Here is a 63,058-nt window from a genome sequence, read left to right as displayed (position 1 = left end):
TTTGATAATGGAGTTAATGACTATATTAGTGGCTTTGAGTTTTTAACTTTTGTAACTGTAACTCTTATGGTTAGAGTTGATGGTCTTAGTTAATGGCATTTGATGGCCCTCATGATCTTCTTTAGTTCTTGTTAATGAGAGAGTGCTGCTATTGTCAAGTTTACCGAAGTTATTCAAAAGGTACTTCTGCAGTAGTTGGTTTCAACCGTCATATCTTGGGAAACAAAAGTCAACATTCCACCAGTACCTATTGGTGAGGCGGCGAATCCGTTTTAAGAAAACTATATATACCACAGGTTTCGATTTGCATTCCTTATCTTTTGTTATTTAAACTTTTAGATTTAATTTATTTCTTTTATATTATTTTTGTATGTCTATGTGAATCCATCTTGTAATACATTCTAATATTATAATCTATTTTCCAATCTTGTGTTTTCTTTAAGAATTAAAAATAAGATCATTTTATCTTTATTGGTATTTTTCCATAATAATATAAGAAATATATATATAATAAAATAAATAGAAATGACAAAATAATTTTTTATTTATTTATTAAAGAATAAAAAACAAAATAAACAACAGAACTAAAAATACATAAATAAACTAGATTACATCATGGAATATATTGCAAGATAGATTCCCATGAATATATAAAATAATATGTAAGAAATAGTTCAAATCTAAAAGTTTAAAGAACAAAAGATAAGAGATACAAACCGAAATCTGTGTAATACCGCAGTTTCCTTAAAACATATTCACCACCTTCCGATGGATGCTAGAGGTACACCGACGTCTGTCTCCCAAGATATGACGGTCGAAACCAACTAATGCAGAAGCATCTTCTGAATAGTTTCAGCGAACTTGACAATAGCAGCACTCTCTCTAATAAGAACCAAAAAATGGGGCTAGGAGAAAGAAGATAGAAAAAAAAAATTAATATAAAAATCTTATTCAACTTTATTTAAAGAAAATTACAAATTTTTCATCTCAAAAATATTTCTATCTCATTCATTTAAGTTGGAGAGGAAAGACCATTTTTATACTTGTAGGGAACGAGTCTTAACTATGAAGGCTACCATAAAACCTAGCATCAATAGCCATCAACTCTAGCCATTAGGATTAAAGTTACAAACGTGCAAAACTCCCATGTGCATAATATGATCATCAACTCTACTATCAAAATATGAGAATTACAAAAGTTGAAAACCTCCCTTGCATTATATATATATATATATATATATATACATATAACGCTATTTAAATAACCTAACAAGATAGGTCGCAAAATAGATACAGGTGTTAGGTCACAACCTGATCCAAACCCAATCTAAAATATATACACAAGACAAGTCCAGTCTAGCATAGCACAATCTGGCCATGCCCAAGACTAAGTCCAACACATGCACATACACAAGCCTACGCCAGTCCAAACCAAGACTAAGACTAAGTCCAAGTCCAAGCCCAAGTCCAAGCTTAGGTTCAAACCCAACTTCTATGGATGTCCACTTTATGAGACAATTCTCATTTATAATTTAATGGTTTCAGTTCATTATTTCTGTGTTGTAACATTCTCACTTAAGAGAATACAAAACCACTCAAACCTACTTCAACCAGCGGTTGAGTCTCACTTTAATTCCAAATTAAAATTGTCAAAAAATTATTATTTTCTAACAATCTTTACTATTTTATTTTATATAATTTAATTTTCTACTATCGAGAAAAATACCAACAACAATACCATCAACAACTCTCCCCTTCAAGTCACGAACAACTGCAAGAGAAGTTTTTGAACTAGTCTTAGAAAAACCATCATCACAATTTGCTTTCAGCTTTCCTTGGGGCGGGGGAGTCCAAATAGAAAGATCCACCGTACTTGTTCATTCATAATAATTTTCTTGACAAATTTTCATGATAAGTAGAGTTTTCTTTTAATTAATGCATTTTACTAACTCAGGTTGTACGTGTAATGTTGGTCCATGCAAGATCTCGTAATTACACGTACAAAATAATCAGACAGTAATAAAGAGAAGAATGATAAACAGCAAATTTGGGCATATTTCAATTAAAAATTAAATCTCCCTTGAATATAAATAAAAACATGCAAAACATTAATTGATATTTACCCCACCAGGAAAAGAACATTAAACTAGATATATCTTGAAGAGATTACGAATATAAAATAACAAAATTAAGTAAAATAAAATTCCTAAAATCTCATCTACATCACCAACACAGGAGATTCTATGTTGCAATTCCACACATGGGTTATTCTAACTTTACTATGCAAAGTTGATTCCAATTTCTAAATGCAAAACCCATAGAATCATATATTTTTGACAAAATAAAGACCATTACCTGGAAATGTCAATAACCAAAGAAAAGAAAAGACTCCAAAACTGAGTAACACACGTAACAGACGACCACCAAAAGACAATAAAAAAGACTCTTCCTACTACAGGAAAGTGGAGTTTTAGCAGTGTTTTTAAAACGTCTCTAAAAGCTTGAAAAATGCCATAAAAAGTTACAGCGACGTTTAATATGTTCGTCGCTGATACAGCCACCGCAATAGCTTTGCAACGTTTGAAAAACGTCGCTAAAAGTATTAGACAACGTTTTTTAAAACGCCGCAAAATCTTTGACATTTGTTCAACTTCCGTCACAAACTAACGGATGACGTCATAATGACCCCATTTAGTTGCGTTTTTTAAAAAACGTCACTTTTTCTTTTCCTTTCTTTTCTTTTCTTTTTTTTTCAAAACCAGAATACCATACATAAATGAAGAGCAGTTTGGCCTCCTAAAGAATTTCTGTAATTTGAATGTCATCTTCCAATCAAAGAACATAAAACTAAAGGCTACATTCCTGTTCTCAAAATTTCATCATGCAGAAAAATAAAATATGTCAGGTCACATGTAAGAGTAGTGTGCATCAAATACACACATATAAGAAGCACCTTTTCCAATAGTCATGTGCTTGGCGAGGCTCCCTCTTAGGGGTTGTTTGGGATAACCTAAATAAGTGTATTTTTTTTCTTTTTATGAAAAAATGTGCAGAAAAGTAGAGAGGTGATGTGATGGAAAAAAATAAAAAGATAAAAATATAGATTATTTGAGGTATGCCAAACTTGGCCTTATTAGCCATCAATAGAGATGCAACTACATCAACCTGTCACTAATATGGGACCCAAACATAAGTTTTCCATCTCATCCCCTCCCCCAGCTTTCAATCTTTTCCCAAAACAACTCAAAAACTCCTAAGACAATGCTTTAATTGTTGCTCCAAAAGAGAATTTCTCCAGTGGCCTTTTTTCATTGAGTTTGTCATATCTACTTCTTCTTCTTTCCTTTCTTTGATATGTGAACCTGCATTTGACAAGAACAAATAACATGAATAAGCCCAAATAATCATATAGCAGGTTCACTCATTAAGCCCAAATAATCACCCGCCTCCAGACCCTCACATCTGAGATTCGAGAGAGAGAGAGAGACAGAGAGAAAGAGAGGTACAAAAATTCTTAATAACTTCAATTATACCAAAATCTAATAAAATTCATACACCAACACTATGTATATATAAGGCTAACGAATAAAAATAAATAGATATACTCAAAATAACTCATGAACAGATTTAAACTCCTAAATAACTCAAACTCCCAATTATTGCTGCCTTATCGATCTTCATCAATTCTCCCCACTAAGAAGAACTCCCATCTGGAGATTAAAGAGAAAGATAACACCCAAATTATTCAGAATTAAAGTATCAAAGTTTGTCCTTAAAAATTGGAGTGGCATCAGTAATGAACCCAGAGCATATTATTCTTATATTTCAAATCAATAATGAACGCAACACCATTCCAATTAGAAAAACTTCAATCACTTCCAATTCCTTTGAAACCAAAAATAAATAAATAAACTAAAATAAAATAAACTTGAATTTTAAATTTTTCTTCTAAAAAAAAAAAAACCCACTCAAAACGCCCTAAACTCCTTGACATAAACTTAAACCAAATTGAATTTTACTCAAATATTTACAAAATCAAGAAATTCTCAAATCTATATTCAAACTTAAATTCTAAACTAAGGCCTCAAATTTTCCACTCTGCCATTAGTTAAGTTTTTACAATACAGATTCAAGTAGCTCCCTTCTTTTTATGATTGAAAATAAAGAGCAAATCCCAAGTAATATTGCAATTCTAACAGCATATATATATATAACAGTACAAACAAAAAACAGAGAGAGAGAGAGATTTAGCAACCACAGCTAAAATATATATAATGTGTAGTAAAAATTCAGAAACCACTTTAAATTTGTGTCTATGAGCATCATTACTCAAAATAAACTAGAGGTCTTTTGCCAAAACACATCAGGAAGTGGAACCAAAACCACAAGGACCATAATATGACCAATGTTAGTCAGGCTAAATCTAGTGTTCTAGAGTAAAGATTGAATTCATTAATAGTGCAATTTTTATCACTGTTATATGTACTTCAAATTAGACTAGTCGCACTAATGGACAATAAACACATAAGCTTTACAAGGAAGTGTAAATCATGATATATGATTCCATCTAGGCACGATAAGTATTTATACTGTCTTTAGATCATTGATTCCTTTCTTGTTCAACCTTAGTCAAGAATTGAATTATGTCTTATCTTAAAAATTTCACGTGGATGTAAACAAGCCATAAAACACAGATTGCAGAACAGAAATGATATAGCAATATACATGTACCAGTTTCTGCAATTAGAACAAGTGCCTCTTTTGTAGGAAACCCACAAACTGCTGGAGTTGGATGAAGGGAAGACAATACCTCAAACTGGTAACAAAGCAAACTCGTGCAAGAGAAACTAAGCAACTAGACATTCATTATCAACATATGAGTCAAATAATTATATATATACACACCCACATATAAAACAACATGAATGTTCACAATATATTAGTTCAGGAAGACAATTTTAGGTGGTTACGTAACAAGTTTCCGATACAGAAGAATGTACAGATAGAATTCTGAACTGGAAATCTTATTTATTAAAATAAAAGCTAAACTTAATTACTTGACATGTTGAACTTTACCAAGATCATAAACAGTAAATTTTCACATTATTGCTACAACTTTTGAGCTTCACTAAATTCTCTTGGAGAATTGCAGTGTTTCCCAAAACATACACAAGAGATTCAGAAAAATCTAAATAATATTTTCATTGAGTTAGGTAATCCCCATAAGCAAACAAAATCAGAATTTGAATAGTAATTACCTTCTCAATATAGGACCGAACCATATTCTCAATGTCTTGCACAATGCTTTCAGATTGGCCATCTACAATGATCAAAACAATCAGAATAATAACAAGAAAAGATGTGCAAACATTGAGATTTGCTATCTCACCAATAGCTACTTTTGTAAGCCCAAGAAGATCAATCAGTGTCAGGTTCACAACTGCAAAGCCACACAAACATAATAATGAAATGAAGAAATTACAGATACCACATTTAGCAACTAAAAGAAAATCCAAGGTAAATGCCACATTCTGTGCAAGAGAATAAGGGAAAGAAGAGCAAAGCAAAAGGGAGGTTTTGATGCGCACACTGCACAGTCATTTGATAACTATGAAAGGAGAGATAATAGCTTAGAAGTGCATAACAATTTGTTAAAGCCCTAACTTCAATATCAAACAAATTTAGTAAGTGGAGCACAACTTTTAATAACCAACTATTTATTTAGTCCAAATTGTGAATCAGAAAACAGGGTTGACAAAAGCTTAATACCAAAATCAAGCTAAGTCTTGTGTGCCAGTCAGGTGTGATTGACCAACATGTAAACAAACTTCATTTTAATAAATCAAGGGGAAAAAGTCAAGTGCAGAAAGAGTAAGATAGTGTGGCAAGCAATGCTCTTTCTCACCATTGGGGGAATATAAACTAAGATAAATTGGAACAGTTGAAATTTGTTTTGAACGGCTAGTCGCTTGATCAGTCTCATCAGCAATCTCCTTCCTCACAGCAGCAGCACAAGATACAACCAAGGATTTAGCATCTGAGATCTAAAAGATAGAAAATCAATGGTACATATACAAGATCAGAACTACCAGATAAATGCATATCAATCATTAGGACTAAATCTAGACAAAGATGATATACTGACTGGCATTAGCTTGAAATCCCTCTTGCTAAAATCAAGGTAAACACTAAATACAAGGCTATGTAACAAGAGAAAAAGAATAGTCATGACTGGGTAGCAACAACACAAGTCATTTTCCAAAAAAATATCACTTCTGCGACAAGAAATATACCAAAATCAGTAAACTTCTTTTTTGCAAGGTGAATGAATTCTGCATATTCTCTTCCTTCATCAATCCTATGAAGTTGTAGGACAAGAGGACATCTGGTAACAATTCCTACATATAATAGTTTCAAATTATTTCTAGAGTTCAAAGGATTTTATAAGTTAATGAAAATCTTAAATTATATATACTACAACCATGTTATAACATTAGAAAAAATGTGGAAGCATTATTACCAGATCCACGAGGCAAAAAGTCCTTTCCAATAACACTCTTCAACACTGAAGATTTCCCAGAGCTCTACAAATCATTAAAGAGATGGGATGATAAATGTACAACATATGAAAGACAAGATGAAATAATAATTAATGTGCAAGAACCCTCTATTGGCATCTTGAGGCCATTTGTCAAAGAAAAATGCTAGGGACCCCAAATATTTTATTAAATGTTCTACCAAGGCAAATCTCAAACTTTTCAGATCCAAGGCCACAAGCACTGCAACCAAAAAATTCACTAAAAGCAGCAACAAAACCCTAACATCTTCTCACCAATAAGTCCATATCAATGAAGAACATCAAACGAATCACTCATACATGACAAGAGAAGAGTTAGAACATAGCAGATCTGATAAAACAGAGCAAAGAAGAAGAAGCGCAAAAAAAAAAGCTTAATCTTGCCATGTAGAGAGAATGAAAACAGAGGCAAAAAGGACTCTCTCGAGGATCTTGGTCCTTCTTCCCTCCTCGGTCTCGTAACCCCGTCGATTTGTGCAACTCAACTGAACCATCTTCCTCTGCAAAATCATCAAAATTAGAATCAAGAAAAACAAAAAACCGTCAAGAAATTTCAACCAAATCGATGCAAGAATCGATGGATTTAGAGTTAGATCTGAACAAGTAGTCAGAATCAACCCAGGTGAATCTCTCAAGGAGCATGAGGAGACAGAGAAAACCCTAGATCTAGGAAGGAGAGAGAAAACGATAGACAGAAAGAGAAATTGAGGATAACGCTGTGGAACACGTGTTCATAAGAGGATAACGCGTGTCTTTTAATCTTACTTTACCTCTTCCATAGCGTTTTTCAGAAAAACGTTGTCTAAAAAACGTGGTTATAACCAGTTTTTGTTGTAGTGTCCAGAGTGGTCATTAGAAATTAGTCAATGCTCAAGTACATGAAAATAACTGATCACACAAAAAAAAATGCAGTTAGTTACCTACTAAGTGAAAAGAGCACGCCAATGTGGTGGTCAAGAATGGAAAGGCTGTATCTTACAGCACAGGAGGGCGCAAAGTTAAATTATTGTACTAGCCCAAAGAAGCACAATGTTTTTCAGTGCCAGAGTACCTCAACGAACAACTATTGCCCATGAAAAGCAAAACCATCAAAATGTCAAGCTTCTTTTCAACACAACTCCCAAACAAAATTCAGAGGTGGCAGCAACAACATTAAGATCTATTTGACCTTACAAATGTGTCAAAGAGATGCTTCAAGATTGAATGTGATCCACAAATTTGAAGAAAAGCAGCAAAACTGAAGGGTCATCAGCATCTCTATGGTCAATGGGTATTCTAATCAGATGAGAGCTGGATGAGGATTCTACCCTGTTCATTCTCCATCAAGTTTCAGTGCCCATTCACTAGCAGACTCAGAGAGAGAACGCCCAATTATCATCAGTTACACAAAGGTGACATGGAAAAGCTAGACATAAACAAGATTTTCATTATAAACCAAACCAAACCAAACCAAGCCTTAAGATTTTCATGTGTCACATAAAACCTCAACAAATGATGTGTGGTGCACATTAAATTTGGATTAAACAGAATTATAGAAACAAAAGGAATGTCAAAAAAACAAAATAATAACAGATTAATTAACTTTCACAGTTTAGGAATGCAACAGCAACTATTAGTCTTTGTTATACTTACAATATGCTGCAAACAATCAAACAAGAAAGAAATACATGATTCCACACAATGGCCTCAACAGACGCTGGCATAGATCAAGTATAATGAACATTTTCTCACATCACCGGGACAATATCTTAAAACACCATAAAAAATAAACAAATCACAATCATTCTACCTCATCCTAATGATTACAATCACTTCAACTAACCATTAAGGAACCAAAATAATGCCAGTAAAATTCAATAACAAACTTTCCAGTAAAGTTCAATAACACATGTAATGAACTAGTGATAGATATGCGATCAATGCTAACCATTCATTGTAATTAACTTTGTGCTAAATATGGGGTCAATGCTTACTTCCAATTTCAACCATTCATTCAGGTTTCTATGTCCTTTCTTCGAAATATATTTTAACCCTTCCCTTTTTCTTTTTCTTTATTTTTTTTTTGCTTTATTTTGCAAAAAGAAACAAAATATGCAACTAAAAATGCATTCAAATGCAAAAGTTGCACATTAACACAATGTCCAAAACAGGTACAATAAACCCAGCAGGAAAGATTTAATTATCATGCCATGTGGTTTCCTGGGCCAATTTCCTCATATCTGCTACATATGCAAGGGGTAATTTGGGATGTACAATACAAAAAATATCAATCCATATGGTCTTCCGATAGCAAGAAATGAAGGTAACAACAAAACCAAAATTATACTGCTAGAAACTAAGCATAAATGGGGAATAGAGATGCAACTGAATTTTACTTAGAACATTAAAGTCTTAAAAATATTCTTTCGAGTCTCTTAGGACCACAATGAATAATATAACATGACTCGATGAGTATCTCATATGGTACAGGAGCTTCTTTAGTACCTTTTTCCCTCAATCTTCCAGGGAAAAAAAAAAAAATTGATGCCTTCATGCAGTGAACTGTTTAAAAACTATTTGTCAAGTTCAACCGAAGTTCCCAAGAATCAAGGTCATCAGCTCCATGAAAGCCAATTCTGATTCAGGACAGGGATATCTTCATGATACATTTACAAGCTTTGCGCGTCGAGTTTTCTCATCCACCTCTACTCTGAGACCAAGTCCAGAAATTTCAGGAACATCAACAGACCCCTGAAGCTGCAATTCAGCAACCAACTGTTGGTTTTCTTCATTCCCTTCCAATAAATTTCTCACTGACCAAATGCCCCACTCTCTCAAGAATGGGTTATCTTCATCAGTAACGCACTGTTGCAATAGCAAAAGCACAGCATTTCTCTGTCTAATTTCATCTTGAACATGCCTTCTCTGATATGCACAGTTACCGATGATTCCAACAATATCACACCGAAATCCTTTGTAAGGACAGGGCTTTGATGAATTTGAAGTTGTTCCTTCTTGGCCCTCGCTTTGTTTCATTGCTTTTTTAATTATTGTTGGAGGCTCAAGATCACGAAGCAAACATAAAAGCAATTCCAAAAGTCCCGACGACAATAATGAATTAACAACATCCACAGACCCATCCTCCCTAGAGCCTCCTCCTACACCATCATGGGCACATATATCTCTCAAAATGGTGAGTGAATATCCAATAACATCAACAACAACAGATCCTGTTGGTAGACCAGACTTCCCTCTAGACACACGATCAACAGCCCCAACAACTCGTTTCAATATTCCAAGAACAGACAAAGCAAAATCATTGGAAATGGATATTTCGCCAAGTCGCTCATTCAAGATTTCTGATACGATATTCAACAGAAACGCTTGTTCCGACACAACAGCATCATCCCTAAAGTTGACATCTTGAATGTTTTCAAAAGTGCCAACTGGGGATAATCTACGGAACAATGGGGGAAATTGATTTTCTTCTAAGCAGATTCTTGATAAAAGTAATTTAATCCAATCTTCTCCAAAGCCAACTAGCAAGAACAAAAACAGAAAATTAAAATGGACTACAGTTAGTAAGGCCCCCAAACTAGAAACATGAAAATCAAATTTGGGGTCTGAATAAAGACTATGCAAAAGTGTACACAAATTCAAAATTTACCTATTGAAGCAGCCCGTACAATTTCCACCATGATAGGCAAACCTTGATCTCCACAAACCTCATCAATCAGTCCATTACTTCCATCACAACATGTATAAATAACCATACACAAAGGATCACAAGTCTCCCTTCTCCGCATACTAGCAATCTCAACAAACTTAAGTGGAAAGAGCTTATACCAAATAGCACGCTGATGTTTTTCTCCGGCCAATGAAACATTTGCTAGAACTTGCAACCCCATACGAATCAACCCATAATCTAAATCCAATTCTCTAACTGAATCCAATACAGTCAATACAATTCCTACTCCATTATATTCAACAAACGAGTTCTGGTTGGTTAATTCACCCGCACATAGGTTTCTTAATAGCTTCAGACACAACAAGAGAATGCGACTAGAAGAAGGGTAAGACAGAATTTGACAGAGCTGTAGGACCGTAGGGAGGATGTTTTTTGAAGCAAGGTCCAAGCGACCATCTGGGTTTCTAGAAGCTTCTATTAAAATTTCTAAAGCTTTCTCTGGGGTTGATGAGTTTGAAGCAATCAACAATGGCTGAAAAATATTTTCCGGTACGGAGTGTACTGATGATGAATTACCATCCATTAAAAAAGCAGGAAAAATGAAGACCAACCTAACAAACAGAAAGCAGAATAGAAATGCAGCAACAGTTAGTTCAATTCAAAACCAGTTTTGGCATTGAAAATTTTCCAGAGCAAGGATAGTTCTGACAATCAAGTTCCAAAATTTAAGCAGCCATAACATAAGAAATCATAAAACAATTAAAAGAAAAGAAATGGCAATCATTCAAATTCAGATTAACACAAGATTCATGTACATTCATAATTATACTATCTTATCATGAAATATGATCTGAAAATGTACCCCCATGCTTTTCATTTTTTGCTGGCTAAAGTACAAAAATAGTACACTCTTTATTTTATCTAATTGTTTTAGCTATTGTATTCTCCAACCACACTCTTTATTTCCGCTAATTATTCAAACTAACTTAACCAATTTTTAAAACAAAAAATACTGATTGCTGATATTTTACTAATATAAATTTGCAATAAAATTTCTTTAACATGTTTTAAAGTATACATGTTTAAGAAATAATATTTTTTTTTTTTTTAACAAATTCAACCATTAATAAGTGGCTGCCCACGACCCAAAGCATATCCACAAGAGATGACATTTTACTTGAAATAAAAATTTCACAATTGAGATTTTCCTTATATATTGTGCTAAACCGATACATGAAATTCTTGATGATATTGAGAATCAATAACATTTTTGTGCTCAAAGTCTCTAAACTCCAACGGATTCTATTGATGTTTTGTTTCTCTTCTTTTAGTTGTGATGAATAAAAGACTTCCACAACAGAACAAGAAGTCCAAGGATTAGTGCACACAAAGGACAATGGCCTTTCAAGGCTCAAGAAGATTAAAAGATTTGGAGAGCTTCAGAAAGGAACACCTGCTATTTATACATCTCAAGGAAGACATCACACACTAAACTCAAAGTCAACCAATGGAGACTGGCAACAAACAATAGAAAACCCAAAACCAACTAATGAGTACCTAGCAATTGGACGGTATCGAGTTCTACATTAATATTAGCAATATGGCAGCAATCAAGAAGCTAATAGGTTGAACACCAAAGCATATTTTAAAATTTGCAAGAAAGGATTTAACACTACCAGCAAGGATGTTAGAATTTACCATCACCTACCACCACTACCACCTCACCTACTCCACTAAACCTAACCCACTACACCACTACCACCTCACCTACTCCACTAAACCTAACCCACTACACCACTATCACCATCCACTACACACCATCCACTACACCTACATCTATATAAGGAACCATTTGTAATAGATAGAAAATGTATCAATAAATCAATCAATATATCAATCAATAATAATACATACAATTTATTCTCTCTCTTTCTCTATACATTATTTCTTACATGGTATCAGAGCTGGTTTAAAACCTAGTATTTTCGCTTCCCCGGCGGGCGACAACCTCACCTTAGCCGCCCGCCGGGCCTCAACCTATTCCGCTGATAAAATCAACAAAGATTTGTGCAACTGTAGTCATGTGTGAGGCTGATGGAGAAGAATTCTTCACCTCATATGACGAGACAGTCTGGAACTGGAAACACTGCAACATTCTGCTCTGGAATTCTGCAGCAGCTAGATTATAGCTTGGTTGAGTGCCAAGCTTTGGTTCTTCCACCCACTCTTGAACTTGCCCAGCAAAGTGTGAAGGTTCATGCTTGTGTTGGAGGGACTAGTGTGCGCGAAGATCAGCGCATTCTCTCCAGTGGGGTTCATGTTGTTCTTGGTACTCCTGGTCGTGTGTTTGACATGTTGCGGAGACAATCACTTCGCCCTGTTTACATCAAAATGTTTGTCTTGGATGAAGCTGATGAAATGCTGTCACGAGGTTTTTAAAAATCAGATCTATGATATTTTCCAGTTGCTGCCACCCAAAATCCAGGTTGGGGTGTTCTCAGTTGCTGCCACCCAAAATCCAGGTTGGGGTGTTCTCTGCCACAATGCCACCAGAGGCTCTTGAAATCACCAGGAAATTCATGAATAAGCCTGGAAAGAGAAAAAGCTCATGCTAGGATTTGCGAAGTGATTCGCTGCAGGAATTTTGGCTTTGGATGAAACCCTTACCATACTCCACTCATTCTCTCCAACTGTTCTAACTTTTTATTTTTATTATTATTATTATTATATCAAATAATCAATGCACTCATGTTCCCCACTAACAGTGTCCACTTTTGACGCAAACCATTTTCAATCCATCATTTCTCCTTCACCTTTTGCACCCCACTCACCGACTCTCTCTCCACTTTATCACATGGGTTTGTCCCTCTCTCTCCTCCATTTGATTTCAAAAATCACTTATTTTTATTTATTTTTTCCAAGTCACTTTTCCTCTTTTTTAAATACCCCACTTTATTTTGAAACAATCGCACTGATGTTTTTCATATAATCCATCTATAAATATTTTTTATCTATTTTCTTTCTCCCTTGTTTTCTTTCATTTTATTTTTATTTTTTCAACAAAACACTCCAAAAAGAAAAAAAAAAAAAAAAAAAAAAAAAAAAAAAAAAAAAAAAACAACAACAACAACAACAACAACAACAACAACAACAACATTTTACAAACTTGTCATTTCTTCATGCCGGGGATCAACCCCGATCAGCATTTTACACCATAAAAAAATAAAAATAAAAATAAAAAATAAAAATAAAAAAACACAAAACACAACCAACACAAATCGGAACAGTGGGATTTTTCTTCTCGCCTATTCCGCCGGTCTTTTCTTCTTGCCTCCGTCCTGGGCGGCCCTTGCCGGTGTTGCCTCCGTGTTTCCCACTCCACTGGGCATGATCACTACTCCCTGCTCCTCCACTGCAGCATATGGCAGCCCTCCAAATCGGAACATCACGGTGGCCTTCCGCTTCAGCTCCTTATTTTCTGCTTTCAGCACACTTATCTCTGCTCGCGCATCCTTATACATGCGTTGGAGCAGAGCCAGCTGGGAGTTTAACTGTTGCACCTCATTTGTCCTGCTCTGCAGCCGGTGCGACAAGTTTGTGACTGCCGTCATCGTCTCCACACAGGACTTCAAAGTATACTGATTGGCTTCAATGTCCGTTTGCACTGCCATTTTTTGCTCCACCGACCGCATCGGAAAGTTCAACGGAGCAAACACAGAGGTGTTTGGTTGAGGTTCACTGGCCACCGCACCAGTTACTTCTCTTGTGGGCTCGTTCAGTTCTGGAAAGAGCGTGAGCAGACCACGGGACGAGGAGGCCATGTTTTGGGTAGCTGGACGGGAAGAAGAGGCCATGTTGCTGAGTGTTTCAGAGACGGGTTGGTTACAGAATATTACAGAGTTTCTCTCTCAGGCAAGGTTAAGCGTTTTTCAGAAGATTTTAGCAGGTTTTCTGCCTCAGCCTCCGCATTGATTTATATAAAACATGACGACGAGGCCGACACGCGCACTGTCGATCACGTGCATCACCGCGTGTCTGGCGCGCCTTTTGATGGCACGTCTTTTGATGGCACGCCTTTTTATGGATTGGGCACGCCTTTTTGATGGCACGCCTTTTGATAGATTGGGCACACCTTTTGAGGGTGCGACTTTACAAGGGTCCGACAAGACTCTGTAAACTGTCCCGACATTGATTCCGGTTAGCTCCTTCATGGGTCCGACAAGACTCTGTAAACTGTCCCGACATAGATTCCGGTTAGTTTCTACAAGGGTCCGACAAGACTCTGTAAACTGTCCCGACATTGATTCCGGTTAGCTCATTTATGGGTCCGACAAGACTCTGTAAACTGTCCCGACATAGATTCTGGTTAGTTTCTACAAGGGTCCGACAAGACTCTGTAAACTGTCCCGACATTGATTCCGGTTAGCTCCTTTATGGGTCCGACAAGACTCTGTAAACTGTCCCGACATTGATTCCGGTTAGTTTCTACAAGGGTCCAGCAAGACTCCGTAAACTGTCACAACAACTGTCACAACATTGTCTGCTACAACGGTCCGACATGACCCCATAAACTGTCTTCTACAACGGTCCAACATGACCCCCTAAACTGTCTTCTACATCGGTCTGACACCGCCATCCAGTGTCCTCTACAACGTTATGACACCCCCATACAGTGTCCTCTACAACGTTATGACACCACCATCCAGTGTCTTCACCAACGGTCTGACACGACCATACAGTGTCTCCTATTCTTTTTTTTATGTATTTTCTTGTTTTGTTCCTCTCTTCAAACTCAAGTTGGTTAGTTTCTATCCTCCTTGAGTTTGCGGGGGGCTGTTAGAATTTACCATCACCTACCACCACTACCACCTCACCTACTCCACTAAACCTAACCCACTACACCACTACCACCTCACCTACTCCACTAAACCTAACCCACTACACCACTATCACCATCCACTACACACCATCCACTACACCTACATCTATATAAGGAACCATTTGTAATAGACAGAAAATGTATCAATAAATCAATCAATATATCAATCAATAATAATACATACAATTTATTCTCTCTCTTTCTCTATACATTATTTCTTACAATATATTACTACATTTTTTCAATTATTAGAATTGCAAATTGAAACATTATGGTAGTGTTGATATGCATGTGACTTTATTATATTAAAAAATATCAGATTTGATATAACTATCACAGCTAATGAGAGTATAACTAACTAATGAGAGTATATGTGTACATATAACTACCACAGCAACTTACATAGCTTTCCAGATGTAATATGAGGACTAATCATAATGTAGTTAAGTCTTAGTTGGTTTCTAATCTAGTCACTAGTAGCAGGGGAGAAGAGTTTATTGTACTAGTATGGTGGCAGGAGATGGAAATTGAACATGTTTCTAGTTATGATCATTGGAAGCAACAGTTCAATTGTATTTTACACCTTTGCTGTATTTGTTTATCTATATTTATGTTATGTGCTGGAAATTGAACCATTTTAGTATTACCTTGCAGATAATTTTTTTAATATGTAAATGATGGATATTTGGTCCTTCTAATTCAAACAAACTTGAAGTACCTGCATTTTGCAATTTTACTTGGTATTTTATATGGCAAATGCTACAAATTCTGATAGTCTCATAAACACTCACAAGGTTAGGCCTAAACTAAATATGCAAATTGTTTTCTCTCTGAAGATCATTGAGAAGTGTCATGCACAAAAAATTAAAGGTTAGAAAAATGGTTGCTGACTATATAATGCAAATCTTTGTTTCTGTGGCATTTAAGCAAACACCATATGCTCAATTTTATCACCACCACCCAGAACAAACAAGCTCTTTAAACATATTAGCATCCTTTTTCTCTATACTAGTCATCTTCAATCTCCAAAGATTAACCAACTTGTGTATATATCCCAATAATAGCATACGATTCAGAGGCTCTAACAGGTTTTGGCTCTATGAAACCTACAAGGAAAGTTTGATTATACAGATGGCCCTAAATCCTTCTCCAGGATAAACAGCAATCATATTGGAGGGTGACACCACAAGCTCCAACAGCTCCATATATAACACTGATTTGTTACAAATTCCATATCTCAGATCTCTCACACTAATTTCTATTAGCTTATTTCAAACATATCAATTAGTTGTGGCAAAAATTGTGTAACCTCCCCAGACAAAAAACAAAGAGACCAAGGAGATTTGAGAGAGACAGAGAGATTGATCTGAGAGACAGAGAGAGATTGATCTGAGAGAGAGCGAGAGTACCTGAGATGGAAGACGGCAACGGAACGCAGGGAGTCGGCGACGGAAGGCGGTGACGCGAGGAGGCGAAAGGCCGGCGACGCAATATGCTGGTAATGGGCTGTGGAGGCTACGGGAAGCAGAATTTGTGGGAAATGATTTCGCGGGTTTCAATACAATTTGCAGAGGGCTCAGTCCGTGCTCTTCATATGTAGCCAGCGGAGCGGGGAAGACTGATGGTAAGAGCGTCTCCAAAGGGGTAGTTAGAGGAGGATTGTCAGGTATTTTAGTTCATATGGTCATGTTTTGATTCACTGATCTTAATAATTTTATTAAATTAATATGGTATTAACTATCTCACTCTTATCTTATTATTAATAATTTTATAAATTTGTTGGATTAATTATTCATTAGATTAATAATTCTAAATTAAAATGTCAAAACAAACCTAGGATGATTGGGTCCATAAATTAATAATCTCAATCCATGCTTTAATCTTTCCAATCAAACATAATTTCGAGTTTCAATGCATTAGTTATTGGGTTAGTTACTTTAATATTTTTTTTTTTTTTGGTTGGTTACAATCGAAAAGTCTCCACGCTCTCTAAAATAATTATGTAGGTATATATTTTAAATTTTTATATATTTATATTTTAGATTTGAGATTTTATATATTATATATATACATATGTGTATGTAACAATTTTATATGTTCTTTCAATTTTATTTGATAAATTACGGAATAACTTATTTTGTATTTTGTATTTTTTTCTCTCTTCATTATCCAGGTTTTGTATGTTTGTATGGGCAAATTTATTATTATTGTAAATTTATATTAGTAAAATATCGACAATTAATATTTTTTTATTTTAAAAATTAATTAAGTTAGTTTAAAGGGCGAATTATACTAATAGTCCTTATAGTTTAGGGTTTGTGTCACTTTGGTCCCTGATTTTTTAATTGTGACACATTTAACCTTAAATTTTGAATCTTGTTCCAAATAAGAACAACTTTGAATCTTGTCCCAAGTAGCTAGTCATGTGAGGGTTGAAATAGCCTTGATGGCAACTTTGACAAATTACACTTATATACCATGGTCCCTAAGAAACCTCTCAATCCTTCTCTCTCTCTATATATATATATATGCACACTTCTCTCCCCTCAATTTACACATTTTCAGCCATGCACTAGAGGAGTGAGAGAGAGTGATCTTGGAAAACAGAGAGAGAGAGAGAGAAAGAAGAGAAGAAGAAAAAGAAAAAGAAGAATTGTGTTGAGTCTTGTACAACAAAAGTAAACATACATCATCTCTTCTCTAATCTCTCAAGTTATTTTACCACTTGTTTTTCCCCTCCTAATACATGCTCTTTGTATATATATATGTTGTAGTCTAGGCCTACACTCTTGTATAAATGTGTATTAATTAAGAAATTGTATGCTTCTCTTTCTTTCTTAAATTTCCAGCAGCAAATCTTTTCCATCTCTTAAATTTATTTTCCTATCAAAACTCCATAAACTCAAAATCTGTTTTTATGGTGTAATATTTGGTATGTCTAGAATATGTGATAATTTTGGTAGGACCTAAGGATGTATTTTTATAACCTAAACAATTTTCTAAGTTTGTTACTTACAGAATCAGAAAAACAGTCAACTTTCTCTATTTTTATAAAATTTCAGAAAAATAATCTTGAGTCCAATTTTATGTCAAAATGTTAATCTTGGTGTTATATTTTAACTAAAATTTGTTTGAACTCAAGAGAGTGACGGGTTTGAAAGAAAAACCGATTTGTGTAACGGTCAACGAATCTAGACAGATCTTGGTAATTCTGAATTATCTTAAAATCTAAAATACTATCCTACTTTCGTAAATTGAGTTTGAAACTAGACTTGTTTATCTACAAACTCACATGAGGCCAGGTACTTAGGGCCAATAAAAGTATTTTTTTTATAATTATTTTCAAACTGGTTCAAATCTGGAAATTTAGAAACTTGTGTTAATATGCTCTTATTTGGTTTGCAAGTCTTATATTCTATGTTTTTTGAATGTTTAAGTCTTGATATGCAATCTATGATAAATTGTGAATTTGCATTATCATAAATAAATTACTTGTTTTTTACTTTGGATTCATAATTATACTGACCATGCTTTGCTATAACTGAGAACATAATGCACTTAATAAATGAGAAATCAAATGAGATGGTAATGGGTTGCGATCATTGTATTAAATTTTATAAGATAATGAACGGTAGATTCAAGAGTATGATATAGTGGAATGTGTTCCATTTTTGTAAAGTCTTGCACAAGTGTGCTTTCGAGCCCTAACATGACACGGGAGGTATTCTGGCTGCTTAACGGAAATGGGAGACATAAGAGTGGCAATGAGGATCTCACACAGAGAGAGTATCCCTGGAAGCCCATTCCTTTGGGGCAGACCGTGATGTCACTACTCAGATATGTAACCAAGATGCGTGGGCATCATTGGTAATTGTGCGGTAAGCGACGCACTGGTGGATATGCAGTAAGCGACGCATTGGTATTGTATTAATCAAGGGGGAGTCATAATTGCCCGTGGCCAGTGTTAGTGGTTGGGTAGGAATGACATTCCGTAGAGAGTTGCCTGGAGCTAACTAAAATTGACTATTATTCATGAGAACTGAAATTTAATTATAAGTTCTGCTTAATTATTGCTTTTGTTGTATGTTATGATCGTACCGTTATGTTACTTGTGTATTTGGAATGAGAAAAAGGTCGGGGTGTGTATGTTTACTGGACATTCCAAGCTCATGGCGTTTTATGCCAGGTGAAGGCAAGTTTTACACCGAGAACAAAATCCCTAAAAGTTTTGCAAAACCATGGATGTCTTAGAGATTAGATTTTATATTTCCTGTATTTTGGATGAACTTTTTGTATCAAGAAACTGATCTGTATTTAAAGACTTGAAGAATTTTATTTGTAACTATTATTAATATTTTCTTTTAGTGTAATTATTTGTATTTTGTGCTTAAAATGATGTGTATCCGCTAATTAAACCCCGGTGTATTGTTATATTATATTATATTTGGGGCGTCATAAAGAGTTTATTAATTTTAGAGAGTGAATAGTGGTGTAATGGATGTGTTAAGGTATAATGGAGGTATTAAAGTGTGTTAAGAATCTATATATGTATATATAATAAGTAAAATAACTAAATAAGTTAATTTAATCAAAAATTTTAAGTCCAAAATTAAATTTCAAGTCCAAAAAAAAATCCCAACAAGTAAAAAAAATAAAAAATAAAAAAATCAGTTGATCGCCCGGATGTCTGGCCGATCAACCGGTCAGACCCAATTTTTTTTTATTTTTTTTTCCCCTTTTCTTGAAGGGTCTGGACATCCGAGGGACTTCCAGCCAGACATCGGGGAGGACTTCCCCAGGTACACATCTCTCTCTTCCTTCGCTAGCTAAAATGCTGACCACAGTTAACACAAATTAACAGCTGACACTAACACACTCACTAACACACCCATTGCAGCACCCAATAGTGTTTTTGGCTGACCAAAAACTAACACCTGGCACTAACACACTCACTAACGGATCCATTGTGAATGCTCTAAAGTGGCTAGCCTTTTAACCAGCTCGTTAGAGGGCCTAAAATGTATTATGGTTGGCTAAAATACCTAATAAGCCTATTTTAGCCAAATAATTTATTTCTAAGTCAATAACTAGTATTTACAACTGTGGTAAATTCAATTGGGTGTTTTCATCTCATTTTTGTGTTTGGTTGAAATCCAAGAAAATATTTTCTAGGAAAAAATATCAATTTGATTATCAAAAACATTGCAAGTGTTTCAGTACTTTCAGAGCAGAGACATGAAGGAGGAGGAGAGGAGGTAAGGAAGATAACCTGGAGAAGAGAGACGGGCCAGAACGAACCGAAATTAGGGTTTCAATGACGTGAAGGTGGTAGAGGAAGAGGGTTCTTGAAATTAGGGTTCACACACTCCCTCTTGATTTTGCACTCTATTTGACAACTTTGGCGGCCTGTCAATGAATCGGGTCTCACTCGAATTTGACTTGAATGATTTGATTAGTTTATTTTTAACTGAATTCGATTATCCGTCTTGGTTGAAACCCATATAACCCGATTTCAAATAGATTGGATTTTTCAATCCGATTGTATACCCGAATCAGATTTATTTTGTTGTATTAATTTTTAAGGCAAATTACACTAACAGTCCCCATAATTTGAGACTTGTGTCACTCTAGTCCTTGACTTTTCAATTGTGACACATTTGATCCTGAATGTTAAATCTTGTTCCAAATAAGAACAATTAAAGACTATTGTTCAATTTCAATAACAAAATCGTCAATTTGATAAAATATAAACTAATTTGACAAAAATAAATGTCAAAAAAAATATTTTTTAATTTTAAAAAATTATTTCTACTCACCAAAAATAAAATTATGGAAAATTGATAAACATTTTATGTATTTATTTATTTTACCAAATTAATTTTTATTATGTGTTTAGATGATGATCATGTTTAATTATTAACCTATTTTATTACTAAAAATACTACTAAAATAAATCTAAATGAACTTCATGGTTGTGAGGGTCAGAGGCTACACGTTAGGTCTGGTTTCAAACTAATAATTTAACCAACAATGTCCCAAATGCACAATCTGGGTAGTGAAAGAACAAGTTGAACCAATGAAGAATTTAGATCATTCACATTTGGATCATAAATTTGGATAAAAAGGGCAAAAAAGAAATATAAAAAAAAATAAACTTCTATTGCGTCAAATTTACCTCATATTTTTCTCGTCTTTCCAAATTTCTATCCAAAAACTATAATGACTAATTGAATATGCCCAAACATGGGAGAAGCAAGCCGGCACTTTAAAATGCTGCCTCCCCAATATAGGCACCGGAGCGAGTCTCACAAAACGCCAATAAAAATTTGGCTAAAAGTCTCGCAATAAAAAATTTTAATGAAAAAATAACACTCCAATAATTTATTATATAGTAAAGTCATTCAAACTAAATTTTTATATAACAACAAAAAAATCATGTATCTTTATTTTTTTTAGATGGAGAGTTTGAAGTTTTTGCCTTGTTCAGTGTTCTGTTGCAAACACCAGAAATTCAAATTAACCAAACATGATTTTTATTTTATTACAAGGAAAAAATGAAAGAACAAATAAATAAGAATACACAAACATGGTTCAAGGTAGTATTCAACTCCTTGAAACAAAGATGAGTTCCTACTCATTTTCATCTTCGACCTCTGCTTCCACTTCACCATTTGTGTGCCTATCAATTATGAATTTAATATTTAGATTCATAATAAAATATACCATATTAATTATTACCAACAAACACAAGTCAAGCGAGCAAAACAGTGGTGGGCACACTAGATGTCCAGTTGAGCATATAAAACTAAAGGCAGATTTCTCTCCAGTCAACTGGACATTTATTCGAGTTGTTGTGAGGGAGAGATTAGGTCCCACAGTAGGCCCACTAGAGGTCTGCATAGGGTTACAAGATGATGGATGGAAAATATGATTTTGAAAATAGACAATTTTTTATTTAGATAGTAAAGTGGACCTTATTGGCCTAATTACACCATCCCATCCATCCAAGCGGACTGGAGACGAGCATGATTCCTCCTATTTTGTCCCAATTTATGAGGTTCCAAAAATTCTATCATTGCAGTAAACAAGAGAAGTTGTGGATTAGTATTCTTAACAATTACCGAAAGAATATTGCTATTCAGACCCAAAAATTAAACCCACTTTCTCAACCCAATGATGTAACACTATTAAACTACTTAACTATTTAAGTCAACTCTCTCATTTATTCTCCAATCATCGACCAATCATCTTGTTGACACATTACTGGATTTAGAAAGTGGGGGCTTGTATATGACAAAAAATATACAGATGATTACAGTTGAATTCGAGAGAAAAAGAAGCATACCATACAGATGCAGTATTCAAGCCTTCTGATATGTGGGTATAGGCACTCCCGAATCATCTGTCAGGTTTTTGTAAGCATTTTGCAACCTTTGAGTCACTGGTCCCACTTTTCCATCACCAATTACGCGCCCATCAATCTTCACAACCTGGTAAAGAAAGTACCAACAATTGTAGAACAATTATATTATGAAAAAGCAACCTTACAACATACTATTAGCCCCCACCCCCCCAAAAAAAAATCTAGTTGTCGTAAACTGTTTGTTAGATTGCTGCAATTTATTTATTTTTGGGTGGAGCAGCAAGTTGGCATTCAATCAAGGTTGGATTTGTATCGGCACATCAAAACAAGAAAAAATAGTGACACTAACATGTTAGTTGGATTTGCATCAGCATATCAAAACAAGAAAAAAATAATGGCCCTAACATTGAGCAACCTGGGTTGCAACGTGGCACCTGTAAATTAGTACATCACAACTTCAGCAGAAGGAACATACCGGGCTGAGTTCTCCCATTGTTCCCGTTGTCCAGACCTGCAGTGAAAACACACATGCTCTTAAAATGCCAAAAGAAAATCTGACCAAACAAAAACATCGGGCAATTTTCCCCAAAACAATGAGACATTTACAATTACATGTTTAGTTGATATTTTCTGAATATATACAACAAAGAATATCTTGAAGAACATAAAAGTGAACCTCGTCTGCAGTATGAAACTCTGACAGACTAATACGTCGCTGCTCTAAAATGATATTTTCCTTTACCACAAGGTCCATGACCTGTAAACATACATATTCATTACCATCAAACATCTCATTGCAGTAATCACCAAATAAACAGCTATGGGTCAATCACGTATTTGACAACCAATCACCCCAATAGCTTAAGCTGGTAAGCAAGCTTTCACACCCTTCTCTTCAATTTTTTAAGATGGTAAGCAGGCATATGGTTCTGTTCTCTTTCAATTTTTTTGAGTGAAACAAAATTAGAAGTTAGAACAGCAAAACAAAAGAACGGAGAAGATGATACTTCTATGCACAACTCGTATCTCGTTTCATACGATGGAAGAACACATATTTGGATTTATACATGGAAAAGGGTTTGAACTTAGAATGCGTTTGGTTTGGCTCCAAATAGACACAAACTTGATATTGAAATCTGTTAGAATTTACCATCACCTACCACACACTTACCATCACCTACCACACACTCACCTACTACACTCACCTACTCCTCACCTACCACCACCTAACCTACATCTATATAATCAATCAATTGTAACAGAATCAGAAATCAATCATCAACTCATTAATCAATAATACATATATTTTTTCATGGTATCAGAGCAAGGTTAAGAACCTGATCATTCTGCTTCACCGGCGGGCGGCAGCCTCGCCTTGGCCGCCCGCCGAACCTCTACACATACCCTGACTCCGCTGTAACTTCATCTTCCTCTCCTCACTATTGAAGAACTCTGCTATTAGCCCTCTTCTTTCTTTCTTCGTCACATATGTTGACAGTACCGGTTACGAAGAAACCGACCAAGAACGGCCAGTTCCGACTCCATTCTCGCCGGAAGAAAACAGGCCACGGATCGAACTTTGCTAACCAACCATTGCTAGACTCTCCCAAGAGAAAACTCTCTCTCTGCAAATCTCTCTCTTTGGTTCTCTCTCTAGTTGCTATCATAACCCCAATCTCCATACTCACCATCAACCTCTTCAATCAAACCTCTTCTTCTTCTAAAAACTCTCTCTCTCTACAGAAGTAACGCCAAGAAGATGTGCGGCGGTGCTATCATCTCCGACTTCGTCCCAGCCCACTGCGGCCGGAAACTGATGACGGACGATCTCTGGTCGGAGCTCGATCCGTTCTCCGATCACTTCGGTCTGGACCTTTCAAGTTCAAATCAGTCTGAGAAGAAGACCAAATCTCGCAAGCCGAAGCAACTCAACAAAGGGACGAGCGAGAAAGCTGCGCAGACGAAAAGTGAGACTCAGAGGACTCGAAAGAACGCGTACAGAGGAATCAGGCAAAGGCCATGGGGGAAGTGGGCGGCTGAGATTCGCGATCCTCATAAAGGCGTCCGAGTCTGGCTCCGAACCTACAACACGGCTGAGGAAGCAGCCAGAGCCTACGACGAGGCCGCCAAACGTATCCGCGGTGATAAGGCCAAGCTCAACTTTGCTCAATCACCGCCACCGCTGCCGCCACCGGCTAAGAGGCAGTGCGTCAACCCCGAGTCGACTCAGATTAAGAATCAATTCATGGATTTTGGGTTCCAACCCCAACAACCCTATTAGGAGTTTCGAACTTAACCTCCGCACTTCAGAGGAAATCCATGGCGGAAATTCCAACTCTGCTTTGAAAACCTTTCTATACATGTTCATGAGGTTCTCATCTTGAAATCACCAAATAAAAATAATAATAATAATAATAAAATAAAATAAAATAAATAAATAAATAAATAAAACAATCAGAAAGAAGAACATATAGAATCTCACACACGGCATACACATGCACGACATCTCTCTCTCACTTTACTTTTTCCTCCATCACATCCCACCCAACCTGTCTCCACTCTTATTTGAATTTTTTTTTTTCTTTTTCTTTTTCTTTTGCCTTTTCTTATCATGACACCCACGTGCCATGTCCCTCTGTTTTTTGACAAGTTCTTTTCTTTTTCTTCTCTTATCCCCATCTTTATTTATTTATTTATTTTTTTTGTTTTCATATATATATATATATTTTTCAAAAAATAAAACAAAAAATAAAAAAATAAAATAAAATAAAATAAAAATAATAATAAATAAATAAAATAAAATTCCACAATCCATTCACCATCTCGGTCCGATCACATTTTTTACACTAGGATCAACCCCGATCCCATTTTTACAGCAAAAAAAAAAAACAAAAAAAAAAAAACAAACAAACACACAAAACAACAACCACACCCACAGTGGGATTTTTCTTCTCTATTCTGCTGCAGGTCTCTTCTTCTTACTTTTCTCTTGGTTGTCCCGTGACTGCCCAGCCTCCATGCTTCCTAGACCACCAAGCAAGTTGCCTCCTCCATACTCCTCCACTGCCGCATATGGCGGACCCCCGAATCGGAACATCACGGTGGCTTTCCGCTTCAGCTCCTTATTTTCTGCCCTGAGCACGCTTATCTCTGCTCGCGCATCCTTATACATGCGTTGGAGCAGAGCCAGCTGGGAGTTTAAATGCTGCACCTCATTTGTCCTACTCTGCAGCCGGTTCGACAAGTTTGTGACCGCCGTCATGCTTTCCACACATGCCTTCAGAGTATACTGATTGGCCTCCACATCCGACTGCACTGCCATCCTTTGCTCCACCGACCGCATCGGAAAGTTCAACGGAGCAAACTCCGGGGCGCTTGGTTGAGTTTCCAGTGCCACCGCACCAGTTCTCTCTCTTGTTGACTCGTTGAGGTCGGGAAAGAGGGTGAGCAGTCCACGGGAAGACGATGAAGCCATTTTCTAGGCACCAGAGTGGTACACAGTATCTCTCTCAGAATTCTCTCTCAGAAAACAGAGTGTTACAGAATCTCTCTCAGAAATCTCTCTCAGAATATCTCTCGCAGGTTTTTTGCCTCAGCCTCAGCCTCTGTCTTATAGCCGAGGCAGCCACGCGCATCGCGCGCCTCTTACCACCAGCCGACAAACGGGCACGCAAGCCAAGGCGCCCACGTGCCTCGCCATCATGTCCGACACACCTTTTGATGAATTGGGCACGCTTTTTGATGGCACGCCTTTTGACAGATTGGGCACACCTTTTGAGGGTGCGACTTTTTCATGGGTCCGACAAGACTCTGTAAACTGTCCCGACATTGATTCCGGTTAGCTCCTTTATGGGTCCGACAAGACTCTGTAAACTGTCCCGACATTGATTCCGGTTATTTTCTACAAGGGTCCGACAAGACTCTATAAACTGTCCCGACATTGATTCCGGTTAGCTCCTTTATGGGTCCGACAAGACTCTATAAACTGTCCCGACATTGATTCCGGTTAGTTTCTACAAGGGTCCAGCAAGACTCCGTAAACTGTCACAACAACTGTCACAACAGTGTCTGCTACAACGGTCCGACATGACCCCATAAACTGTCTTCTACATGGTTATGACACCCCCATACAGTGTCCTCTACAATGTTATGACACCACCATCCAGTGTCTTCACCAATGGTCTGACACGACCATACAGTGTCTCTTATCCTCTTTTATTTTTATGTATTTTCTTGTTTTGTAACTCTCCAAACTCAAGTTGGTTAGTTCCTATCCTCCTTGAGTTTGCGGGGGGCTGTTAGAATTTACCATCACCTACCACACACTTACCATCACCTACCACACACTCACCTACTACACTCACCTACTCCTCACCTACCACCACCTAACCTACATCTATATAATCAATCAATTGTAACAGAATCAGAAATCAATCATCAACTCATTAATCAATAATACATATATTTTTTCAAAATCTTTTCAATGGGATTAGCTCATGAAGAGTTAAAAGGCTAACTGACATGCATTCAGTTCAAAGAGGCACCCAAAATTGTACTGCTGGAGGATTTCAACTCTCTAACAGAAGGTCAACACTCATGGCAAGAAAACACAAAAATGGAAACAAAGAAGCTTTTTAATCATCACGCCGAACAAAAGTGCATTTTAAGGAGGGGAGTTCAAGAAACTTACAGTTGCTCGAGTTACGCCAGGAAGACAGCTATCAACATGAGGTGTCGCAACATGGCCTCTCTTCACTAAGAACTGCGTTAAAGAGAAACAATATTCACTCTCAAGATGCACATGCAATATCTTCAATGAAAATACTCTGCAATGATGAGAAAAATGCTATGCCTTTGGAACTAGCAAACAGCCATGGATTGGTCTACCAACAGTATGGTAACACCATTGACGTAAGTATAGTCAGGTCAGATCAACAATAATGTGTTCATTGGAAATTTTCATAACTACATTTGTAGTTGAATGCATCAGCAAAACAATCCACTCTTAATACTCTATCCTCACATTTTCAATTAATATATATATATATATATATATTTAATATGACAAGTAGCAATCCTGACTGGGCCCCTTGGTGAGTGCCTCCTTCCAATTGTTGGTATCTCATCCATATGGATTGCCTAAAAGCAATTTAAGACTTCCCTCATTTATTGATAAACAATGGCAATGGAAAATGAGCAGAAGCATGATTTGTTGTCGGTGTGTGATTTGTAGATTTTGGTGATGTAGGGCATGTTTGGTTTATCTCTCAAAACATGTTTTTGGAGAAAAAATTCCAAAAACATGTTTGTTTGAAATTTTTTTAAAAAAAATTCCAAAATCACTTTTCTCTCTATTACACATCAATCAATCACTTTTTCTCTCTCCTCTCTACTTCCTAATCACTTTTTCTCTCACACCCATCTATTCAACTATAAAAAAAATATCAAATCATCCCAAACTCCAAAATTATTTTCAAAATATACAACCAAACAAATTTTCAAATTTTCTAGACTCTCTCCAATAAAATTATTTTTGAAATAATATCTCAAAACACAAACCAAACAAGGCCGTAGTCTTTCTTTGCTTCTTCTTGTAGAGGATGTCTTATCCTCATTGCATCTTTTTGATTAATCATTAAAGTTTGCAGTTGATCAAAAAAAACAAAAAAAGAGCAGAAGCATGGCTTACAATGTTTGTAGCATTTGTTTCAGACACATAACCTTCCTTATCAAGCATTATGGCATCATCAGCATTTGCATTATTCGCTTCTATCTGCACCAACACGAAAAGTTCAATTCATCTTAGACAAATTCAGAAAGAGCACACTTTACAAATTAGATGATATTACAATAATGGATTCTACTACGCTAGTAGACATGAAATATAGCAGCCGCGTGATCATGAATTTGATAGCCCAACTCTAAACGACTTAAGTAATAAATTATCAGATCATCAAAAACAAATAGTAAGTCCATAAATTAGTTAGCTCCGTAAGATGAAAGAAATTCTTCATTAGAAAAATTCCGCAAAAGCAGAAACCTGACTTTATCTTTTATGATTGATTAGCTGTAACCTACTTGCTCTGAAAATGTACTTCCTCACATACCAAGTGAAGAGAAGAAGCATCATCAACACCACACGACGTATCATTTCTGCAATACAAACATCATCTTGTATTTCTAGACATTTGAATAAAGCCATACCTTCGCTAGTATGTTGTTGAGGAGGTTGTTGTGGTGAATTTTGGAATCCAAATTCTGGCAAAGACCCCAAAAAAAATCATGTTATTTCATTGGAAAAGGAAGGTATCAACCACCAGCAATCATTGGTTGTAACTAAATTATACTGCATCGACAAATTATTTTGTTAATTTAGGTTGAAAAAGAGCTTCTTTTCGTTCATTACTAGAGAATTGACATAACTCGTTGACATAATATACTAAAGCCAAAATAATTCTATTCATGTGGAGAAAGTTCCAGCTTCAGGTGTCATCTTTGAAAACATTAAATCAAAGGAAGAACAGGCTTACCAAATATATATAAATATAAACACATACATTTTTAAAGGCAAAGGCTGATTATTTGAAGCAAAAATACATTTGCATTTCAGTAATAATTCATAGCAAGATCACTTGCTAATACAAATTTCCTCTGGCATGCATGAGACAGGCAACTGAAAAGAACGGGGAAAATGTTCTTTCTGGCAACCTTCTTGATGTACTTCAAGTAGAGTTCTAACATGGGTTCCTAGCCCCTAGGAATAAGCTTAAGAATGCCCCTGGTGAACCAGACAACCATAAACAGAGCCAACAGTAGAATTTGAAAGCTTGGACACAACCCGAATCCAGAATAGAGATTTTTTTTTAGGTCCGTAGTCCAGAATAGTGCTCAGATATTATGAATTACAGTTTCAGAGTAAAACTTTTGGCCCAAGGTTTAACAATCCATCCATATAGATTCTAAAATACCAAATAAAGCTGGGGGAAATCCTTCAATTTTTGGTCACTTTAAAGAAAAGAAAGCAACAAGGTTCTTCCTATTAGAAATTAGCAACTGAATACAATATAAACATCACAAATCTTACATTTGGTGAATTACGACGTGTAGTTGCAGTCACCAAAGTTATACCCTTGGTATTGTCATAGACAGGTGGCTTCCATTCAGCAAGAACTGCGTTTTTACAAAAGAAGAAACAACAGTAGCATAAGAAAGTCGATTATTATAGAATTTATCAAAAAAAAGAAAGTCAATTATTATAGCACATAAGAAATTAATGGGAAGAAAGAAAAAGGCAAATGTAGGGCTCTACTTCCAACAAGGATAAAAGAATATACAGCAGAAGAAACATGTAAATCGCTAATTATTCATGTTTTGGACAACATTCTCATTACAAGATATGAAAGTTCACTACCAGCTCTGGCTGGGATGATAGTCTTTCGTATAATGTTAGTGCATAATAATTTGTCAAGTCATACCTGTGTAACTATGTCTTACATTTTATAAAGAATGTCGTTGAACTTGCCAGTTTTATTCATTGTGTTAAGGAAGTAAGACAAAAGGTAGAAGAGTAGTCTTAATGTTACCAATTAAGGTGCATCCATAACGATTGAAAGCTGGGCTCATTCCTGAAGTAACCTGAGAAAAATAAATATAAATATAAATATATTGCAATAAGTTAACCAACGTATATATGTATTTTATATTGACAAAAAGCATTCATCACACTAAAACCATCCATTGATGAGCCATCTAGCTCATTCGGCAGCAAACTGATTTATCAGCAATATAAGCTAATTTGGTAGAAAACAAATACATCACCAAAGAATTATGCATGATCTTATCAATTCCTAGCATCAGAATGGTGGTTTAGTTATGACTTAACAGCAACACACAAATAGACCCACACAAAGGAACAACCAACTGATTTACTTCAAACTATTCTCTAGTAGTGCGTGTCATTTCACCTCATTCTCTCCTGTATGATTCCATACTTAGTAGTAAAATCTAACTAGGATTTCAAAGTTTCCTCATTACATAAAGTGTGAGAGAAACAGCGGGATAGGAAATGTCAAAACCTTCTTCCCACGCGTCAAACTTAGCCGGATGTGCACATTATGGAACATCCCATTCGTAATAAGGGTTTTAAATATGGCCTCCTTAATCTGCATTTTGTTGCATACAGTTCCATGTTAGGACAACAAACAAAACAACTTCTCCGAAACAATATAACATGCACATTGATAATACTCGAATTGTCTTTAGACCCTCACCTCTTCACGAGATGGTACGTTATTGAAAGCCAGAGCTTTTGCTGAATCAAACAATCTGGTTAATATAAAATTCAGTTATTGTATTGCTTGTGGTATTAAAAATGACAGAGCCAAAAGTATTATTTTGAAAAAAATGAATAACTTGTTCTTCACAAACCAAAGCACAATGAAACTACAATGAGGAGAAACAAAACTTATCATTCCATTAATTGTGCCAAAAAAAATAAATTTAAATTTAAATTTACATAATTATTTTCACACCTATCCAAATCAAATACTTTTCCAAGGCAACATGCCATTTCAAATCATCAAGAATGATAGGATATAACTGAAAAAAGGTATTTCTGTACTAAATTCATATCTTGCAATATGAACTTTCTGAATTTTGTTTTCATAACTGATACTTTTCACACATGATCATGAATTATAATTTGTTTCTTAACATTGAGAGTCAGTTATGAAAGTACATCATCCACATAAGATAATTGGATAGCTTTCAACCACTAGGAACGTGTGCCCAGGGCTTATGCCTGCACCAAGGCTTAATTTTTGTCAAGCAAAATGCTTTACTTTCACTAACCTATCTAAATGCTCCTCAATCTTAAATATCTTGCCATCGTAAATTCGAAGCCCCTCCCACACTGAATCACCACCTTGAACAACTGAATCAAACACTGAAACCTGTAAAAGTTTATCAAGTAAGCAACGAGAATTTGAAAAACGGTGCAAAAAAATATATATATATATATAAGAGGTGAGAGTTCAATTATGTTCAAAGCTTTCCAAAATAGGTATCCTTATGTGATTGATATAATACCTTCGCACTGTCACGGGGTACAATCTCATCACCAACCCAAACAAGCAGCTTCTCATTAGCAGGAACAGGAAGATTGGGACGAGGTAGTTGGGGTTTCAGCAAAGAAATCCCCTTTGCATGGCGCCTAAGCATGTTGTAGAAAGGTAAACTTTGCTCCAACAAGTCATACAAAGAGGACGGAAATGGCTGAAAATGAAAACAAAATTTTTTAAGCTGGGCCAAGTTCTGTTATTTTAACATCTAAAATTTCACATACAAAGTGTCCCCATGGAAAGTGAAGTGCTCCCGTACAAAGTGTGCATGATTGTGTCTACATGTATATGCACATATAAATATATATATATATATACATATATGAGGAGAGAGGGGGTTATTCACACATGAAGTGTCCACAAAGCTCTTCTATGATGCATTCCTCTACGCATGCCATTCAATTTTTAGCAATTCTTTATCCTATAATTATGATACTCAACTTTCAGTTTCATACTTATCATGATCATGACACTTTTTAGTTTACGATGTTATATATTAAATTATCTTACGGACAGATATAGAAAACAAAGTTACTGCAGTTCCTCTGTGTGTGTGTGTGTGTGTGTGTGTGTCATAATGAGATACATAATGAGAGGGGAATTTGTGCCGAACAAATGGGCCAACCTAAATTTGATGTGGGCCTTTGACAGTGCAACCGAGGTAACATGAAATGGGCATTGGGCCAAGCTGAATCAGCTTGGACTATGGGCCGAGATAAGCCTACATAGACTGGGAAAAGGGTCTCGACCAAGCTAAGTATGCGCAATGGAGAATGACTGGGCTAAGATGATAAGGGCGACCTTGACCGAGTTGAGAATCTTAGTCAAGGCGAAGGGCCGCACGGAGTTCGTCCGAGCAACGAAGTAACGACACTTAACTGAGCAGAATACAGTGAACCGTGCTATTAGAATTCTTCGGGAGCCAACCGGCCAAAGCTAGCTCGGACATGAAGCCTCTTGGGCTTAACCGATTGAAATTAGCCCAGTTGAAGATAGCTCGGCGGACATATACTACGTGGCCCAATTGGAGTGCGAGGAGGAAAACCCGCCAATAGCACATGTCAATACCGTTTGGTTGATTTGTCAATGCTGTTTGGCAGTATTGACGCGCATACATGTAAGGAAAGGAAATGGTAGCACATCCACGCGTCTAGCAAAGGACGAGTGAGGTAGTGCGCACAAGATCTTGGAAGGCAAGGGAACAGTCTATAAAAGACACGTGACTCCACCAAACAAAAGGTATGCAATTTCTTACACTAAACTCTCCTTCACTTCCTTCTTTCCAAGGGTGCTAACTAGACCGTCGGAGGGATTTCCAGCAACACACCCGCCAAGTAGCTCACCTAAGTGTTGGCATATTATAATCACCGAAAGTCTTAGTATTTTATTAGCCGAAAGGCTTGGGTCTGTAATCATTGTGATACCCTCAGGGATCATCTTGTAATTGACTTTGTTTGTAAACCCTAATCTTCATGTATAAATAAGGGGTGATATCTCATCATACCCTAAGCTGATTATTCAAAGCTTCATGGTATCAGAGCTAAACCTATAGGGTTTCGGCTCACCCTCGTTGGCAGACCTATTCACCAACAATACTCTAGGGTTCGAAGCTTACCTGGGTGATCTGCCTTAGCCGTCTTCCTCAGTCGCTCTTCCTCCGTCGATCTCCTCAACCGTCTTCCTCAGTCAATCTCCTCATCTCCTCAGCTCTCTCTCTCTCTGTCGCCATCGTCGCCCATCATCGACCGTCGCCAGCTCATCGTCACCATCGTCGGCCGTCAACTCTCTCTCTCTGTTCGTCCTCAGCTCGTCTTCCTCAGCCGTCTTCCTCGTCGACCTCCTCTGTCGATCGTCACTCGACCGACAGCACAGCAGCTTGGCGACCTCCTCCAGCCATTTCGTCGCTCGTCTTCTCTGTTCGTCTTCTCTGCTCGTCTTCTCTGTTCTCTGTTCGTCCTCTGATCACTGTGGTCTATAAATATATATATATATATATATATATATCTATAACTATATATATATATCCGGCTCTGTTTATATATATCAGGATATATAGTTATATATATATATAAAGACATGTATAAATAAATCAATTTACAAAAAAAAAAAAAAAAAAAAGAATAAATAAATAAATAAATAAATAAAATAAATTAAAATGAAATAAAAAATATATATATATAGATAAAAAAAAAAAAAAAAAAAAAAAAAAAAAAAAATCATCATTTCTTAATTTTTTTTGTTATGACTTTATAGTGGTCATTGTGCCTGTTATCTCACTACCACCTTCCGGGTTTGTGATTTCTACTAGTTTGTTGTGGGTTTGGTAGTATTGTATTGTATCCATGACAGATTCCACTAGTGTGTCCTCTTCGTCTCAAACACCAAAGAGTGAGAGTCTCATTCTACCTACTACCATGACTGAGAATCCCAACCCTAGTCTGAAAATCACCACCTCTCTATTTAATGGTCAGAACTACCTAGCATGGTCTCAAAGTTTGACTTTGTTTTTGAAAAGCAGAGGAAAGATGGGGTATGTTGATGGCAGGATACAGGCACCTAGTACCACTGACTCAGGTTATGACCAATGGGAGATTACTAACTCTTTGATTATGAGTTGGCTTATCCATTCGATGGTTCCAGAACTTGGTGAGGGCTACTTATCTATGGAGACTGCCCAGGACATTTGGGAGGCTGTGGCTGTTACCTATTCCCGCAAAGGAAATTTTTCACAGGCCTTTGAGTTGCGTCGCTCTATTGAAAGCACACTTCAGGGGGAGCAGACTGTTCTTCAGTACTTCACTTTCCTCACCAACGGCTGGAAACGCCTTGACCACCTGGAAGACTATAAGCCCGTTTGCCCTACTGATTCTGTCGGATACAAGAAGTTCATTGCTCGGGAACGGGTCTTTAAATTTTTGGCCGGCCTAAATATGGAGTATGATCCAGTTAGGGGTCGAGTTCTGAGTATGGACACCCTTCCTTCACTACAGGAGGCATTTGCCTATGTACAAAATGAGGAAAGTCGTCGGTCAGCTATGATGTCCCCTGTCTCTACTGACCGTTCCGCATTACTGTCTACTCCTCGAGATGGCCTCAGCCTGCCTCCTCCGTCTGCTGCTAAGGAGTCTGTATTCTGTGATTATTGCAAGAAGCCGCGGCATACTCGTGAGACATGTTGGAAGCTTCATGGGACTCCATCTGGGGGTCGAGGTGATCGGTCAGGTTCTCGAGGAGGTCGGTCAGGCCACTCTCGAGGACGTGGTTCCTATTCCCGGGCTCATCAGTCTAGTGCCGTGGATACCCTTGATTCTAATTCCACTTCTGTTACCCAAGCTTCTGATACTGAGTTGGAGGATGCTTTGCGCCAATTGTTGGACCGCCGATCTTCTACTGCTCTCAGTACCGCTTCCTCGTCCTTTGCCCGCTCAGGTAACTTAGCATCTGTTCCTTGTGCTTTCCTGTGTCATACATCTTTGCCTTGGATTATTGATTCTGGTGCCTCAGATCATATGTCTGGCTCCCCTGATCTTTTTTCTGCCTATAAGCCCTCTTCAGGTCAGGACAAAGTTAGGATTGCCGATGGAACTGTTTCTTCCATTTCTGGAAAAGGTTTAGTCCAAGTCACTCCCACCATGCATCTATCTTCTGTTCTCCATGTTCCCAAGTTTTCTGTTAATCTGTTATCCTTAAGTCGTCTTACCCAGGATTTGAATTGTTGTGTGACGTTTTTTCCTGATCATTGTCTTTTTCAGGACCTTGTCACGGGGAGGACGATTGGCAGTGGTAGTGCAGAAAATGGTCTCTACTTCCTAGATCAACCGGACAAACTTGCTTATTCTTCCACCGCGTCTTCTACTACCCCCGCTGATGTATGGTTGTGGCATCGGCGTCTTGGGCATCCCTCATTTCATTTACTTAAGCATTTATTTCCTTCTAGTTTCGCAAATCATCATGTGTCTGACTTTCTTTGTGAGTCTTGTCAACTTGGAAAACAACATAGAGCTTCTTTTGCTCCCAGTTTGAATAAAAGCTTAGTTCCTTTTTCATTAATACATTCTGATGTTTGGGGTCCCTCTCGTGTTCTGTCTGTGAAAGGTCATCGCTGGTTTGTTACATTTATTGATGATTTTTCTCGTGCTACTTGGGTGTATCTCATGAAAGATAAGAGTGAAGTTTTCTCTGTGTTTCGCACTTTTCATAAGATGATTTGTACTCAGTTTGGGGCCACTATCAAAATCTTTCGTTCTGATAATGGCGGGGAATACATAGATTCTGGGTTAGGAAACTATTTCTCTACTCATGGCATTATCCATCAGACCTCTTGCACCAATACCCCTCAACAAAATGGGGTGGCCGAACGCAAGAATCGGCATCTTCTTGACATGGCTCGGTGCATGTGTTTTTTTATGAACGTGCCTCAATCCTATTGGGGCGACGCTGTTCTCACCGCTGCCCATCTTATTAATCGTCTCCCTACCCAGGTCTTGGACAAACAGGCTCCGCTTCACGTCCTCCTCGGTTCTCAGTCCTTGTTTTCTATTCCTCCCAAAATATTTGGTTGTGTCTGTTTTGTCCATAATCACTCTCCCTCTCGTGGTAAGTTGGACCCTCGCTCCCTCAAGTGTGTTTTCCTTGGTTATTCTCCTACTCAAAAGGGGTATAAATGTTACCACCCTTCCTCCCGTAAGTGGTTTGTGTCCATGGATGTCACTTTCTTTGAATCCCAGTCCTATTTCTTGTCCTCTCCGGTGTCCCCGTCCTCATTTCCGGGGGAGCCTTGGTGTGAAGTGAGTCCTGTGTCTCCTCTGGTAGAAGTGAGTCCTGTGCCTCCTATAGTAGAACCAGTTATTCTTGCACCCCCCTCTTCTACTGGAACTATAGAACCCACTGTCACCAAGAATAAGGATGGGCATGTTTATGTCCGGGACATCGACAGAAAACAAGTTAACTGGATACAAGGGACTGTTTCTGCTACTCCACTGCCATCTCCTGCTTCTGATGAGAGTCTAGGTAACTTTGAATCTCGTGAGTCCATTGATCTTGATGTTCCTATTGCCAAAAGGAAGGGTGTGAGATCTTGTACTCAACATCCTATCTCACAGTTTGTATCATACTCTCATTTGTCATCCTCATATAGAGCGTTTGTGTCCAATATTTCCTCTGTTAGCATTCCTAACCATTTTCAGGATGCTCTTGCTATCTCTGAGTGGAAACTCGCCATGATTGAGGAAATGAAAGCACTTAGAAAGAATGGCACTTGGGAATTGACTGAGTTACCTACGGGCAAACGACCTGTGGGCTGTAAATGGGTATATACTGTAAAACACAAAGCAGATGGGTCTATTGAGCGTTACAAGGCAAGACTTGTGGCAAAAGGGTTTACTCAGACATATGGCATTGATTATCAGGAGACCTTCGCACCCGTGGCTAAAATGAATTCAGTCAGAGTACTTCTCTCTCTCGCAGCTAATCTAGATTGGCCGCTTTATCAGTTTGATGTCAAGAATGCTTTTCTCCATGGTGACCTCGAAGAAGAAGTATATATGGACATTCCTCCGGGGTTTGAGGATCATCAAACAGAAGGGAAAGTATGCAAACTTCGGAAGTCATTATATGGTCTCAAACAATCTCCAAGGGCTTGGTTTGAAAGATTCACTCAGGCTATGTTTAAATATGGTTTCAAACAAAGTCAGGCAGATCACACATTGTTTGTGAAACATTCCTCATGCGGTCAGACTACAGCGCTTATTGTTTATGTAGATGACATAGTTCTTACAGGCAATGATAGTGAGGAAATACCTCTGTTGAAGAAATACTTAGCCAAAGAATTTGAAATCAAAGACTTGGGAAGCTTGAAGTATTTTCTGGGAATTGAAGTTGCTCGCTCTAAGGATGGGATATTTATCTCACAGAGAAAATATGTGCTTGACCTGTTGAAGGAAACTGGGATGCTTGGCTGCAAGGCATGTGCCACCCCACTGGAACCCAATCAAAAATTGGGAGATGATGCAGGAGGAGAAGTTGTGGATAGGGGGAGCTATCAACGATTAGTGGGTAAGCTCATTTACCTATCTCACTCCCGTCCTGATATTGCTGTTGCTGTCAGTGTAGTTAGTCAGTTTATGCATGCTCCTCATCAGATTCACTTTGAGGCTGTCATGAGAATCTTGAGGTATCTGAAGTCTGCTCCTGGTAAGGGTCTGTATTTTTCAAAGTATGACCATCTTCGTGTAGAAGCCTATACAGATGCTGACTGGGCCGGGTCAGTAACTGATCGGAGATCAACGTCAGGGTATTGCACATTTGTCGGCGGCAACCTAGTTACTTGGAGGAGTAAGAAACAAAATGTGGTTGCCAGGTCAAGTGCAGAAGCTGAGTTTAGAGCTATGGCACAAGGTGTGTGTGAACTTTTATGGATCAAATTATTGTTGAGTGATCTAGGTATTGCTCAGACGGACTCCATGCGGTTATATTGTGATAATAAGGCCGCCATCAACATTGCTCACAATCCCGTTCAACATGACAGGACAAAACATGTTGAGATTGATCGCCACTTCATTAAGGAAAAACTCACTAGTGGTACCATTTGTACTCCTTTTGTTCAGTCTGGTGAACAACTTGCTGACATTCTCACCAAGGGAATTGGGAATAAACCGTTTCATGACATATTAGGCAAGCTGGGCATGAGAGATATCTTCGCACCAGCTTGAGGGGGAGTGTTGGCATATTATAATCACCGAAAGTCTTAGTATTTTATTAGCCGAAAGGCTTGGGTCTGTAATCATTGTGATACCCTCAGGGATCATCTTGTAATTGACTTTGTTTGTAAACCCTAATCTTCATGTATAAATAAGGGGTGATATCTCATCATACCCTAAGCTGATTATTCAAAGCTTCACTAAGTTGTGCTTTCAGGTAGTACAACGCCGTTCGGAGCAACGCAAAGCTTGGTCACAAGGAGTACAGAAATAAAGAATATTTACTCCCCGTACATATAATAACAACAATCCAGCCCAACTTGGTTAGGCTTCTACCACCTAACTTTCCAAAAGTAATCAGGCACAAAGTGTGATGAGAACAGAACAAACAGGGAATCTAATATGGCAATGACGGTCTAAACTCAAAAATCATAGCAACTCTACTACAGAAGAAGATTTCATGTTTCTACCACAAAACTACTATCACCATGTATAAATAACACTATATCACAACAAATGCAAATCAAAATTTGAAAGAATCTTCATCAACCCTGTATGTCATTCAAGAAACATTTATGTTTCAAGATTTAGGGGGGCTTTGGTAAAGTTTACAATTTACTGTTTTTTGTTTACAAAAAACATGAAGCATTTTATGTTTATTTTTACTAAAAACAAAAACAAGCAAGGGAGTGGCCAGAGGGGGTCGCTGAAGGTGGTTTCTAGTAGTCGGAAGTGGTGGGGACTTGCCAAAGGTTGTTGGAGACAGCTGGAGATGACTCACTGGAGGTGATTTCCAACAGCTGGATGTAGTTGAAAAGGGAGGAGGGAGTGAAAAATTGCATACAATACAAGGGAAAACAACTATTTTTTGTTTCATATAATTTAGTAAATTTTAAAAACTAATCCCAATTTTTTTGGGGAAACAAAAATAGCAAATTTTTGCTTCTAGTTTTCAAAATTTTGTAAACATAAACATAAAAACAGTAAACATTACCAAAACGGGCCCAAATATTCATTTTATTTTGATGTTTGAAACATGGAATTCTTTTCAAATAAATTTTGGCATTGTGAGAAGACAGAGATATTTCAGAATAAGTCTTTTAGAAGTCCAGCATATTTATAGTATAGAATCAAATACCACTTAATAATGTCTAACACTATTTAAAAAGGATGGTCATCATCCGATTTTGTTCATCAAGATTTATAATTTTTTTTTTTTTAAAAAAAAAATTGTAGAGATATTTCCTTTTCAATGAGATTTGTAAGAAAACTTTTGTTTTTCATTGTGGGTAATTTGCACACATGTTCTTAATAAAACATGATGGTAAAACTACATACCGCAGGATACTTCCTTGCTCGTTTGAATCCTGTTGATTTATGTGCACTTCCATACCACCACGGAGCCCAAATGCCATCAACTGATTTTGGACCAGCTTGCCATCTGAAAACATTTGATTCAAATTTGTCATTTCAACATCAACACCAAGATTTAGAGGAAGATACAACAAAGGTTGGTTGCAAATTCAGAAATAAGGCTCTTGGTACTGGAAGTAAATAATCATAGCTGGTGCTTAACATGATCTTATGAAACACATTCATATCAAATTTGTATACTGCAAACAACTCCAGTGAGTTGAAGAAGTGAAAGGCAAGGATGTCGTTTTGGGAAGTCGAGAAACCAGATCTAGCTATTTACTTGGGGAAATTTGAAGTAGTACTTCAAAACATTAGAAGTAGGGAGAGAGGGGGGTTGTCACAATTGATAAGTCATTTGTAGAACTTATTTTTTAATTTGAAAGGGAAGCCCTGCCAGCCTCCATGACAATCTGGCACTGTTTATCACCTTCTTCCCATTATTAAAGAACAAGTACATTACAAACTTTTAGGTTTTGAAGGCTAGAAAGTTTTAAATGCACGTGACATAAGAAAGCATATTCAGTATTCTCTATAAAAAGTGATATGATGCAGCCAATTTGAATAGAAGAGAGTTGCTTTTGATCAATGAATATAGACAACTGCACTATAAGAAAAAGACTAGTGCAATGCAGAATGAAGCCTCTATTGTGAGTTTGAAGAATAAAAACCTTACGCTGTTGCATTAACACTCTTAATCCAATACATTGTATAATTAAAACAAGTTAAATAGTAAACTGACACTAATGAAATAACCACCAAAACTAAAAATTCGTCTTCACAGCTTCAAGTCTATAATAGCAACAGGAAGGCCAAAAAGAACCACAGATGAAACTGCAAAGAGGATATAACGCCTTATGAGTTAACTAAAGACATACTCCTGGTGCAATAGGTTTTGCATAGCCACCCCATTTTAAGTGCAAATATGTCTGTCTGAAATAAAATAACTTACAGATTCTGCTAGGAGAAAGCAAGTAAATGATGTTGGTTGAACACAACTAATAAATTTTTCCACACGCTTTCTCATGAAATAAAAAATAGCATTACCGACATGAATATCATACAGGCTAAATGACTAATAAAGTTTCAAATTAAATAGCTTTGGCATACTTCAGCATAGCAGGTTGAAACGGAATATCCAAGTCTTCACAAAGCTGACGTAAAGTAGCCTGAACATGAGCCAGAAGGATAAACTTTTATTAGTAAAACCAATGAATAAATAGAAAAATAAATTCTGCAACTTTTTACAAAATGAAGTACTGTTAAAATTCACCCACTATCACCTACCACACTTCACCTACTCTCCACCTACCACTACCACCTACCACACTTCACCTACTCTCCACCTACTCCCAAACACACTCCTATATAATAGGAATCCTTGTAATTGTAATATAGAACAACAACATATATCAATCAATAATACATAAATTTTTACATGGAATCAGAGCCAAGTTAAGACCTTAGTATTTCTCGCTTCACCGGCGGGCGGCAATCTCGCCTTGGCCGCCCGCCGGACCTCAACCTAGTCTGCTAAAATTCTCTACACAACCCTCACTTCTTCTCTCTCCTCCAAACCCAAGACCCAAAATTGGATCTGACCAAGACCTCTTTCTTGGACCAGTCTCTCTTGGGGTCAAATGACTTCTTCTCAATCCCCTTCCCATGACTTGCACCTTGCAAGAAAAGGAGACCTCCCAGAAGATCATTATCCAAAAATTTACTGAAATGATACACAGCAACACCACATCATCATCAAGCATAGAAGATTTGCACTTACAACAACAGGCGACAAGCTACGCGACAAATGAGCAGAGAGATTTGAATGATCTCAGTGAGAAGCTCTTGCTCAGAAACTCTTCAGGTTGTCAGATCAATGGGATTCAACTTCCAGATCATCTCTTCTTCGAAACACCAACAGTCTTTCCCCTGCGGCCAGTGGTCTTGGTATGCTGCCCACGCACCCTAAGACCCCAGTAGTGACGGAGACCACGATGGTTCCTGATCTTCTTCAATCGCTCAAAGTCGTCCCTCAGCTTCATGTCCAGTGCATTGGATGTCACCTGAGAGAACTTCCCATCCTTGTAGTCTTTCTTCCTGTTCAGAAACCAGTCTGGAATTTTGAACTGGCGAGGATTTGCAACAATTGTCATCAGGTTATCCAGCTCCTGATTTGTAAGCTCACCAGCCCTCTTGTTCATGTCGACATCGGCTTTCTTGCAGACGATGTTGGCAAAACGACGACCGATACCTTTGATAGAGGTCATTGAAAACATGATCTTCTGTTTTCCATCGACGTTCGTGTTCTGCACACGAAGAATGTGCTGAAACTCTTCATTTGCAACAAGCGACATGGCTAGGGTTTCAGATCGAGCTCTGCTGAAGTTCTTCAACTCGCTGCTGCGGGCTGAACAGATAATCTTGGACTTTACAAAGACAGCCCACACTCCACTTTCTCTTATTTTAATATATCTCTATATATATATATATATATCTATGTTTATTTTATATATATATACATCTCCCTTTCTTTATTTTTTTTTTCTTTTCACCCCTGCTCCATCATTCCACCGCCCACTTCATACTTATTTATTATTATTATTATTATTATTATTATTATTATTATTATTATTATTGTTTATTCTACTTTTTGACAGGTTATTATTGACACTACCAACCCATCATTCCACCGCCCACTCCATACCTATTTATTATTATTATTATTATTATTATTATTATTATTATTATTATTAAAAAAAAAAAAAAACCAAACACCATTGCAAACAATTTACAAATTTGCACCACCACTCATATTTTATTCATCTCAGGGCACAACCCCGATCACACTTTTACACAAAAAAAAAAAAAAAAAAAAAAAAAAACCACATCCACCGGCGGGATTTTTTCTTCTCTACTCTGCCGCAGGTCTCTTCTTCTTTCCTCCATCCTGGGCGGCCCTTGACGGTGCTGCCTCCGTGTTGCTTCCTAGACCACCAAGCAAGTTGCCTCCTCCCTGCTCCTCCACTCCAGCATATGGTGGACCTCCAAATCGGAACATCACGGTGGCCTTCCGCTTCAGCTCCTTGTTTTCTGCCTTTAGCACACTCATCTCTGCTCGCGCATCCTTATACATGCGTTGGAGCAGAGCCAGTTGGGCGTTTAACTGCTGCACCTCATTTGTCCTACTCTGTAGCCGGTTCGACAAATTTGTGACCGCCGTCATGGTTTCCACACATGACTTCAAAGTATTCTGATTGGCCTCCACATCCGACTGCACTGCCATTCTTTGCTCCACCGACCGCATCGGAAAGTTCAACGAAGCAAACTCCGGGGCGCTTGGTTGAGGTTCCAGTGCCACCGCACCAGTTCTCTCTCTTGTTGACTCGTTGAGGTTGGGAAAGAGGGTGAGCAGCCCGCGGGAAGACGAAGCCATTTTTCTGGGCTACAAAGTGTTCCACAGTTTCTCTCTCCGCAGAGGCAGAGTTTTTCAGAGAAGGGTTGGTTTCAGAGGTTTCAGAATGGTATGCCTCAGCCTCAGCCTTCGTCTTGGTTAAATAACCAAGGCAGCCACGCGTATCGCGCGCCACTTGACGCCAGACGACAAACGGGCGCGCCAACCAAGACACTCACGTGCCTCGCCATCATGTCCGGCACACCTTTTGATGAATTGGGCACGCCTTTTGAAAAATTGGGCACACCTTTTTGAGGGTGCAAGTTTCTACAAGGGTCCGACAAGACTCTGTAAACTGTCCCGACATTGATTCCGGTTAGCTCCTTTAAGGGTCCGACAAGACTCTGTAAACTGTCCCGACATTGATTCCGGTTAGCTCCTTTATGGGTCCGACAAGACTCTGTAAACTGTCCCGACATAGATTCCGGTTAGTTTCTACAAGGGTCCGACAAGACTCTGTAAACTGTCCCGACATAGATTCCGGTTAGTTTCTACAAGGGTCCGATAAGACTCTGTAAACTGTCCCGACATTGATTCCGGTTAGTTTCTACAAGGGTCCAGCAAGACTCTGTAAACTGTCACAACAACTGTCACAACATTGTCTGCTACAACGGTCCGACATGACCCCATAAACTGTCTTCTACATCGGTCTGACACCGCCATCCAATGTCCTCTACACCGTTATGACACTACCATACAGTGTCCTCTACAACGTTATGACACCCCCATACAGTGTCCTCTACAACGTTATGACACCCCCACACAGTGTCCTCTACAACGTTATGACACCACCATTCAGTGTCTTCACCAATGGTCTGACACGACCATACAGTGTCTCCTATCCTTTTTTATTTTTATGTATTTTCTTGTTTTGTAACTCTCTCCAAACTCAAGTTGGTTAGTTCCTATCCCCCTTGAGTTTGCGGGGGGCTGTTAAAATTCACCCACTATCACCTACCACACTTCACCTACTCTCCACCTACCACTACCACCTACCACACTTCACCTACTCTCCACCTACTCCCAAACACACTCCTATATAATAGGAATCCTTGTAATTGTAATATAGAACAACAACATATATCAATCAATAATACATAAATTTTTACAAGTACTTTGAATAAGGCAAAGTAGAACAAATGAACAAGTTAATCCTTTGCACAAGGCAAAGTACAACTAATGCAAACTAATCATCTGAAAAGGTTGTTTGGGCTAAGAGAAATATATGCATAAACAAGATATCCAGGTCTAGCCTCAAATATTGGATTAGTCTAAAGGTTTGTCCACCTCCTAGGAGCCAGAACCTTCTTCTCAAGCATCATCTTTGACACAATTTTAAATGGCAAAAGTAAAACTGAAATGAAGTCTTACAAATATTATTCATCATTAATGATAACCCAAAGGCGCTTTAGAATTAAGCAAACCAGGAAGTAACCTGACTAACTATTCAACAAATTGCTTCACCATACTGTGTCACAGACTTTCAAACAGTTGAATGTACATTATGTTATTCTGTGTTACAAGAAACGGCGTAGGTGCATTAGAAGTTTGAGGAAAGAAATATAAGAAGCACAAAAGTTTGAAAATCAAGACAGTTTAAAGACAAGGCAACTAAGGACCTTGTATTACCTATTTAACAATTGGCCAAATCACTCTTTATGTTTATATTATGTTTGGATATCGCTGGTCATTCTATATGTTTTTTATTAGTCAAAGATGAGGCCCACTTGGGATCTTGTATCTTTATATATGGGTTAATTAGGTTAATATGGGTTTTGCCAGTCAAAGTCTCTTAATTGCAACACATGGAATCCGAGTACTAATCAAGTTAAAGTTATTTGTAAGTATATATATGTAACTTTGCAATTCTTTCCATTCAAGAAAAATCAGTATGAAAATATCCGAGCATCGCTTAAAGAGCTCTTGGGATTGTATAAATCATGATACAATTCTAGGTACTTAAATATGATCACTATCTGATTCGTCTATTATCTTCTTCTCTTTAATTTCTGCTTTTTTTTTCTTTTTCTTCATAAGCTTTCAAATTCCACAACCAGATCCAATTCACCCCTTTCCCAATCCCTTGCCTACTCCAATTAGTCAACCCTAGCACCCAATAGACCAAATTACCTATAGCTCCCTTACACATGTACTGTTCACAGAGCAGGAACTGACAAAACATTCCTCTTTTTGCCCAAGTACAGCCTCAAACAGTAACCACAGTCCTAAATCCATACTAAACTTTGCAACTCCGTATTCTTGTCAAACCTTTCACCAAACTATTTGTAATATCAACCTCTAAAGAAATACGTAAATCACTTTAGGCTAAAAAGCGGACACTTCTGACATTTCTAAGAAGGCTGTGTGTCCAAGTCGAACACTGACACTCTTCAGGCACTTCCTAGCACTTGTTGGAAACTTTCCAACACGTGTTAGACATTGTTCCAAACTTTAACTATTATTTTTTTAAATTTTTACATGAACCACTTCGGACACTTGAGGATACACATATCCATTGCTTAGACATACATAAAACTAATTATACGTTTGGACAGATTAACTTAGAATGTAATGATAAAAGATAAACAATATAGATTTATAGGCATAGTGTTATGTTGGATTTATTTTATTTATCTTTGAATCAAAAATCCATACGAATATATAAAACTATCTATTATGTGTGTCCCCCATGTATTGTGTCCTACATTTTTTTAAAATTGTAGTGTCGGTGTGTCCATGCCCATAAACATCCATTGTGGAGATATAGATTGAAGAAGGGTATCCTCCATACTAGCCTCCATTGTTCCATTGCTCTTCATATTGCATCAAAGACATCAGCCGCCAAGGAATAAGATGAACCAACAATCAACAACGTGGAGGGAGGAAAATGCACTTAAAATTGGAAAAGAAAAGTCTGTATTGATTACTTCTTCTTTTCTCTATTGCACTAAGATAGTTTGTGGATATCTAAACTGAATATTCATGTTAAGGTTTACATTATTATGATCCTGTCAATAGAATTTAATATCAAAACTAGCACACATTCTTTCCAGGAGCAGCATAGAATCCCATGCTTTATGTAGCTGGAAAAGGAAAAAAGATAAAACACGAAAAAGAAAACACTTCAAGCTTATCAGGCTAATTCAAAAAGATCTAGGAACCTCGGGATTTTCTTGAAGTTCTGATGCATCAATGACTGCTGGGGGCTTTCCCAATTCACAAAGCTCACTGTATATGGAGACCAATTCTCCCAATCCTAGCTCGAGAAACGATGGGGGCACGACCTTGTCAAAAGATGGCTGACAACATTCAACAGATTAAAATTAAGTCATGGAAATGATGAAAATCAAAACCAATATATTAATATAGATAGTCAACAGGATACGGAATTAATATATTTATAAAATTTTCAAAAATAGATAATTTACAGGAAATGATACAATATAAAGGAAAAACTATTTAAGGGGCCTATCATCTAAGATAAATGACAAATAGAGGTTACAAAAACGACTTACCAAAATACTAAGTGGATTTCGTATTAATATGAAGTGCTTTCCATTTTTTATCAAATCATCAGACAAACCAGGTACGCGTTGTTTTGAGATATGCTGTAAAGAGGAAAAATGAGAACAAGTTTGTGAAGTGATATAGTTTGAAAGTGAATCAGTTCCTGCACAACAGATTAGCATGTGGAAATGACTGACACTTTCTGCATGCAACCAGTAAAATGAAATCTTGGGATTAGCTGAACCACATATAATTTTACTGAAACCAACCATAACTGAGACCAATGAAAGCTCACCAAAGTTCAGAAAAACTCAGGATTTTATTTACTAACAAATTTTGTGAACATATTACACTTTCAGAATTTCTAAGATTAAGATGCTGTGGTAGTGTAGTATTATGATTGATTTATAAATCATGAACTCAAGGAAATTTATATGACCAGTTATCAATCTTTATCCAAATATGCACACGTTAATGTACCTTTCGGGAAATACAATTTAGAAACATAAGAGTTAAAACACTGTGTATTTACTTCAATTGGTGACCCCCAAAAGTGTATCTAATAGACTGTAATTTGGCTGACTTTTTTTAGGCGTCATACTTTAGTAATAATAAAGGGATTCAAATGATCAGAAATTTGCTAACATAAGAGACTGAGTTACAGCTCCATCAAAGGCTAGTCCCGAAAATTCAGAAAATATTGAAACAAGTTCAGGAACATAGGCATTTTGGAGTTGCTTTACTCTTCATCAATTTTAGAAGGAAACGATAGTAGGCATATGTAACAACCCTCATACTGTTTACTGATTAATGACTGATTGATTACCGATTACTGCTAAACGGGACTGATAATTGAACTGATTAAAAGTACTGAACTGACTGACTGAAATTGGAAACCGAATTGATTGAGTATATGTTAGTTAAATTGCATTTTATCTGTTTGACTGTATGATTATCTGTTCATGTTCATATGTTTAAACTGCTAATTGAAGGCCTTAGCGGCGGCCGAATCCGAAACCGATTAGTGTTCTATGACCCTCATAATTTATGTGATTTTATAGTACAATTATCTGAAAATTTACTAGGTATGATTAAATTAGATTAAATAAGCTAATTAAAGAGTTGGACTTAATTACCGAATTGCCACCCTTAGTGGCCCACTCAATACACACACTTGAGCCTTATGTACACACTTGAAGAACATTTCATCAGCCATTTTCTTGCTCTAGCTGACCAAGAGAGGGAGAGAGTGAGAGAACTTGGAATTCATCTTGAAGAATTGCTTGGATTGAAGTGTAGATTTCACATTGAGCTTCTCTATCCTAAATACAAGACTTAAGGTAGCTCCATTGTCTTCTTGTTCATGTTTTGAGTGGATTCTTGCATGGTTCATGTCATATTGATGGAGTTTAGAGCCAATCATGGGTTAGATGTTGAATTGAAGCTTGATTGTTGCATGCATGTGGCCATTCTTGAGTTTTGAGGTTGTAAGTTCATGTTTCCTCACATGCATGTCCATAATTTTGTAATGGTCCATGATTTCATCATGTTTTGAAAAGAATTGGCTCTTTAGAGCATCAAATCGAAGCTTTGAAATGGTTTGAATTCGTGCATGTTTGCATGTTCATCTTGTGCTTGGAAAATGGCTTGAAATTGGGTTTGAATTAAACACCCTTGGACTTTGATTTCTCAAATTGAGTTTTGAATCGTGTTATTCCATGTGTTTATAAGAGTTTTCCAGAAAATGGGCCCAAGAGGATTGGTTTTGATGCTTTTGAGCTTGGTTTTGAACCTGGAGCTCGAATCTGGGATTTCCAGATTTCAGTCGTCCGCTCGAGCGGGGGAAGTGCCGCTCGAGCGGGAAAATCGAGCTTCCAGCATCTTGCACTGTTTTACAGTCCGCTCGAGCGGAGGATTGGGCGCTCGAGCGGAGTCATGTCTCAAGCTCGAGCGGGCGTCGAGCGGGGATTCCACCCATCCAGTACTTTTACAGTACGCTCGAGCGGGAAAGTTTACGCTCGAGCGTGTACCTTGTTTGCCTGTACGCTCGAGCGGGGAAACCTGCGCTTGAGCGGGACTCTGTTTTTCTGAAAATCCTGAAAATGCTTTTAAATGTGCATCTTTGCATCCTCATCCCATTCTAGGCATTCTTAGGCCTAGTTTAAGGCATCGTGTTGAGGATATAGATGTAGAACACACCAAGGCATTAGGAATTAAGTTATTACCGTTCCCAACTGTGTAGCTTAGTGTGTGTTCAACCTGTGAACTGTGTAGGGTTGGCAACTGGGGAGACACGCTCTAGCATACTGTAGCCCAGAACTCTGTGAGTAACAATTGTGTAAAGATATGTTCAACTGATATCTTTTGAATACTGAACTGAACTGTTTACTGAACTGGTATTACTGAATGAATGTATGTCCTTTATTTCTGAACTGTACTGTGGCATCCTTAGTACCTACTGTTTACTGTTACTGTTACTGTTACAGAGATCTCTGTCGGTTCTCTCGTGGAGCCACTACTGTTTACTGACTGATGGCCATCATTACTGTTCGGTCTTTCAAGACCTACTGTTACTGTTATGCTAATGGATGTACCACATATGACTGTTTACTGTACTGAACAACTGAAATACTGATTGAATTGAACTGTTTTCATTACCGTAAGGACATTCATTCTAAACCCCTTTACGCTTTATGTTATTCATTGGGCTTTAGCTCACTGTTTATATATATATGTAGGTGCTCAGCCACCAGATCGGAGCTAGGAGCGTGGGTTAGACTCCAGTTTTGTCAAGCCAGCCTATGTGCCTCACTGCGAGGTTCCGAGCCTACCTGTTAAGGCTTAGGGGTCTTTTACAATTCCCCCTTCTGTACTGTTTTACTGTTCTGTATAGACCGAGTGTTACTGTACTGTTATCAAGGGATTAGGTCCCTGTACTGTGTGACTGTAAATTTTGTATAGACTGTACTGTTTGTATATGTATGAATGCATGAAAAATCTTTTTGGCATACAGACTGTCACAGCTCATTGGACATTGTTTATTTACTGTATTGGCTTCCGCCAGGCCCTGTACTCTGTTTTACTGTATTACTGTTCTGCAGGCCTTCGGTAATCTCAGATTACTGGCCGGTTACGGTGCTAAACCCATAGGGCCGGGTTTGGGTCGTGACAGCATAGGTGGAACCTGAATACAAAGAAAATTACCTACGCAGTTCATTCACAGAGAGGAGTATTTGACCTTCTCAAAATCCAAGTTAAATTCTGTCAGGAGATCAATGCTGGATTTTTCCATTTCTCTACTCAGAAGAATTCTATCAGGTATGTTTTGTCTCTGCTCAAAGAATCAGTAAGTCCTCCACTTTAGCACTACAGAGTCTCTTCCACTATTTTGTGAATTTTGTCCTTTTATCTGGCTCTTTTAGGGTTGTTCATTGGGAGTTACATGGTCCAGTAGTATTTTCTTTAGCAATTTTGAAGAAAATAATAATAATAATTTAACTTGCTTTTAGTAAATTAATATTAACTTATTAAAAATAATATTTTTTAGATAACAATATGGTACTTCTATTTTATTTTTCTCTGTTTTTTGACAAATATCTACTTGTCTAGTCAAGTATTAAGTATCTTGTGTTGTTGATTTAGACCTACTTTCACCCGTTAAAGTTTAAAGTTTTCTACTATAGACAAGTTCTTTGAAAACTTAAAAGTAGTAATTAAATATTTAAACTAAAATGGTTAGTTACGAAAATATTTTATACATATTTTAACTCCACTCTGCTTTTTATATACATTAAGTACTGAGGATTATACAATTTCTATGCTTTTTACCTTTCAAAGAACCTTACTTTTGTAATTTTAAGGACTATACACTGTTTGGTGTCTTGTTCTCACAAGATATTTGTGTTTGCTATAACTATATTTATTTTTCTGCCTATTTTTATAGATGTTAAACACTCAATTCATATCCCAATTTGACAACTATGGAAATGATATTTACAACTAAGATTTTTTCCACATACTTTCATCATATTCTTTTCCTCATTGTTTTCCATGTTAACAACACAAAGTCTGATGATTTCCCTTGCATTTTCTTTTCCTTTTCCTCAAAAAATTGATGAACCAAACAGAGGATTAGTAATCTTATCCGAGGATGGACAATCATGAATAATTCTGCAGATTGACAAAATTATTCCAAAGCATGATTTTACTAAAGAAGAAAAATAGCACAGAATTTTGTAATAGGTCATGAAACATGAGCGATCTTGAGTAATTGATAGAGAAGCTTATGGTTACCTTACAGAACCGATATTTATTTTCTCCTGGGCCAAAAATGATATCTTTCACAACTTTATTCCCATCAGATTCCTATTCATGTCATACAATCAACTCCAACAATATGAGATACAAAGATAATGAGAAAAGTACATAGTCTAATGTCAAATAAAAATAATAAAAACAGCAGTGATAAGCAAATATATAAAATATCAAAACAAAATATGTACCAATAATAGATAATACAAGCCTAACAGATACAAAACAAACCCCTATTTAGACCTTCCACTAGTTCTTTTGATCACCAGTGGTCTGAATGAACTTGATGTGGAAATTTAGTAATTTTCTTCATTAAAGAAAATTCATTTGTTCAGTGTCATAGGCCTGCCAATTTAAACTGGAAATTTTCCTCTTATCAAATAATGTCACTAATAAAATGATATTACTTTCTTGCAAGAGTTCAAAAACATTAAACTAAAGCTACTCTCAACATATAGGTGATTAGAAAACAAACAATCTCATTGTATAACCTGAGTAGAAAACAGACAATATCACTTTAGCTGGACTGAGAAAAATTCAATAAAGCTTTAGAAAATAGGATTGAAAAGGTGGAAATGCAGAGAGTGATGCATCATCTAACAATACCATTTTTGATAGAACTTCTTCTCTGTAGGGCCTTCCGACACCAGTTACATGAAGGAAATTTGCGTACAAGGGTTCATCAAGCACTTCTATATCATCCCTCTGTGCGAACCCAAAAAAAGTTAGGAAAAAGGTATATTAATTTATTAACCAAGAAACAAAGCACATTGGCATCATCATAAAATGAATGTTGTTATGGTTAGTTCCCTTCAGTAGAACATTCAGAAAAACATGATTTTGAGCTTCCTAGTCAATCAAGCCAAATCATAACCTGAGATCATGTAATGCAATTGCACAAATTGAATCAAGAACCCATTCACCAATTTATCAAAACATATAAGCAACAAACATTCTTTCATCAATTTATGTGCCTAATATACTGGATTCAATTGCTTCAAAGAAATTACAAAGCAGGCTTTTGAATTTAGGAGCAAATAATTTGGAAGAAAAAAACAAGTGAAGTTAAGCTAAAAAGTAAAGTTTCAAAATTTCATAGTTGATACTGTAAATTGTAACATATTTCCCATTAATAACAAAGTTAAAAGTGATGATTTCAAAAATAGGGGATTCCTGTTCAAATTTATAAAAGTATCATATAATGATATGAAGGATCCATAATAATCCCAACATGATCATATAATTCAAAGCACAGATACAGCAGATTCACATCCTGTTTGGTTGTTTATATAATAAATAATAAATTAAATTATTAAAAAAATAATAAGGAGAAAAAAAAAAAAAAAGTGAACTGGAACACTTTCCAATTGACTCGTTTAAAATTTAGATAATTGGATGTGCTTGGCTGTTAAAGAGAAACAACACAAAAATCAATACGTTTACTTCTTGTGAAAATTTAAATTTGTTTATTTCATCTAAAACACAACATTACCTAATCTAAAATTGGAAGAGTAGCCTACACAAAATTTTGAATTCCCTTATTTGTTTCTCAGATTTTAAAATAGTTAATAACTTATTCCAAAGTTAAATTTCAATTTGCACAACCCATAGAGTTAGAGTCAACCACTCCCCATAGTTTTTTTCTTTTCTCTTTGGGTGATTTTAATCAACACAAGCTCATCTAATTATCGTAAAAATATAAAATAAAGACAGAGAACTACACATTAATTGAGTTGCAGTCAACACAAACTCATCTAATTATCAAAAAATAATAACTAAAAACAGAGAATTACAAATTACTTAAGTTGCATATGAGGGCATCTCCAGCCTTACCCTTTACCCATATCAAATTCAAATTTGAGTAAACAACCCTCCAAAACTATCTCCATTCCTTCATTGTTTTACTCAATTTTTTTACTCAAATAACAAGAAAAACTCAAATGTTTACTCAAATTTTTCAAAGCTATTTTGTGACTTTGAAATTTAACACCTTGCCATTAGTGAATCTTTATACTTAAATCCAACTTTATATAAAATGTAAAGGGTTAATTACACTTTTCACCCATGTAGTTTGACCCAAATTTGAACAATTTGGTCCCAACATTTGAAGTCTTGTTTCAAGTTGGTCCTCTCATCTAAATTAAAATTAACAATTTTACAGCACTTCCGTATAAATTAAAAGTTAATTAAAAATTTTGGGACACTTTTCAATTTCTGAGCTGTACACATAGACAAAATTAACAAAAATTTAGACGGGAGAAACTAAATTGAAATTAGACTTAAACGGTAAGGAACAAATGGTTCAAAGTAAAACTTGAGTCAATCAAACTATAATAGTTAAAAGTGTAATTAATCCAAATTTTAATTTGGATTACAGATTACTCAAAAACCTCTCCAACCCTTGACTCAAAAGTCTATCAAATCGAGTTTTACCCTCTCTTTTCTTTTTTTTTTTGAACCCAAATCAAAGGAGACACAAATGTTTACTCAAATTTTTCATAACCATTTTGTAGCTTTCAAATTTACAAGTCTACCATTACTGAAGCTTTTAGTCAAACATACACTTGAATCTGAATTTGTCCATTAGAGTGCTTTCATAAGAGTTGGAAATGGCCTCATATCAAGCTTTCACTCAAAAATTTTAAAGAGAGAAAGAGAAAGAGAGAGAGAGAGAGGTACCTGAGCAAAAGAGTACATGAGAACGGTACTGAGAGATCTAGGAGCAGACCATGAGTGAATCACCTCTACCAACTCTTCCTCTTTCCTTGCTTCCATTTTCGACTCCCGATTGTTTCGCGCATCAACCAACGGGGCTTTTCCCAAATTAAACCAAATTAGAAACCTAAGTTATCAAATTAGTCTAAAGCGCCGAGCGCTATTATAAACGATTTCATTCTTTCCAGCCCCTCCCGCGAAAAATTCGGGAAATAGTAAAAAAAAAATTATAAATCACGCTTTTAATGATTAAGACGTGATTATAAATTATATTTTTAAGTTAATTATAAAACATGGTTTTAAATTACACTTTTAAGTAAAATAATTTTTTATTTTTTTTTCAAAAAATGTAATTTCTAACCACGTTTTCTTAATTAAACTGTGATATAAAAAAAGCGTGATTAGAAGCCACGCTTTCAATAATGCACCAAACACACGCACTCACAAACACCCTCTCTCTCTCTCTCCGAGACAAACACACATGACTCTCACGCACAGTCACACTCCATATATATATATATAAATTTTAATATATATTTATAATTTATTTTTTTTAAAAAAAATAAATTTTATCCCTAAACAGTAAAATAAAAAAAAATTAAGAATTAAAATAAAAAAGTAATCATTTTATGTAGGTGATTATTATTTGCTATTATAAATTATTATTATATATATTTAATATTGGTTTCAATTTTATGAAATAAAATTTATACATATATTAAATTATAAATATATATTAAAGTTTATATATATATATATGGAGTGTGAGTGTGTGTAAGTCATGTATGTGTGTGTCAGAGAGTGAGAGAGAGAGAGAGTGTGTGTGTTTGTGAATGCGTGTGTTTGGTGCATTATTGAAAGCGTGGTTTCTAACCACGCTTTCTTTACAACATAGTTTAATTAAGAAAGCGTGGTTAGAAATCATGTTTTCTAGAAAAAAAAAAAAATTTATTTTACTTAAAAGCGTGGTTTGAAATCACGTTTTATGATTAATTTAAAGCGTGGTTTGTAACCACGTCTTCATAATTAAAAACATAGTTTGTAACCACACTTTTACTATTTCATAAATTTTTCGCGGGAGGAGCTGGAAACAGTGAAAGCGTGGTTTGTAATAGCGCTTTAGCCTAGTTTGAGAATTCTGCCCAAACTAGGCCTAGTTTAGAAAATAAGTTGCTAACTTAATTTAATTTGAAAAAAGCCCCTCAACCAACACGGGCTACTTGCACAGGATTTTTTTTTAAAATTTTATTTTGATTTTAGTTTTTGAATTTAAAGTAGTGTTTGCTTTGATGAAATAAAAATATAATAGGATGATTCTTTCTTGGGGTTAAAAATATATAATAGAATGATTCTTTCTTGGGGTTAAAAAATAATATACTCCATTTCACCTAAATAATGGCATTTGACTTTTATTTTAATTAATTAAACATTATTTAAAATTATTATCACAAAATAATATTATTATAATTAAAAGTAGTGTTTACTTTGATGAAATAAAAATATAATAGAATGATTCTTTCTTGGGATTAAAAAATAATATACTCCAGTTCACCTAAATTTAATGGCATTTGACTTTAATTTTAATTAATTAAATATTATTTAAAATTATTATCACAAAATAATATTATTATTTATGTAATTGAATGGAATAAACTATTAGGATTTAGTTTTTCTCTAGTTAAAAATTAAACTGGATACAATTTAAGTCTCTGATTGAGAAGAACTATTAAACAGAATATTCTTACCGAAAAGAGTTTATGAAAATATAGTCCAGTTGAATTTTTTTTAAAACTCTTACCGATAAGAATCTTCAATTTGATGATTCTTTCTACCCTGAATCTTTCATTTAATGACTCTTCCTAGTCAAAAACTTCAACTTTGTGATTCAATTAAAATTCTAACTTAAGACAAGTCATACTTAAATATTAAACAACTAAGTTAATTGGATTTTGCAATCTCAAGATTAGGTCTTAATTATTTTAAAACAAATTACCAAAATTATGCTTTTTAAAAAAAAAAAGCAAATGCGATTTTGTTACGAAATAACAGATATTCAACTAATCTGATTGAAGTTCAAATTAGAAGGCAAATTCTAGGGGCTTTTCCCAAATTAAGCCAAATTAGCAACTTATTTCCCAAACTAGGCCTAGTTTGGACGGAATTCCCAAACTAGGCTAAAACGTGGTTCACAACTACGCTTTCAACGTTTTTGTGGCTGTCACGCTAAAATTTCCTGAAATCGTAAAAGCATGTCTCCAAACCACGCTTTTAATTAAGAAAGCGTGGTTACAAACCACGCTTTTAATTAATTTTTTTTTTTTATGAAAGCGTTGTTATGAACCACACTTTTAACTGATTTTTTTTTTCTTCTGAAAACATAGTTGTGAACCACGCTTTTAACTGATTTTTTTTTTCTTCTGAAAACGTGGTGGTGAACCACGCTTTTAACTAAAAAAAAATTTCTTCTGAAAAACGTGGTTGTGAACCGCGCTTTTACTGTTCATAAAAGAAAGCGTAGATGATAACCACGCTTTTAACCAAAATCCGTTTTTAAGTGAAAGCGTGGTTCGTAACTACGCTTTTACACTTAGCTTTTTTCGATTTCACTCTCGCTCCCTGCTTTCACTCTCGCTCTTACTGCTTTCACTCTCGCTCTGCTCGAGCTCCCTCTACTCTCAGACTCTCTCTCTGCTCGTACACTCGCTCTCTACTCTCACTCTCTCTTTCTGCTCTCTCTCCGTCCGTGGGTTGCTCTCTCTCGTTGGTATGGCGTCTGTCTCTCTTTGTTGATCTACTTTTAGGCGTTTATTGTGTTTGTGAAAATGTGAATATGGGTACAATGTAGGTAGAATAGGGTTCATGAATGTGAAAATGCTGTGAAATCAGAAATCATAAATTAGGGTTAGGGTTTTGAATTGTGAAATCAGAAATTAGGATTAGGGTTTTAGAAATTAGGGTTTTGAATTGTGAAATCAGAAATTAGGATTTGGAAAAAAGAAATTAGGGTTTTGAATTGTGAAATCAGAAATTAGGGTTAGGGTTTTAGACTTGGTAGTTTAAGAGAATGATGAAAGGCTATGTGATTAAAAAGACATGAATGATAAAAAATGAAGTAAAAGAATATATATTTATATTATTGTATAAATTTGATCCATGCAAATAGCTCAATAGATCTTCCATATAGATCCATGCATGTTATCTACCACTAAAATACACACTATGATCATTCACTCTGCTTAAAATCTTTGATGCAAGTATGGAAATTGCAAACCAACAAAAGACTTTGCAGGTAGGCCCTCAGTTATCTTGAATATTTTCATATTTTGAAGTTACCAATATATGTAGGAGATTTGTCTTAGACATAAAAGAGGTAAATCCAAATGAAAAAATTAAAATTAAATATCTTCCTTCCACATAGAGAATCAACAAGGTAAGGAGTTCCCATACGTGGTATACGGCAAGCCAACCCTTTGAAAAATTCTATTAATGAAAACTAGACTACCATTGGAACATTCAACAAACCATCTTAGAAATCTCAAAAAAGCTTCTACCTTTCTCCTACAAATGGCCTAAAGCATACAGTCAAGCAGCCCCAAACATTTAAATTAAATAACAAGATTTCAATATAAGATACGATCACATTTAGAAACCTATTTGAGATTTTGTGACCCAAAAATTGGAAGGTACCCATCCCTCCATACTCCAATTTATATTCCCCCAAAGCCTTGAAGGAGAAGGTGGTGAAGGCTTCAGTGCCCCCTCTTCAAAATTTAAAGATAGCATCAAGTTCAATTCATACAAGTGTTCCTCAGGCTTTCATATACATACAAATAACTTTGACTAACTTTGATTAAAATAACTTTGTATGTATATGGGGATATTATTGTATAAATTTGATTAAGATGAAAATTTTACAAGAAAATATAATTCTAATTTTAAATAACTTTTACAATAAATATGATTCTAATCCTGTCTATATTTTTTGTATTGTGAAATGTGAATCCTGTCTATATTTTTTGAATTGAAAATTTTATTTTTTGCTTGTTAATCCTGTCTATATGGTTAAATCTTCTTATTCTTTCACTTATCTCTTAAGCTACATTATTTGGGTTGTTTTAGGAAATATGTTAAAAGCTAATTTTTTGTTTTTTTTTTAAATTTTTTTTTTAGAAAAACATGTAAAAAAGTAGAGAAATGATGTGACCCAAAAAAAATTAGAAGCCAAAAAATAACTTTTAACCTCTTTGCCAAAAGAGGCCTTTGAAGTCGTTCTCAAAAATGCTATTACCAAAATATTTTATATAAATTAAAAAATTTTGTTTAAAAATTATGTTTGAAAAAAGGGCAAATTACATATACCCCCTCGAGGTTTGGCTAAATTACAAATATCCCCTGAGGTTTGAGAAATTACAAATTTTCCCCTAAATGCTATATTTGCATAACAAATTAGGGGGTAATTTGTTATGAAATTTAAAACTCAGGGGGCAAATTGTTATGAAAATACAAACCTTAGGGGGAAGGATGTAATTTTTGAAACCTCAGGGGGGTATCTGTAATTTAGCCAAACCTCAAGGGAGGTCTATGTAATTTGCCCTTGAAAAAATTAAAATTTTTGATTTATAAAATGACTCATTCTCGATAATTTTTACCCACTTAAACTATCCAATTGACTTATTCCCTATGCGTCTGGATTATATTTATTCAATTAAGCTTTATATTTTTATGATAGTCGGATGTCTGAATCAGTTTACGTATTTCTCGACTGATCTTAGAATCCACACCAAATGTCCCTTCTACGTAGATCGGACAAATCTCAAATGATACCTATAAACACGACCTCAAGACATTAATAACACGTAATGAGAGTTCAACTTGAGACCTGAAAGGAGCATACCTAATTTTTAACACATAATGAGAGCTCATTAATATTAATGAAACTCAAGTTTGACTTGGTTCGGCTCGATAATTTTTTTTAATGTTATTTATATTGTTTAAATAAAAATAAATGAGTCGAGCTTGACGAACCGAACCAAGCCGAGCCCTTAACAAGCTCAGTCGAGCTTGTTCATGAAAAGTTCGGGTCATTTGTAGCCCTATTTGAAAGACTCATGATTGGGAATTTGGGAGATGTATTTCAAATATCACCATACTTTATTAGAAATAATATAAAATTACAACTCATAATTATTAACTTTCAAATTTTTTATTTTTATCTTTTATAACTGAGTATCTATGTTAATTTATACACACATCGACTAAATTTAAAATTATAATATATGCATCAAAAGAGAGTCTTAAAACATTCTAATTAATAGTCTATAGAAATTTCCTAGGTAAGAAGAAGAAAAAAAAAATGGCACTTTGATGGCTAAGCCTGTGTTTCATAATACCAAATAATTGCTACGGATGACCCAATAGATTGACATGGATTAGTATCCAAAATTTACTACATAGATTTAACCACCAACATAAGCCCACAAGCCAAGGCACAAGCCTCTTTTGAGAACATGAAAAAAATTAATTTATTGGTTTATTTTGATTATATTATCTCTCTATTTTTTTTTTGTATGTTTAAAAAAGAAAAAGAGTAAATAAATTAAATTTTTTTTCTTTCTTTTCAAAACAAGCCAAAATGAGCTTTTTGTTTGAATTTCATAACAAAGCCTCTATGACCTCTAGAAAGTGGACGAGGGTTACCATTTCACATAGGAAATAACTTTGTCATTAAGGTCCCTAATGGCACAAGCTTGAGCAAATAAAAGTAACTTCTCTTTAATTTTCCATAAATCTCAAGAATTGGATCACCAGTTTTAAAAAATTAAGAACAATGTTTGAAATAAAAATTAAGAACAAGTCATACAAAATCAGTCGAGTTATTTTAACTCAATGAAAAAAATAATAATTTCATACAAACTTACACTATGATTTAAGATTTTTGTATGACTTGTCCAATCTCACTGAATAAATGCAATACTTGATAGAAATTATACTATAAAATTATATGAAGAGAAAAATAAAACAAGAATCTTCATAACGTCTTCAGATTCAAAATTAATGATATATCTGTCTATTTTATCGAAATACTTAAAAAATAGATCAAGATTTATCAATATAAAACAAAATAAATGTTTTTTAAATTGCTCCCACTTACATGCGTACGATTAAATCATTGCCCAAATTAGGGGCTTTTCCCAAATTAAGACAAAATAGTAACTTATTTCCCAAAGTAGGCCTAGTTTGGACAGAATTCCCAAACTAAGCTAAAACGCGAATACAAACCACGCTTTCACCGTTTCTGTGACCCTCCTGCGGAAAATTTGTAAAATCTTAAAAGCGTGGGACAAACCACGCTTTTAATTAAGAAAACGTGGTTACAAATCACGTTTTTAAAGAAATTTGATTTATACATAAAGCGTGGTTAGGAACCACGCTTTTAAGTAAAAAAAAAAATTCTTCAGAAAACGTGGTTGCAAACCACGCTTTTAACCAAAATGTAAAAATTCAACAAAAAAATCAAAACCAGCACTCACTCTTCTTTCTCACACACACTCACACTCACACTTACACTCACTCTCTCTCTGACACACACACACCCACAACACTCACACGCTCATATCAAAGATAATTTTTATATAATTTTTGTAAATATAAATCATTTTTATATAATTTTTATCTTTCAAGTGGTTAGAAATAATTTTTTACAAATTAAATTGAAACAATCATACGTATATATATAACTTGCCCAAAAGTTAAAATGATAACTATTTTTTACCCTTAAATGATAATTATTTTTTATTTTTTATTTCTTAACCATATTAATTTTTAATTTTTTTTTTTAAAAATTCTAAAAATCAAACCATGCATAGCCTTAAAATTTTTTGATAAGTCATTTCTTATGTTAGTAACTCATTTAATTATTTGTTAATTTTATGACATTTTTACCATCTGAGGCATGTTTGGTAACCATTTTGTTTTCAGTTTTCAATTTATATTTACAAAAATTTAAAAACTATCATAAAAACTTGTTTGATAATTTTTTTGGTTTATAAATAGTTGTCTCAATTTGTAAATTTCAGAAAAAAACGTAAATTCAAAAAATGAGTTTACGTTGGTTTTTAAACAAAAATTTAAAAATTTTGCTAACAAATTTTTTTTTTCAATTAATTTTTTTTTTTCAAATAACTTTTTTTTTTCAATTAATTTTTTTTTTCAATTAATTTTTTTTCCAATTAATTTTATTTTTTTTTCAATGAATTTTTTTTTTCAAAGGTGGGGAGAACTGTCATAAACATAAACCTGAGGGGGTGTCAGTGTAATTTACCTAAATAAAAATAAATAAATTTTAAGAATTAAAGTGAAAAAGTAATCATTTTATATAGTTGATTATTATTTGCTATTATAAATTATTATATATATTTAATATTGGTCTGAATTTTATAAAATAAAATTTATATATATTAAAAATTATATATGTTTGATGTAAGTGTGTGAGTGTTGTGGGTGTGTGTGTGTCAGAGAGAGAGAGAGAGAGAGAGAGAGAGAGTGAGAGAAAGAAGAGTGAGTGCTGGTTTTGATTTTTTGTTCAAAACGTGTTTTGAAAACACGTTTTTACATAATTTACTTAAAAGCGTGGTCACGAATATATATAAATCAAATTTCTTTATGTATAAATCAAGTTTACCTACGCTTTATAATTTATGTAAAGTCACAACCTACACTAATAATTTATGTAATGATTAGAAATTTAGGTAAATTAGAAATCTTGTTACTTTGATGTAGGTTGTTACTTTGATGTAAATTTAGTTTTACCTACACTCATAAGTTTACCTACCTCATAAGATTTCTAATTTACCTACACTCATAAGTTTACCTACACTCAAAGTAACAAGATTAACAACCTACACTCATAAGTTTATGTAAATTACCTAGATTTCTAATTTATCAATTACCTAAATCAAGCTAAATCAACCTACATCAATTAAATTTATGTAATGATTAGAAATCTTGTTACTTTATAATTTATAATTTATAATCATTTTTATATAATTTACACAGAATGAAGTTCAAAATTTAAATTGATGAAATTAAAACTTTCGAATTTAAATTAAAAAATACGTAAAAGTGTGGAGTTTTTTTTTTTTTTTTTTTTGTAATTTGTCCAATATTTTAAACAAGTTTGTGTTCATTTGTTGGCAAAAATCAAAATAAAAATATATTTACCTTACACTGTAATGTAAAAATTTCATGCCACTAACAAACGTAATTTTAAGAACCAAATAATTTATTTTTAAAATGGTATACCTTTTTAAAAATAAAATTTTGGTGTTCACAGGATAGTAATTCATTACCAAATATCTAATTTCATCCTTAAATAGTAGAGACAATTGGTGAAAAGTTTATTTCAAAGGGGTATAAAGTATTACATTCAAGGTAAAATCTTGTTTGGTAATAAGGACAAAGTGAAAATTGTTGACAATGTTAACAAAGTTGCCGGAAAAAATTATGTTTGTTTTTATCACACCATAGATTCGTCATTGTATTTGTATCATAGAATAGCATAATACATTTTTAATAATTCTAATTTTTATCATAAAAAATTAGAAATCTCTTGTAAAATTAATCCAAAATTAATAAAAGATCTTCAAAACAAAAACTTAGCTAAATTATGACATAATGTGATTAGTTATAACATATTGTGAGGTCAATTATGACATTATTTTGATTATGATGTAAGAGTTGTTTAGTTATTAAGGGTGTAAAAATATAATTTTCCCCGTCCCCACCGTATTTTCTCGTTGAAGTGATATTGGGAAAAATTACAATCTCTATTGAAAACTCAATTAAGTTATGAGCTCTTATCATAAAAGTTTTTCAAGTGGACAAAAAAAAGAGTTCTTTTTTGGGTAGTATACCAGTTTTCTAACAAATGTAAAATATACCTAATTAATGTAACTCATAAGTAGGTGTAAATGTTATGAATTTATAATTTTATATTTAAATTTGTAGATAGTTTCTGATGAATCCTTAAGCAAATATTAACTGTGATAGTGATTTTATGCAGGGCGCGTTCTTCTTTTTTTTTTTTTTTTTTTTGCTTTTATTTTTAAATGTGACATCATTTATATAATAGAATACATTGCATGTATATTTGTGTCAAAATTATAATATGAAATTTAAATTTTAGTACAGGTCTGAATTGTTTATTTTTATATTTATTTTTTGTATGACAAAACACAAGATTTAATATATTATATATCTAACAATAACTCATCTAATACAATAAATCTGAGTACAAAATATAAAATAAATCCTAAATGGAGAAAAAGAACCTTCACGCAGAAAAGATACGAGTCTCCAC

At 35.5% G+C, this 63,058-nt stretch overlaps 3 protein-coding genes and 2 pseudogenes across 13 annotated transcripts; 1 reads left to right on the top strand and 4 right to left on the bottom strand.

Annotated features, from left to right (window-relative positions):
- Positions 1 to 3,071: 3,071 nt before the first annotated feature.
- LOC114311561 (phragmoplastin DRP1B-like) lies at positions 3,072 to 7,356 on the bottom strand. Its single transcript, XM_082872214.1, has 8 exons — positions 7,348 to 7,356; positions 6,997 to 7,077; positions 6,521 to 6,584; positions 6,294 to 6,398; positions 5,906 to 6,037; positions 5,390 to 5,440; positions 5,259 to 5,320; positions 3,072 to 3,362 (listed from the first exon to the last, which is right to left on the bottom strand). The coding sequence occupies exons 1-8, from the start codon at positions 7,354 to 7,356 to the stop codon at positions 3,327 to 3,329; spliced, it is 540 nt and encodes a 179-aa protein (XP_082728340.1). The 3' UTR covers positions 3,072 to 3,326.
- Positions 7,357 to 8,923: 1,567 nt separating this feature from the next.
- MEE50 (ARM repeat superfamily protein) lies at positions 8,924 to 16,821 on the bottom strand. The gene is made up of 3 exons (XM_028257698.2): positions 16,533 to 16,821; positions 10,224 to 10,855; positions 8,924 to 10,095 (listed from the first exon to the last, which is right to left on the bottom strand). Exons 2-3 carry the CDS (start codon positions 10,825 to 10,827, stop codon positions 9,215 to 9,217), a joined length of 1,485 nt encoding a protein of 494 aa, XP_028113499.2. The 5' UTR covers positions 10,828 to 10,855; positions 16,533 to 16,821; the 3' UTR covers positions 8,924 to 9,214.
- A 4,713-nt stretch (positions 16,822 to 21,534) lies between these two features.
- LOC114311562 (D-aminoacid aminotransferase-like PLP-dependent enzymes superfamily protein) lies at positions 21,535 to 53,938 on the bottom strand. 10 transcript variants are annotated; one of them, XR_014330315.1, is made up of 21 exons: positions 53,665 to 53,917; positions 51,592 to 51,690; positions 50,968 to 51,039; positions 49,913 to 50,005; positions 46,683 to 46,775; positions 46,329 to 46,466; positions 40,827 to 40,885; positions 39,642 to 39,744; positions 31,574 to 31,759; positions 31,337 to 31,437; positions 30,757 to 30,811; positions 30,562 to 30,648; positions 30,070 to 30,121; positions 29,571 to 29,656; positions 28,691 to 28,744; positions 28,176 to 28,259; positions 27,177 to 27,248; positions 23,163 to 23,243; positions 22,921 to 22,997; positions 22,469 to 22,613; positions 21,535 to 21,802 (listed from the first exon to the last, which is right to left on the bottom strand). XR_014330315.1 is itself a non-coding variant. In XM_082870131.1 (21 exons), the coding sequence occupies exons 4-20, from the start codon at positions 49,964 to 49,966 to the stop codon at positions 22,485 to 22,487; spliced, it is 1,470 nt and encodes a 489-aa protein (XP_082726257.1). In that variant the 5' UTR covers positions 49,967 to 50,844; positions 50,968 to 51,039; positions 51,592 to 51,690; positions 53,665 to 53,917; the 3' UTR covers positions 21,535 to 21,802; positions 22,469 to 22,484. The 10 variants fall into 10 exon arrangements, 6 of the variants coding, with proteins under 6 accessions (XP_082726257.1, XP_082726253.1, XP_082726258.1 ...); XM_082870131.1 differs by having other exon boundaries at positions 22,962 to 22,997; positions 49,913 to 50,844; XM_082870127.1 differs by having other exon boundaries at positions 22,962 to 22,997.
- LOC145790921 (ethylene-responsive transcription factor RAP2-3 pseudogene) lies at positions 24,126 to 24,879 on the top strand (annotated as a pseudogene).
- Positions 41,113 to 42,579, bottom strand: LOC114266318 (small ribosomal subunit protein uS13z/uS13y/uS13x pseudogene; annotated as a pseudogene). Its single transcript, XR_014330319.1, has one exon. The product of XR_014330319.1 is annotated as a small ribosomal subunit protein uS13z/uS13y/uS13x pseudogene (transcript).
- Positions 53,939 to 63,058: the final 9,120 nt, after the last annotated feature.

This window comes from Camellia sinensis, chromosome 5 (assembly GCF_055761805.1).
Source record: "Camellia sinensis isolate YWXY chromosome 5, ASM5576180v1, whole genome shotgun sequence".
NCBI lineage: Eukaryota > Viridiplantae > Streptophyta > Magnoliopsida > Ericales > Theaceae > Camellia > Camellia sinensis.
This window is presented reverse-complemented; position numbering and strand designations above follow the sequence as displayed.

Coding starts and splice junctions, on each gene's coding strand:
- LOC114311561 (XM_082872214.1), bottom strand. Junction 5,321..5,389: donor GCTTACAAAAGTAGCTATTG/GTGAGATAGCAA, acceptor TGATCATTGTAG/ATGGCCAATCTGAAAGCATT. Junction 3,363..5,258: donor TTCGGTCCTATATTGAGAAG/GTAATTACTATT, acceptor TGTCAAATGCAG/GTTCACATATCAAAGAAAGG.
- MEE50 (XM_028257698.2), bottom strand. CDS start 10,827: ATGGATGGTAATTCATCATCAGTACACTCCGTACCGGAAAATATTTTT. Junction 10,096..10,223: donor TGTACGGGCTGCTTCAATAG/GTAAATTTTGAA, acceptor TGTTCTTGCTAG/TTGGCTTTGGAGAAGATTGG.
- LOC114311562 (XM_082870127.1), bottom strand. CDS start 53,760: ATGGAAGCAAGGAAAGAGGAAGAGTTGGTAGAGGTGATTCACTCATGG. Junction 50,006..50,967: donor ATAAATATCGGTTCTGTAAG/GTAACCATAAGC, acceptor TTCTTTGAGCAG/AGACAAAACATACCTGATAG. Junction 30,649..30,756: donor ACGTACCATCTCGTGAAGAG/GTGAGGGTCTAA, acceptor AACAAAATGCAG/ATTAAGGAGGCCATATTTAA.